This window comes from Staurois parvus, unplaced genomic scaffold (assembly GCF_062004578.1).
Source record: "Staurois parvus isolate SC_StPar_1 unplaced genomic scaffold, SC_StPar_1.0 ptg002304l, whole genome shotgun sequence".
NCBI classification, from domain to species: domain Eukaryota; kingdom Metazoa; phylum Chordata; class Amphibia; order Anura; family Ranidae; genus Staurois; species Staurois parvus.
The window spans coordinates 1-60611 of NW_028320100.1; the positions used below are offsets into that span (position 1 = coordinate 1).

Sequence of the window (60611 nt, forward strand, 5' to 3'; positions counted from 1 at the left end):
GTACCGTGAGATCTGACTGACCCCCCACCCAGGATACAATCTGTACCGTGAGATCTGACTGACCCCCACCCAGGATACACTCTGTCCAATGAGATATGACTGACCCCCCCACCCAGGATACACTCTGTCCCGTGAGATATGACTGACCCCCCCACCCAGGATACAATGATACAATCTGTCCCGTGAGATCTGACTGACCCCCCACCCAGGATACACTCTGTCCCGTGAGATATGACTGACCCCCCCACCCAGGATACACTCTGTCCAATGAGATATGACTGACCCCCCACCCAGGATACACTCTGTACCGTGAGATCTGACTGACCCCCCACCCAGGATACACTCTGTACCGTGAGATCTGACTGACCCCCCCACCCAGGATACACTCTGTACCATAAGATATTACTGACCCCCCCCCCACCCAGGATACACTCTGTCCCGTGAGATATGACTGACCCCCCCACCCAGGACACACTCTGTACTGTAAGATATGACTGACCCCCCCCACCCAGGATACAATGATACAATCTGTACCGTAAGATATGACTGACCCCCCCACCCAGGATACACTCTGTCCCGTGAGATATGACTGACCCCCCCACCCAGGATACAATCTGTCCCTTGAGATATGACTAACCCCCCCCCACCCAGGATACAATCTGTACCGTGAGATATGACTGACCCCCCCACCCAGGATACAATCTGTCCCGTGAGATATGACTGACCCCCCCCACCCAGGATACAATCTGTACCGTGAGATATGACTGACCCCCCCACCCAGGATACAATCTGTCCCGTGAGATCTGACTGACCCCCCACCCAGGATACACTCTGTCCAATGAGATATGACTGACCCCCCCACCCAGGATACACTCTGTACCGTGAGATCTGACTGACCCCCCCACCCAGGATACACTCTGTCCAATGAGATATGACTGACCCCCCCACCCAGGATACAATCTGTACCGTGAGATCTGACTGACCCCCCCACCCAGGATACACTCTGTCCCATAAGATATTACTGACCCCCTTCCCCACCCAGGATACACTCTGTCCCGTGAGATCTGACTGACCCCCCACCCAGGATACACTCTGTCCCGTGAGATATGACTGACCCCCCACCCAGGATACACTCTGTCCAATGAGATATGACTGACCCCCCACCCAGGATACACTCTGTACCGTGAGATCTGACTGACCCCCCCACCCAGGATACAATCTGTACCGTGAGATCTGACTGACCCCCCACCCAGGATACACTCTGTACCGTGAGATCTGACTGACCCCCCCACCCAGGATACACTCTGTCCAATGAGATATGACTGACCCCCCACCCAGGATACACTCTGTCCCGTGAGATATGACTGACCCCCCCACCCAGGATACAATCTGTCCCGTGAGATATGACTGACCCCCCCACCCAGGATACACTCTGTCCCGTAAGATATTACTGACCCCCCCCCCCACCCAGGATACACTCTGTCCCATAAGATATTACTGACCCCCCCCCCCACCCAGGATACAATCTGTCCCGTGAGATATGACTGACCCCCCCACCCAGGATACAATCTGTCCCGTGAGATCTGACTGACCCCCCCACCCAGGATACAATGATACAATCTGTCCAATGAGATATGACTGACCCCCCACCCAGGATACACTCTGTACCGTGAGATCTGACTGACCCCCCCACCCAGGATACACTCTGTCCCGTGAGATATGACTGACCCCCCCACCCAGGATACAATGATACAATCTGTCCAATGAGATATGACTGACCCCCCCACCCAGGATACAATCTGTACCGTGAGATCTGACTGACCCCCCCACCCAGGATACAATCTGTACCGTGAGATCTGACTGACCCCCCACCCAGGATACACTCTGTCCAATGAGATATGACTGACCCCCCCACCCAGGATACACTCTGTACCGTGAGATCTGACTGACCCCCCACCCACCCAGGATACACTCTGTCCCGTGAGATCTGACTGGCCCCCCCACACGCACACCAACACCCACATGACACAAGTACCTGGAGCGAATGCGAAGACTGCGAAGCACTCCCCGGTGGAGGCGACGGCGGTGACCAGAGATCGGCGTTTCTGGAAGTACTGGGACAGGATGGTGACGGTTGGGAGGAAGCTGAGGCAATAGCCCAACCCTGGAAGAGAGAAGTCCTATGTACTAACACTGAGCAGGCTGGACAGTCCATGCCCCCCCCACCAGGGACACTTACCTGACACCACACCGATGGTCAGGTACATGTCCACCACATTCCGGGCAAAGGAGGCCGTGACCATCCCCAGACTGATGAGGAATCCCCCGAGCATGACCACCGGCCGATGACCAAAGCGATTACTCAGCACTGTGGAGAGAGGAGCTGAAAGAGAGCCAAGACCTGCCATCAGTGAGTGGAGGAGCGCCCCCCGCAGGCCACGCCCTGGTATCATGGCAGCACCCACATACCTGTGAAGGTAAGTACAAAGACACAGATAGAGATGATCCAGGAGATCCGGCTGTTACTTTCATCGAAGTACACCATCAGATCCTTGAAGAAGACACCAAACGACTTAATGACACCATACGTGAACACCTCCACGAAGAAGAAGGCGAGCGCCACGGCCCAGCCCCACCCCCCATCAGGCACTTCGGTGTACACATTGGCACCCGGACACGTCGGTGACACCGTCATCCTGGTCTGCCTGTCTGGGGAGAGGAGAGAGCGATCATTATGGAGGAGTCCCACACATGGGACCGGGACATACATGTGCCACGTGTGCTGCTCTGTATAACATGCCCCCCCTCCTGTATACACCACGTGTGCTGCTCTGTATAACATGCCCCCCCCTGTATACACCACGTGTGCTGCTCTGTATAACATGCCCCCCCCCCCCCCGTATACACCAAGTGTGCTCCTCTGTATAACATACCCCCCCCCTGTATACACCACGTGTGCTGCTCTGTATAACATGTCCCCCCCCCCCCCATATACACCACGTGTGCTGCTCTGTATAACATGCCCCCCCCCCCCATATACACCACGTGTGCTGCTCTGTATAACATGTCCCCCCCCCCCTGTATACACCACGTGTGCTGCTCTGTATAACATGTCCCCCCCTGTATACACCACGTGTGCTGCTCTGTATAACATGTCCCCCCCCCCCCCTGTATACACCACGTGTGCTGCTCTGTATAACATGTCCCCCCCCCCCCCCGTATACACCAAGTGTGCTCCTCTGTATAACATACCCCCCCCCTGTATACACCACGTGTACTCCTCTGTATAACATGTCCCCCCCCCCCCTGTATACACCACGTGTGCTGCTCTGTATAACATGTCCCCCCCCTGTATACACCACATGTGCTGCTCTGTATAACATGTCCCCCCCCCCCCTGTATACACCACGTGTGCTGCTCTGTATAACATGCCCCCCCTCCTGTATACACCACGTGTGCTGCTCTGTATAACATGTCCCCCCCCCCTGTATACACCACGTGTGCTGCTCTGTATAACATGTCCCCCCCTGTATACACCACGTGTGCTGCTCTGTATAACATGTCCCCCCTCCTGTATACACCACGTGTGCTGCTCTGTATAACATGCCCCCCCCCCCTGTATACACCACGTGTGCTGCTCTGTATAACATGCCCCCCCCCCTGTATACGCCACGTGTGCTGCTCTGTATAACATGTCCCCCCCCGTATACACCACGTGTGCTCCTCTGTATAACATGTCCCCCCCCCCCTGTATACACCACGTGTGCTGCTCTGTATAACATACCCCCCCCCTGTATACACCACGTGTGCTGCTCTGTATAACATACCCCCCCCCCTGTATACACCACGTGTGCTGCTCTGTATAACATACCCCCCCCCTGTATACACCATGTGTACTCCTCTGTATAACATACCCCCCCCCCGTATACACCATGTGTACTCCTCTGTATAACATACCCCCCCCCCCCCCCCGTATACACCATGTGTACTCCTCTGTATAACATACCCCCCCCCCCCCGTATACACCATGTGTACTCCTCTGTATAACATACCCCCCCCCCGTATACACCATGTGTACTCCTCTGTATAACATACCCCCCCCCCCCCCCGTATACACCATGTGTACTCCTCCGTATAACATACCCCCCCCCCCTGTATACACCATGTGTACTCCTCCGTATAACATACCCCCCCCCCCCGTATACACCATGTGTACTCCTCCGTATAACATACCCCCCCCCCCGTATACACCATGTGTACTCCTCCGTATAACATACCCCCCCCCCCTGTATACACCATGTGTACTCCTCCGTATAACATACCCCCCCCCCCCCCGTATACACCATGTGTACTCCTCTGTATAACATACCCCCCCCCCCCCCCCGTATACACCATGTGTACTCCTCTGTATAACATACCCCCCCCCCCCCCCGTATACACCATGTGTACTCCTCTGTATAACATACCCCCCCCCCCCTGTATACACCATGTGTACTCCTCTGTATAACATACCCCCCCCCCCGTATACACCATGTGTACTCCTCTGTATAACATACCCCCCCCCCCGTATACACCATGTGTACTCCTCTGTATAACATACCCCCCCCTGTATACTCACTTTGGCCCCCGGGGCCGGTGTTGGTCAGCCTGGGATCGCTGTGGCTCTCATCTCACTCTCTCTATATACCGGCTGAAGCCGGTCTGCAGGGAGCGCGCATCCCACTGCCGGGGCCGCGCCTCCTCTATTAACTCTTCATAGACCAACGGACACTGAGCGCTGCGGAGAGTCAGCTCCTCCGCCCAGAGTGCCGGCTCTACCGGAGACCCGAGGTACTGCACCCCCACTGACCCCAGGAGCTGACACTTCACCCCGCCACTGACCCCAGGAGCTGACGCCTCACCCCGCCACTGACCCCAGGAGCTGACGCCTCACCCCGCCACTGACCCCAGGAGCTGACACTGACCCCAGGAGCTGACGCCTCACCCCGCCACTGACCCCAAGAGCTGACGCCTCACCCCGCCACTGACCCCAAGAGCTGACGCCTCACCCCGCCACTGACCCCAGGAGCTGACACTGACCCCAGGAGCTGACGCCTCACCCCGCCACTGACCCCAGGAGCTGACGCCTCACCCCGCCACTGACCCCAGGAGCTGACGCCTCACCCCGCCACTGACCCCAGGAGCTGACACTGACCCCAGGAGCTGACGCCTCACCCCGCCACTGACCCCAAGAGCTGACGCCTCACCCCGCCACTGACCCCAAGAGCTGACGCCTCACCCCGCCACTGACCCCAGGAGCTGACACTGACCCCAGGAGCTGACGCCTCACCCCGCCACTGACCCCAGGAGCTGACGCCTCACCCCGCCACTGACCCCAGGAGCTGACGCCTCACCCCGCCACTGACCCCAGGAGCTGACGCCTCACCCCGCCACTGACCCCAGGAGCTGACACTGACCCCAGGAGCTGACGCCTCACCCCACCACTGGCCCCAGGAGCTGACACTAAACCCCGCCACTGACTCCAGGAGCTGACGCCTCACCCCGCCACTGACCCCAGGAGCTGACGCCTCACCCCGCCACTGACCCCAGGAGCTGACGCCTCACCCCGCCACTGACCCCAGGAGCTGACGCCTCACCCCGCCACTGACCCCAGGAGCTGACGCCTCACCCCGCCACTGGCCCCAGGAGCTGACACTAAACCCCGCCACTGACCCCAGGAGCTGACGCCTCACCCCGCCACTGACCCCAGGAGCTGACGCTTCACCACGCCACTGACCCCAGGAGCTGACGCCTCACCCCGCCACTGACCCCAGGAGCTGACGCCTCACCCCGCCACTGACCCCAGGAGCTGACGCTTCACCCCGCCACTGACCCCAGGAGCTGACGCCTCACCCCGCCACTGACCCCAGGAGCTGACACTGACCCCAGGAGCCCACACCTCACCCCGCCACTGACACCAAACCCCGCCACTGACCCCAGGAGCTGACACCAAACCCCGCCACTGACCCCAGGAGCTGACACCAAACCCCGCCACTGACCCCAGGAGCTGACACCAAACCCCGCCACTGACCCCAGGAGCTGACACCAAACCCCGCCACTGACCCCAGGAGCTGACACCAAACCCCGCCACTGACCCCAGGAGCTGACACCTCACCCCGCCACTGACCCCAGGAGCTGACACCTCACTCCGCCACTGCCCCAGGAGCTGACACCTCACCCCACCACTGACCCCAGGAGCTGGGATGGAGGGGCTTCACAAGTGACAGCTGAGATGGTAAACTTTACTATCCCAGCTGTGAATTGAGGAAAATAAATGCAGCAATGGGGACAGTGGGGTTGTAGAAGTGACAGACGGGACACAAGAAGTGACAGGAAGTATGGTTATAGAAGTGACAGATGGGCACAAGAAGTGACAGTTAGGAAGGGTTGTAGAAGTGAGAGATGGGACACAAGAAGTGACAGGAAGTATGGGTATAGAAATGACAGACGGGACACAAGAAGTGACAGGAAGTATGGGTATAGAAATGACAGACGGGACACAAGAAGTGACAGTTAGGAAGTATGGTTAAAGAAGTGACAGATGGGCACAAGAAGTGACAGGAAGTATGGTTATAGAAGTGAGAGACGGGACACAAGAAGTGACAGGAAGTATGGGTAAAGAAATGACAGATGGGACACAAGAAGTGACAGTTAGGAAGTATGGTTATAGAAGTGACAGATGGGACACAAGAAGTGACAGTTAGGAAGGGTTGTAGAAGTGAGAGATGGGATTGCTTTTTTCTTCCCATACACGGACACATAGCTGGCCCAGGTCTCGGCCTTGTGTCTGCACTCATGTACTTGGTTGTGTTTGAGGAATTGGAGACCTTCTTATCAATGTGTGATGGAGATAGCCATAACTGCTGCCACAATCAGGTTCATGGGAAGATCAGCAGTTAGACACGTTTTCTCCGTCATGGCTTGTTGGAAGTCTGTAACATACTATTGGGGTTTTAGATGATTGTCTTGGACCTACAGTGCAGGGTAGCGAGTACAAACGTCTCGGACTAGTTTCAGCAAACCTTGACATGGCTGGGAGGTCGGGGAACATCTTCTCCTGGCATTTTCACTCTAGCTGACCTATATACATTGTGATATGTTCTGAGTTACGAGTTCATCTCCCAAGTGGAGACCTGGTGACTACAACACGCCAGGCATAGTAACTACATATAGCTGAGCGGTACCTCTGTGAGCAGAACCTACAACACTGATCCTTCAATTGCAGAGACCAAGAGCAACGCTTGTAGGCAAAAAAAAATGGGATTGAATATAAACATGAGAGATGTTAGAGGTGAATGAAGAGACAGAGGAGAGAATTAGACTCATCTCACTTCCAGAAGGATTGGGACTTTACTACATCTGGTGAAGACAGAATGATCATATCTGTAGAGATAGTTAGCTTCTTGGCACAGGAGATCTTAGGATTCCTACCCAACTAGAGGAGAGATGGATATTCTTCTAGAGGAAGAGAGGAGAATTGGACTTCTCTCCTGAGAAGAGGAGATTAAGGGGGGATATAATCTCCATGTATAATACATAAGGGGGGATATGATCTCCATGTATAATACATAAGGGGGGATATGATCTCCATGTATAATACATAAGGGGGATATGATCTCCATGTATAATACATAAGGGGGGATATGATCTCCATGTATAATACATAAGGGGGATATGATCTCCATGTATAATACATAAGGGGGGATATGATCTCCATGTATAATACATAAGGGGGGGATATGATCTCCATGTATAATACATAAGGGGGATATGATCTCCATGTATAATACATAAGGGGGGATATGATCTCCATGTATAATACATAAGGGGGGATATGATCTCCATGTATAATACATAAGGGGGGATATGATCTCCATGTATAATACATAAGGGGGGATATGATCTCCATGTATAATACATAAGGGGGGATATGATCTCCATGTATAATACATAAGGGGGATATGATCTCCATGTATAATACATAAGGGGGGATATGATCTCCATGTATAATACATAAGGGGGGATATGATCTCCATGTATAATACATAAGGGGGGATATGATCTCCATGTATAATACATAAGGGGGGATATGATCTCCATGTATAATACATAAGGGGGATATGATCTCCATGTATTATACATAAGGGGGGGATATGATCTCCATGTATAATACATAAGGGGGAGATATGATCTCCATGTATAATACATAAGGGGGGGATATGATCTCCATGTATAATACATAAGGGGGGATATGATCTCTATGTATAATACATAAGGGGGGATATGATCTCCATGTATAATACATAAGGGGGATATAATCTCCATTTACAATACATAAGGGGGGATATGATCTCCATGTATAATACATAAGGGGGGGATATGATCTCCATGTATAATACATAAGGGGGGATATGATGTCCATGTATAATTCATAAGGGGGGATATGATCTCCATGTATAATACATAAGGGGGGGTATGATCTCCATGTATAATACATAAGGGGGGGGATATGATCTCCATGTATAATACATAAGGGGGATATGATCACCATGTATAATACATAAGGGGGATATGATCTCCATGTATAATACATAAGGGGGGATATGATCTCCATGTATAATACATGGGGGGGATATGATCTCCATGTATAATACATAAGGGGGGATATGATCTCCATGTATAATACATAAGGGGGGATATGATCTCCATGTATAATACATCAGTGGTTCATATAGTGAACTCTGTGTAGTTCTTCCCCCTGTGGTCATCACAGAGGACAAGGGGGCACTCTTTACGTCATCTACAAACACGGAAAGGTTTCTTCACAGTAAGAGCTGTGAGAATGTGGAATAGACTCCCTCCAGAGTTGGGTGTGGCCAGCTCAGTGGGTTGCTGTAGGAAAGTCCTGGATTCTTTCTTGGATACACAGAATATAACTGGATAGAACATTTATAGAGAAAGTTGATCCAGGGAATATCCGATTGCCTCTCGGGGGGTCAGGAAGGAATTTTTTCCCAGCAGGAGCACATTGGATCGTGCTTTGCTGGGTTTTCTTTGCCTCCTCTGGATCAGCTCTGGGTGTAGGATTATAACTTTTTTTTTTTTTTTTTTTTTTAAGGTTGAACTGGATGGACTTTTGTCTTTTTTCAGCCAGGCTATGTTACTATATCTGGAAGTGGAGAAAGGAACTTCTGTGTAACCAGTGGAGTGATAGAGACTTTTTTTTTTAATTGATCTGGAAGACAAAGAGGGGTTCATGTATACAAACTAGAACTAGGAAATTGGCTAATTCTGCAGTTGTCCTTGCTTTTTGTCCCAAATGGCAAATCTTCTAAAACGGGAAGAGAAAGATATACTTTTCTAGAAGAATAATATATAGTTGAGGTGTTCAGTAGCCCAAAGAAAGTTGGAAACTTTGAACTGCTAAGAAAAACACCTTTTCTATGATAGTCCCAGCATCATGGATCAGCGTGTCCCTGTTCTACAGTATTGTCAGTGAACTCTGCAGACAAAGACAAATCTATAGTGTTCTCTGGAAAACGTCTGTACAGGATATTGAACTGTCACACAACATTATCTACTGACATGGGTATGAACCTAATGGGGGGATCAGAATGTCATCAGGAGCACAGAGAAAGCACAGGATGGTATACATGGCTGTGTTCTATGACAGGAGGTACCACTAACATAGGATCTGCTGCAACTGGCAGGAACCGAGCTTTTATCAAACTGGAATAAAGGAATGAAAGAGGATTGGTCGCTTTGGGTTGCATGTTCCTCTTGGCCTGGCTGAAAGTCTGTGTACAAGCAAAGCATGTTCTTCACTGCACACAATGTGAGGGTGCCCACCAGGAGTGGAGCAGATGTCCACGGAAATCTTCCTTCACTTGCCTGCACAGCTGGCATCCACACTTGCCAACAAATGGCTTGTCACAGGCAGGAATTCCCCGGCTCTATTTGTGACCAGCTGCTGCCACTCACTGTCCATGACCCGGCACTTTTCAGCCACTTCGACATTCTTCACTTTTAGACAAAACATCTCACTCAGTAAACAAGATGCATTGCATCATATCAACCGCGTACAGTCTGAACATCCAGCTGAAAGTATGGCACTTACAATCCCAAGAACCAAAACCATACACTAGTCTATGTTCCCAGACTGACAAACCTAAAGTGAAGGCAAAAAGTATACTTTATGCATCAGAAACAACGGGGGTAAGAGAGTATCAAGCCGGAAATGTAGGAGAAGAGGGAACAAGGATGGAAAGAACAAGGGGGTCTATCCATTCCTCACCCATCCGCAGCGCTGTCAGCTGAGATTTATGTACACAGCTGCGCTGAAAGGTGGTTCCAAGGTCCACAGCGAGGGGTGTTCCCTAGACTGCTATGTACTCTGAGGTTTGATTACACATCAACCAGTACAACCATCTCTTCAAAAACACCTCACATCTATAACCAAATAAATAACAGACAACTTTAGCTGCATTTGTGATATTATATAGACATCATTGGAGGGTATAATAACAGTGCTGCTGGTTTTTCGGGGACTGAGATAGTGGTTAGCTGACTCCTGACTAAGAGGAAGAAAAGATATGGCCTGGAGTACCTGGCTTTGCCTCATGTGGTCAAGTAGGTGCCATCTGATTGCAGAATGGAGGTAATCTACAAGCTGGTGAGGATCTAATTCATTTCACAACGTCTAAGCTTTAGGTGAGCATTCATGGAACATCATTGTGGGGACAGGCAGGGGTCAAGGGAAATACCCAATGCTCCTAGTTATCCTGTCCCATTCATATTCCTGTGACCTGTTTGTTGTAAGTAGGGTGAAGGAACAAGTGCTACATGAAAAAGTCTTTACGGTCATTTCATTATTAATCTGAATGTTGCTTTTGGCTTCGGGGCTGCAAGCTCATGTATTCACTAGTCACATCTGTGTTATGGCCTTTTATGTGACACAGATAATACAAACACTGGGGCAATAGATGACAGTGGGGTATACTCCTAATGCTGCCAGCTCTCATTGTGACGGTAACCAAACTCCAAGTGACTGCACAAGTCCCAGTGTCAACATCAAGGTAATGTGATTGCAAATCTCCCCCCAATAACCACATTTCCTCTGCTATAAACCAAGATTTGGGTGTACATGGCCGCCGAGTCACTTAAGCAATCCTTTCTGCATGCAAATACTTGTTGAAAATCTTTAGTCAATTATCACTTTATAGTGACTTTGTATTTGTTGTGTTCCAATATTTTGCTGCCAAGTCCCAATATGTAGTGCCCAGCTGTTATCCATCAATGGATTTGTTTAGATTGTAATTTAGGCTCAGATCTCTTCACGTGAGGGATTATGATTCAGTGAGCATCAAACCAGCATGGTCCCAAACATGTTCAAAAGACCTGAGGCGAGTGGGTCAAAGCTGACCACATTGGATGTGGATTCTAAGTCTTCCCTGTGTCTATAGTCAGGATTTCTGCACAGATATGTCCATCTAACATCTACCTGTATTGATACTATTCATCCATGTAGCGGAGCATTCTGATGGTGACTTGGTCCTTTGGGAAAAGAGGAGACTTCAGGGAGTCAGCAGGATCACTCCATGATGATATAAACACATACAGCTCTAAATAGAATCATGACAATACATTAAAATCTGTGCAAACTGTATAGATGAATTCTTCTGGCCAGTCATATAAATATACACCATTTGTGTTTTCCAGCGTTCATGACCTTCGAACGGTCAATCACAGCTTCCCTTGGAGGACACGGATGTGGCTTTCTGCAAATGAACTCCTGAGAATTCCCATACAATCCTGAAGCTGAGATTATTTTTAATCTAGGCTCATTGGTGTCATCAATTGTTGCCCAAATCCACAAGGAAAAGGAATGTACTGCTGATATTTGTCTTGGTCTTGGAGGGATATCTCACTCAATCATTGCTGAATGTTAACAATAATGATCACATTCTCCACTGCCCCGTTGACTTTATTGGTCACATTCTTTCTGTGTGCTCACTTTAACCTCTGGCTTTCAAATGCTATCTTGGAAAACAAGACTTATAAAAAGCCCAACATCATCATCATTTTAGCAGATGACATGGGATGGGGAGATCTTGGTGCAAATAATGCCACAGAGACAGCAACAACTCCAAACCTAGAGAAAATGGCTTCAAAGGGATTAAGGTAGGTGTGCCCTACCTTCTTGTTCAGCCTGTAATGTTTCTTCAGATGAATGTAAGCTTTTAATGTAGAAAGCTGAAAGTTCTGATGACAAAACCCAGTCATCAGATAGTTACTCTACATTGGAATATGGTGTTTTCCCTAGATTAGTGGATTTCCATTCTGGAGCTTCCACCTGCTCACCATCCCGGGCCTCACTACTCACTGGAAGGCTGGGAATCCGTAACGGAGTTACACACAACTTTGCCGTAACCTCCTGTGGTGGTCTTCCCCTGAATGAGACAACACTGGCAGATGTCCTAAAGGAATCTGGTTATTACACCGGTCTCATTGGTATGTTGTCATTGCATGGATTGTTCCATGTGCTTTGGGGCCCTGAGCCAAATAGCTTTATCATATGCTTAATAACATAATAGCATGTCTTTAGCATGAGCAGTTCTACTGTATCTTCCATGGGAGTGGTGATCTCTACCTTGTACAGGAATAAGTCACATGCTCAATGTTTTCACGTTTTCTGTGTGTACAATCAACATTTCCCAGCACTAAAAATCCAGTTGTTATTTTTCAGGTAAATGGCATTTAGGTCACCATGGGCCCTATCATCCAAACTCACGGGGTAAGCACCTTCTTCTTGATTTATAGGAAGTATTCATTTATCCTACTTGAGGTTTGTCCAGTGCAGGAAAATGCCTCTCATGCAGCCGGGTAACTGCATCTGGGTTGGGGCCACAGCACCTTCTGCATACAAAAGGGTCGTGATGAGCTCTTCCTGGGATTTTCAGAAGGATCCACTTTGTCCAGTTGCAGCACAAAAGCATTATATAGAGCTAAATGAAATAAATATACAGACATGTGTTTGTACCAGTATCTGGCTTTACAGGAAACAAAGTCCAGCTTCATCATCTGGTCACTGAAGTCCACCCCTCCCATGTTAAGGTTCTGGTCATGGACACAGAGGGGCTTCTCAACAAAGCAGCTGCCATGGAAATTTGGATGGTTGTGTCTGCGTGAATGGAAGACAGGATGAAAACATCCCATTTGTCCTTCCACTCACTGCGATCAATTCAACATTTTTCAAGGCTTTCTCCCCCTTCCAAAGATGGGAATTTACAAGCCGTTGGGGAAGCCCCGGCAATTAGGTTGCACGGTGTCACATATGCCAATTCTAAGATTGTACCAATGTCTACATTGTGGCACGCTTGAATAAAAATTGGCCACGTATAAGTGGTAACCCAAATGGAAAAAGGGTGACACCAAGTCCCAAACTATCTGCCACCGATGTAGTCAGAGCATCTGGGAAGGGGGGGGGGGGGGGGGGGAGGGTTGGGGGTGTGTGACTATTGTTTCCTTTGTAAATCTGAAAGTACATGTAAAGCCTGTTGCCCTCTTGGTGGCAATAAATTAGTGTGTATAAATTGCTTTGATCCACAATCCATACAAATCTTCTGTGAAAAACCGATCCAAGGGAAAAAAAAAAAAAAAATCAAGGGAGAAAAAGTTACATTTGCTGTTTCTACCAAAATTTTGGGTTGGGTAGTGAACGGGGGGGCGTTTGGGGGAGTACAGGTGCTGCAGAATTTGTGGGCTACCAATCGGAATTTGCAAGCACATCCGGAAGGATACTAGGGGCTCTAGGGGCCTGTGTGTGAATTGTTGGTGGTTGCGGGACACTACTTGTGCTCTCCACCGCACCAGCTTGTACTGCACTTATGGGACTCGCCACGTCACCAAGTGATACTGCAGTGCTGGAATGTGAAAGACCAGGATGTACTAGGCCGCTGGTGCTCGCCAGTTCACCAAAAGGTAGAGTGGCACTCAGGGATCAGGGGATTGTGACCTAGCTGTGCTTTTATTGTAAAAGTGTAGTGTTTGACCCATGGATCTGCTTTCTTTCTCTGGGACTGAATGTGCTCCCGGGAGAGAAGATTGTGTCATTTCCTCTGCAATGTAAACACAGGCACAGGCTAAGCTCTGATTGGGTACAGCTGATCAGCAGGTTCAGGACAAACATCATTGGCCTGTAGGTATACCGAATCACAACACTGCTGGGCCAGCGGGTGGCATGTGCCCCGTGTCCTCAAACGGGAGTGTAGATCACCTATTTACAGGATTTCGCACAGGGAGTCCGCTCTGTTGCAGTAAAACTGCTATACAGCAGATACTAACTGCTTAAACTAATTCATGATACTTTTGAGAATTAAGAATTTTCCTTTAGCTGGCAATAAGAGTCAAAAGATTTGGAATCTAAATCTGGGAGCAGACCCATGCACCCCTGATGTGAGGAGTTCTCTGGAATCCTCCAGCAGCATGGTTCACAGAACACACATGATGAGGTTCGGTAGTAGCTCACCTATTGCTTGGATTTGGATCATTCTAGAAGTGGTTCTGCTTCTTTCTATACACTCACGAATAGAACGTATAATCTCTTTCCTGCTGACACCTAATACTTACATCCAGGGAGTTGGGAGGTGTACAGACACTACAATTTGTCAGGGCACCTTACAAACGCATGTTGCCATCGATACCTGTGAGATGACTAATGGCTCCTTACCCCAGTATGGGGCAGCACTGTGCACTGATCTCCTAAGGCTCCATCCTGAAGAAGGTTCTATATTGCTGCACCCAGTTATCACATGTGAGGGAAGGACACCAGTGAGGTCCCTGTCCCTGGCTGACATTTCTGCTTCCTCTTCTCAGGCTTTCATTTCTACTATGGAATCCCATACAGTAACGACATGGGCTGCTCAGACACAGCCGGGTACAACCTTCCACCCTGCCCACCTTGTCCTTGGAGCCTGCAAGAGACACGATACAGGTAATATATAGTGACTGTGTCTTCCCTCTTCTCAGTGTCATATATGATGATTGCACATGGAAGAGTCAGTCCAAAGCTCATGTCACCCAACACATTGCCTGTCTGGATGTCAGTACCAAGTAATATAGGAACAGTGAGAACAGCAAACATTGTCTTCTACAAATAGCTGCGTGTGCGTGTACAATGCTACCTGCTCTCCATCCTTCCACATAACATACAGAAAAGCTGCACTTACCTGCCTTCATGTCTGAAGCCACTGATGGAGCACATAATCTAAAGGTGCTGAATAAATATATCCCAGGTGGGAATGTTCCAGAGAGAACACAGGATGAGGAACACAGAGACATGACCTCACACTGCGGGAGGAAAGTACTAAACTAACTGTAGATAGCATGACTTTACAGAAATAGTAGTTGATGTTTGGAGTCAGTCAACAGCAAGTGGCTTCCAACATGCTAGGAACCAACATAGTTCTATACTCAAAATTAACCAAGAAAAAGGAAGGGAAATACAATACATGTGGAATGGATGGACCGCTTGGTCTTTATTCTGCCATCACTTTTCAGTTTCTATGTGTAAGTGTCACGTACCTGATAGAAGTCTGAATTGACGAGGTCGGCCTCTCTTGTATCTCCAACCCAAGCCCCACTGAAGGTGAAACAGATGGTGCCGAGGGACAGGAGGAACACGGGTGCCTGCGGATATGGATTGTGGAACTTGCAGCTGGTGATGTAACCTCGGTAAATCAGATAGGGCATCCAGTCAGGAACAGAGGAGATGCCAGAACGGCAAGCTGAAGTTAAGGAGGCACTCCACTGGAACTGCAAGATCTGGGCACGTGGCTTGCTGGAACTTCTGATAAGCGTGAGGCCAGAACACACCATGACAACCAGAGCTGATGTAATGACAGCCAGGACAGGCACTCGGCAGGACTGTAGAGCCAAACTGGAGCCGGAAGCGTAGTCAGAGTAATAGCCAGGGTCAGCAACGAGCAGGCGATGAGGTACCGGAACATCAGACAGGGACGAGGTCAGGAGGAAGCCAGGATCAGAAACCGATCAGCAGAAGCATAAACAGGATCCAAGAGCAGGTCGATGGGAAGCCGGGTCAGCAACTGATACACACCGGATACAGCAGGAAGTTAGCTGAAGAACAGTCAGCACGGACTGGGAGTCAGAGCCTCCTTTAAATAGTTTGTCTGGCACCAGAAACAGTGGGCAGGCTCCCGCGTGTGTGCACCTCTGTGCGCCCATGTTTGCGCACATACGCGAGCCTATGCTCATTTCTATTAGCCAGTTGCCATACAGGAATTCTCTTGCAGTAAGATTACATGGTGAGGAGAACTATGTTCATATGATTTTGGCCTCTGGAAGATCAGAAGGTTAAGAGAACATGGGTCATGTGATGACTTCTGTTTCCTGCAATACTACAACCACTATTCTTATTACAATGACACCAACGATCAGACATTCCTTTCACTAACACCATCTATGGGACCCCATTGTTCTCAATGACACTAACAACCAGGCACCATTCTGCCCACTGACACCATGATCAGGCACCACTCTGCCCACTGACACCATGATCAGGCACCATTCTGCCCACTGACACCATGATCAGGCACCATTCTGCCCACTGACACCATGATCAGGCACCATTCTGCCCACTGACACCATGATCAGGCACCATTCTGCCCACTGACACCATGATCAGGCACCATTCTGCCCACTGACACCATGATCAGGCACCATTCTGCACAAAGACATCACCTTTAAGATATCATTCTTTTCACTGACTCCAATGAATTTGTACCATACCTCACCAACAATGAGGCTTTATTCTTCCTAATGATACCCTCTGTGGGTTGTACGAAGAGTGTAAGCTCCTCTGGCACAGAGACGGATGTGACTGGCTCAGTGTTCTCTGTATAGCGCTGCGGTATATGTCAGAGCTATATAAATGTATAATAATGAAGTGAGAGATGACAGTAAGAATATGTGGAGTTGGAGTGGATACAGTCCGGGACAGAATATGAGATATATTCAGTTAAATGTTTGTTTTTGCAGGTCTGTGGGTGGATGTAACACAAAGCTGGGATTACCACTGATGGAAAACTCTCGGATTTTGGATCAGCCGGTGGATTTAAACAGCTTGGCCAGCAGATATGCAGACAGGGCCACGGAGTTCATCAGAGATGCCAAGTCAGTGATTACTGCATTACTAGCAAATACAGAGCAAATGCGGGGTCCGGGGGGAGAGCGGATACAGCGAATGCGGGGTCCGGGGGGAGAGCGGATACAGCGAATGCGGGGTCCGGGGGGAGAGCGGATACAGCGAATGCGGGGTCCGGGGGGAGAGCGGATACAGCGAATGCGGGGTCCGGGGGGAGAGCGGATACAGCGAATGCGGGGTCCGGGGGGAGAGCGGATACAGCGAATGCGGGGTCCGGGGGGAGAGCGGATACAGCGAATGCGGGGTCCGGGGGGAGAGCGGATACAGCGAATGCGGGGTCCGGGGGGAGAGCGGATACAGCGAATGCGGGGTCCGGGGGGAGAGCGGATACAGCGAATGCGGGGTCCGGGGGGAGCGGATACAGCGAATGCGGGGTCCGGGGGGAGCGGATATAGCGAATGCGGGGTCCGGGGGGAGTGGATATAGTGAATGCGGGGTCCGGGGGGAGCGGATACAGCGAATGCGGGGTACAGGGTTTAGTAATACTAATTTAGGCCCACTGTGTCTCCAGCGAACCAGGTGAAGTATCAGAATAATGGGGCCTTCATCTGACTCACAATGACAAACTCAAGAACCAGCAATAAGAGTGCCCTCTTAGGTCTACTTTCCTCTCTGTCTAGGGCTCGGGGGATGTCGTACTTCCTGTATGTGGCCCTTGCACATATGCACGTTCCCCTGGCAGTCGGTCCTACCAGGACACCATACAAGGACAGCATGCAGGAGATGGACTGGCTGATCGGACAGATAATAGATAATGTTGACCACAACACTCTGGTCTGGTTTACAGGTACTAAAGAAAGACCAGGTCCTCCTCCCATGTCACTAGCCATGTAATACAGCTCTATTCCTGTTCCCCAGGTGACAACGGACCCTGGGCGGAGAAGTGTGACCTTGCAGGAAGTACAGGACCGTATACAGGAGCATGGCAAACAGCACACGGTAATGAGGACAAACTAAGAGCAAAAACAGAAGATAGTGATAGGCCTGCAGTAGGTGAAGAGAGATTTTATGGGTGACGGCAACACATGTTCCTATATATCTGCTGGGAGAGTGATAGGCCTTCAATAGGTGGAGATGTACCATGGCACCGATAAGATCCCAAGTAGACAACCTGCTCCACCAAACTGAAAGATATAATGTGGTGAAAGCCACAGATGGTCCAAAGAATCTGCAAGGACAGACATAAGCCCCAGTGACACAATCTCAGGCTGAAGCAACACTCTGGACTGGTGTTTTCATTAGATCTATGGGGGCAGGTTCTAGAAGCCCATGGTGGTCTACCATCACATACAAATATAAGATAAGAACCACCCTTAAGACTCTGATATTCTGAGGTACTTTATTGGTTCATCCATAATGGACATCCAGTCATAGAATCTAGTATCAGGCATCCTTTTCATAAAGCCACATGGTGGTGAAAGCCATAAGGAGTAGTTGGTTTCTCTGGGTGGAGATACTATGGCTGTAGATCTATTACAGATAATCACATGAAGTAACTGAGTAGAGCACAATTTGGAGTGCAGTTCTTATCCTTTTACATTCAATATATGACAGATTGCACTTCATGCAAAGTCTTCTCATCCCAGGTGGTAGCGCAGCAAAACAGACAACATGGGAAGGTGGCCATCGTGTCCCCACCATTGTGTACTGGCCAGAGGTGGTTCCAGAAAACAGGACAAGCTCTGCCCTGCTGAGGTAAGTGAAGGCTCCAGGATCACCCTTATCTAATTCCAAACACCCAGCAGAACCTGCAAGTATGTGGGTCTAAATATCTCTCCAGCAAGGAAACTATTTCAGGTGTAAGGAGCAGTGTGCTGACTAGAAGAGTCATAGTGGAACTCTAGCCAAACACAAAAGGCCTGAGCAGAGGATCCCACCACAATACACTACTGCAGCCCCGGGTTACCTGCTTCTGGTGGAATAAACAAGTAGTGTACTGAGATGACTCAGCTGTAAAGTGTTCATGTCGGTTTGTATCCCGACACCATTTGTCACCTATGCCGACACAACTGCATCACAACATATCTGACACAAACCATGGATCTCACAGAGGTGTAGAATGTAGAAAGTCATGTGTCTTCTAGCTCCAGCACAGGCGACAATGGAACCCGGGTGAGGGAGGAACTACACTCAGCAAAAGTATCTGAAAACGTTTTATCTGATCTGGAACATGCTTGAACTGAACCTTCCAGAACTGAGTGATTTGGAACATAGACTTTGAACCATGTCCTCAGTTACTGAATAAATATCACCCCAGCACATAATGACCACAGCCAGCTCCACCACAATCAATAGAAAGTGTTCCCATTCACATCACAGCTCCCAGTATTTGAGAATCCAATATCCTATTGTCATCATTGTCCATGATAATCATGGTTGGGACTTGAATCAGCAACCCTAGTACTGCCAGGTGACAGTGCTAACCACCTCGCCACTGTGCTGCCCCTAATAATAGAGTGCCTGAAGGTCAGAATAATGGCAGTGAGAGCTGATTGGCCACTGATGACAGACATATGCTGCCTCAGTCATTATTGATTACGGGAAGCTTCTTACCTGACAACCCATTTGGTGGCTCCTCTCCATGAGTCAGCTAAGGTCACATAATAGGTTGATGATGCCTACTGGGAAATTGTAGTCAAACTGTTCCGCCATATGTTCTATAAAACATCTGTCTCTGTGTGGGACTAACAATGCATCTTCCACAATGAGAAATGTCCTGGCTCTTTTTCTTCTAGCATGCTGGACATTTTCCCCACAATAGTAAGTCTGGCAAATGGCACTCTTCCAGCCAATCGGCAGTTTGACGGTATAGACATCTCTGCGATCCTCTGTGGAAGGGCACAAACAGGACACCAGGTAGGTGCTGGCAGTATGGGAGGCAGATTCTGGGAACATTGGATGAGGTCAGTGAGTCTCTGAAAGTCAGAGATGACGCACATCAGCCACGGGGCCACAGAGTGTCTCATCTCTCCAGCTGCTTCAGGTTATAGATAGATCACAGGCATCAAACACTCCATGAGCTCAGCTTTCTTTGAAGATCTCTCAGCCAGACATAGAGCATGGGGTTCAGTCTGTATTCCTTGGACGCCTCAAATGGCACCTGCAGATGAAGCCAGGCCTTTTAGCTGAGCCCAGTCATCGAAATCATAAACTTGGTCCAGTCAAAACTGCTGGGTGATCTGATGTAATCCCCATCATGTGTCAGTCACTGTATACAAATGTGCAAACATATGACAACCAATCAGATGCAGACTATAGGTGGCATACATTTTCAGGCTGGAGTCCCTATGATCTGCAATGATCAGCAGCTAGTGGCTTGTCTCAAATTTGGCATCAGCTGTCAGTGCTGCTCTGCAGGATATAAATGTGGCAGGAAAACTCTCTCATACAAATGATATTTGTGATTTTCTTCTGTAGATCCTTTATCATCCCAACAGCGGAGCAGGAGGGCAGTATGGAGACATAGAAGCAATTCGGTTGGGTCCATACAAGGCTTTTTATACCACAGGTATGGTTTAGAATAGAGTAAAAGGAAAAACCTTGTCTCACTTTTGATAGAGTAATGGTTAGAACCCATCAGGTCCCCCCCCCTCCACTTGTCTCAAAAGGGGAAATTTCCTTCATTTTCTGTCCCTTAGCCACAACAGGAAGTGTGAAACAGTCCTCCAAAGACAGGGAAGATGTGGTTGTCACCAGAACTAGTGTCCCCATTAGAAGTGCTTCCCTCTTTTTCAGATTAGGGGACACCTCACAATTATGAACGTTCTTTAAGTTTAAATTGTAAACACGAGAGAGAGCGAGAGAGAGAGAGACTCTCCCTAACAGGGATACAGACAGCAATTAAAGCTCGACAGGTTCTCCACTCCATCCATAATGGGGGGGGGGGTTAGCCATACCAAAGGGTGGGTTTTACTAATGCCATTGTTGTCCTCACCATAAAACCCTTTTCTTAGCATCCTTCGAGAGACACAGGATTCTTTATCCATTGGGAGATTTTGCCGTCTGCAGCAGTATTGGACACTAAAAGTAAACACATCAAATTGGAAGCCGGAACGATAATCTCTCCCACAACCAGCATGCTGTCTGTAGCATGCAGTACCATGAGCAATGGCCATAAGCAGCAAACACAAAAATCCCATTTTCCCCATCATCCATTGAGGGGTACAGGATTCTTATAGGCAAATAACACAGTCCAAAGAGTCTAACAAGGAAAAAGAATTGTTGTCAACTCACAAAGCCAGCTGCAACACTTTACTGCCAAAGCTAGCACTGGCTGAGAATGAGACATTTATCTGGTAAAAAACTTAGACCATGTGCCAGCCGTAAAAACCTGGGAAATGTGCAAGAAGTACTTTAGATCCTTTGGACCAAAGGCTTGAATAACAGTCTGGTTCTGCAATCCATTGACCGATTCACTGGTGGATTCATCAGACAGCACAGATCTGAGGCTGGAGTGTCAGCAGTTTTTCTGCAAGAGATAAACACAAGTGTCAGAGAGGTGTCAGAGAGCTGTCCAAGACCTGCCCCAGAGACCCCAGATGATGGGTTGAAACCAATAACACCTTCTGCAGGATCTGGGCAGCTCCACAGTCTTGCAAAGCTTTTATAGTAATTGACATGTTGTCCTCCAAGGCCACCTGAGGGTCTTGGAAATGCAACAAAGCCAGGAGTGGAGGCAGCACCTTGTTGAACAAAAAGGTATAGAAGAGAATCTTAAAACAAAGGCTACAAATCGGGAACTCCATCCAAAACTTGTGGCTGTGAATGAACACATTGAGGGCCTTACTGTCCAGGATAGAACAGATACCCCCACAAAGGGCATATAGAGAAAGGCCTTTTGGAAGCCTGTCCCACCATCCACGCTAGTGTTAAGCAAATGATTGGTATCCAACAACACATAAAACATAGAATTCAACATAAGAACCATCTGGTTTTTAACATCTACCAGCTGATGCTCATCTGCCAAATCTTGTTGGTAGGATTTGGACCGATTGTTGAGAGTCTAGGCCACTAATGCTAGAATTGCTAATGCATTGCAGAACCAGAGAGTATAAATATAGATTAGGACTAGGCCTCAAAATATTTGTCCACGGGATCCCTTAAATAAGGAGCACCAATGAGGTCTAAGTGAGAACAGTCTTTTAGGGTCTTAGCAGACCTTATAGATGAACTCATCAAATAAAGGGTGCTGAAGAAGATATGAACAAACCACTGGGGCTTATTGGAGCCAAGGCCATGCACTGAGGTAGCAGAATGGACAGGTTAATTCTCCAACTTCAGAATTATGCCAATGACATCAATTAGAGAGGAAAAACTTTTCTTCTACCTGGAGTTAGTTTTCTCAGGTAAAAGCAAGGAAGTGGGTTTGCTATCACTAATGCCTTGTTCAAACAACAGGTGGGTAGTAAGAAGTGGACACAAGCCTCTGCTCCATTCGGCCCACAGATGTCCACTCAGCTTCCTGACAAATAGAGGGCAGGCTCAAAATATATGCATTCTTGAACCCTGCAAAGGACCTCAGCATCACTTTGCTAGGCACTACCACTCATGCTGCTGCTGGTGGGAAAACAAGATTTGAATGCTCATAAACAGAGAGCACCAGAAAAATTATCACACAATTCACCCTATAGCCCAAAAAAATGAAGGGAACTCCTGACAGGGTGTCTGGCCTGCACTGCCCACTAGCAAAGCAAGCGTTTGAAGACTGGGTCATAGTGCCAAACCAGAAGTGACAGCTCAGCAAGACCTGAAAGGTACTTTGAAGCACACTTCCAGGCTCACCCTACATAGACACTGAACTGGGTGTTGCAGTGACAGCCACAAGTGCAACACCTAGGAACAACTGTGCTCACAGGATACCCCCAAACTAGGTAGGCCTAGTCCAAAGCCACCAAGAAATCAACAAGAGGGACTTGAATGACCATCTGTCTCTTAGCTCTGTGTATCTCTTTTTAAGAACACTAGCAAAAACTGAAGCATGCTGGTCATGGGAGGGGTCTCCAGTTTTATTCCTTGTAGTGTTGGTTCTTCCACAACGTGGCAGGATAACCCAGATATGAATCATGTGTTCCTCCATGGGTGATAGAGAGCTAAACATATGGAAATCAATCCCATAACACCTGTACGGCACCAATGGCAGAGTTCTTTGGCCAGACAGCTACATTTTTACAGACTGCTGCTAACCAACAGCTATTCACCTCCCCCCCCCCTTCACTGAGAAAAACCAGCAACAACATATATTATTAGGAAAATGGCTGGTCCTCAGGGATTTCATATATTCTGTGGTATCTAATAATTGTATCAGATCCATGGCCAACCCTCAGAGACGTACTGCTTGTGATTGTCATACACTGAATGTATTCTAGGTGGAGCATTGAGCTGTGATGGGAAGATCGGACCTGAGCGACATCATAACCCTCCTTTAGTTTTTAACATTGAGCGTGATCCACAGGAAGAGACACCCCTGGAGACAAGCAGCAAAGAGTTTCAGCAAGTGCTGCCAATGATCAAGGAAGCCATTTCTGCAATTCACCAAAATGTCCGCAAAGACAATGTGTCCACAGCTGACTATTCCCAGGACAGGTCTGCCATATTGTGCTGTAACCCCCAGCATATTGTGTGCCGCTGTACAGAGCCATGAACAAGGTTCACCACCTTCTACTTCCTGCTGTGTAATTAAACAGAGATCTTCTCTAGAATATCATTTGATCACCCGTGAGGAAACCAGCAGAATGTTCCACCTCTAGAACTTCAGATGTTCAGCACAGCAGAGAATCCTGGAAGGGGGTTCATCATCCTGAGTGCTGGAACAAGGTATGCACATCATCACTACACATCTCCAGGAGTCCGGACAAGTTCTCTACATCAGCCTTCTTCAACCAGGGGGCCCAGGCACCCTGGGGTGACTTGAGGTTTCTTGAGGGGTTACTTGGCAAAATGTCTAAAATTGCCCAAAATGTGTATACAAGACAGCGGGTGGCACAAGACAGCCTTTTAGTTACACAAAGCCACAGGTTTTCATTGTGCACCATTAGGACCTTCAAGCCGCCGGTATCCTGACCACCAAGGGCATCATCAGTTGTAAGTAGGATGTCAGCTGCCTGCACAGCATCCTAGTTTGACCCTCCGTGCCCCCTCTATCAGTGCTGGGGTTGTATCAGCTCAGTGATGGAGAAATACCCAAGAGAGAAGGGAAACACTAGAATATTAGTCAGTACCAGTGTGAAAAAGTGTATTTACTTTGGAAGAATAAATCCCTTCTAGTGTTGGGCGTCCTATGTGTATGGATGTTGCTGTGTTATAGAAAACTATCAGGAGTAGTGTTTTTTTGTTTTTGTTTTTTTACACATTTTGAATGGGGTGCCTCAAGATTGTCCATAATTTTAGAGGGTCCCTTGCCTAAAAAAAGATTGAGAACTACTAATCTACATTATCAGTGTGCATCCCTTAGGTCACAGGACCAGGTAGGTACAGCATTAAAAAAAAAAAAAAAGAAAAAAAAAAGTGTTCTCCTCGTGCACAAACATGGTATGGTAGGACAGGTATGATCATTAATGCTGTGCCTTCTAGTCCTGGGACATGGAAGGCACATCATTATTGTCCACCATCCTGGTCCTAGGACACAGAAATCATGCAGTCATGGTCCATCCTCCTGGTGCCGGTACAAGGCAGACACGTCATCACTGTCCATCCTCCTGGTCCCGGGACAAGGCAGGTCATCACTGTCCATCCTCCCGGTCCCGGGACAAGGCAGGTCATCACTGTCCATCCTCCCGGTCCCGGGACAAGGCAGACACGTCATCACTGTCCATCCTCCCGGTCCCGGGACAAGGCAGACACGTCATCACTGTCCATCCTCCCGGTCCCGGGACAAGGCAGACACGTCATCACTGTCCATCCTCCCGGTCCCGGGACAAGGCAGACACGTCATCACTGTCCATCCTCCCGGTCCCGGGACAAGGCAGACACGTCATCACTGTCCATCCTCCCGGTCCCGGGACAAGGCAGGCACGTCATCACTGTCCATCCTCCCGGTCCCGGGACAAGGCAGACACGTCATCACTGTCCATCCTCCCGGTCCCGGGACAAGGCAGGCACGTCATCACTGTCCATCCTCCCGGTCCCGGGACAAGGCAGGTCATCACTGTCCATCCTCCCGGTCCCGGGACAAGGCAGGCACGTCATCACTGTCCATCCTCCCGGTCCCGGGACAAGGCAGGTCATCACTGTCCATCCTCCCGGTCCCGGGACAAGGCAGGTCATCACTGTCCATCCTCCCGGTCCCGGGACAAGGCAGGTCATCACTGTCCATCCTCCCGGTCCCGGAACAAGGCAGGCAGGTCATCACTGTCCATCCTCCCGGTCCCGGGACAAGGCAGGCACGTAATCACTGTCCACCCTCCTAGTCCTGGAACATGGAAGGCTCATGGGAGAGGCAGAGATAAACACTATTACAGGGAAATCTCCCCATTGTGGGAGGGGAAGATACACAAACTACGGTGGGGGGAATCTTACCATTGTGGGAGGGACTGGATATTTTTGTACTTACTGCCAACTATCTCTCAGCATTCTTAGAGTCATACACAGGAAAATTGGACATAAGTAGACAATTGTGACTGGCCTAATATTACCTATCCTACTTGCACCATGCCTCAGTCCTGTGGTGAAGCAGTGCCCATAATATAGTCCTAGACACGCAGGGGTGGGACCTGTATCCATCAATGAATTCCAACAAATGGATTTTACAAGATCCCATATTCATTCTTGTTGATTGAGAAAGACAGGAATTCAGTGAAGATCAATATGTCCAAAAACAGTCCAACTGAGGGCTGGGCAACAGCAACAAAACACGAATAGGCCCACAGAAAAACAACTGAAACTGGGCACTGCCTGCAGCACAGGGAGACTGCAAGTGCAGAGACATTGACCTTCGATGGTGCTATAGGCCACATGCTGGTTCAGGCCTATTAAAAGTCCAGGATTTGTCCCACAGAATTTCCCAAGAGGGAAAAAAAAAAAACTCTTCTAGGAATGTAGACTAAGGTTTTACCATCAATTTGGAATTGCCTCCATCCCTCAGAACCTGGGCTTCAAAAGCAATACCGTAGGACAAGGAGCCTTGCAGCAGGGTGACAGATTGGTCCTTGAGATATAAAAAAAAATTTGGAAGACCAAATGAGAGTCTGCCAAGAGTCAGAGTACCATACGTGCCTGGGCCAGACAGGATCACCGCAATGTCCTTCATCTGAATGTAGAGCAGTGGTTCTCAACCTTTCTAATGCCGCGACCCCTTAATACAGTTCCTCATGTTGTGGTGACCCCCAACCATAAAATTATTTTCGTTGCTACTTCATAACTGTAATTTTGCAGTGGGAGGAGTAGTGCCATGTCATTGGTGTCAGCGGGAGGAATAGTGCCCCGTCATTGGGGTCAGTGGGGGGACGAATAGTGCCCCATCGTTGGGGTCAGTGGGGGGACGAATAGTGCCCCATCGTTGGGGTCAGTGGGGGGACGAATAGTGCCCCATCGTTGGGGTCAGTGGGGGGACGAATAGTGCCCCATCGTTGGGGTCAGTGGGGGGACGAATAGTGCCCCATCGTTGGGGTCAGTGGGGGGACGAATAGTGCCCCATCGTTGGGGTCAGTGGGGGGACGAATAGTGCCCCATCGTTGGGGTCAGTGGGGGGACGAATAGTGCCCCATCGTTGGTGTCAGTGGGGGGACGAATAGTGCCCCATCATTGGTATTAGTGACACCAATGATGGGGCACTATTCCTCCCACTGACACCAATGATACTTACCTTGCTGACCCCTGCTCCAGCCTGGGCTCGCTCGCTCCCTCCCTCTCCCATGGTACAGACACTTACCGGTCAGATGTCTTCCTTCTCCGGCTGCTCTCCTCTTCTTCACTCGCTCGATCTTCGCGGTGCCGCTCGGCTCCTCCTTTCCAAGCTCCACCTCCTCGCCGGTGATTGGCCGCCTGTGTGCCTCTCCTGAGCTACAGTTCCGGCGGCCAATCACCGACGAGGAAGGATTGATCCCGGGGGTGTGTCCAGATGACAGGGACGGCATGTCATCCCGCCCACACCTGGAGACGGATCAAGGAGCGGTGTCTCGGTTCCTAAGGCCATCGGAAATATGTGTTTTCCGATGGTCTTAGGGGACCCCTGGGAAAGTGTTGTTCGACCCCCAAAGGGGTCGCGACCCCCAGGTTGAGAACCGCTGATGTAGAGGATGGAGTTTTAGGAGAGGAAAAGCATAGATCAGATTCCATGGAGCCATCAGAGCACCCACTGCTTCCTCTAGAGAATTCCTTTACGTGAAGATAACTCTGTCCAGTCTATTGTTGAACCTTGAGGTCAGTAGGTCCATGTCCAGCAACCCTCATATGTGACAGATTGTAGAACACCTCCCCAGGGTCCAGGTGCTGAGACTGGACTCAGCACTGGTAAGAGCTACAGACTAATGTTCAAGTTTTAAAAGTGGTGCCCAACAGATCATTAATGACCAACACAGTCTCCATAAATGTGCAAGGGATAGCAGAAGACCGCACCTCCTGTGTAGGCTCCTCTATTGTGGATTTAAGGGGCAGAGACTTTATGGATCAGGGCTCAGAGGAGAAGGCTGCAAGCAGATTAGAGAAGGATTCTGCAGGGGAAGGTGTGGAAAGTAAGGCCTTTGTGGTCAAATCCTGCAGGACTGCTGTGAAATCTTCCCAGGATAGGACAGAAGAGGCCACCATGCTGGACGGGGCTGGGGAAGAATCAGATGAGGGTATAGACTGCAGCACAAGGCAAAATTACAGTCCATCTATGTCAGGCACCACATGAAGTTTTAATGGACTTTGAGCTGGGGATACCAGCTGAACCCTCCTGTCTATGGTTAAGATGAGTTGCATTGTAGGGAGTGTACCTGTCTGCTGGGTATTGATAGGGTCAGGGGGTCCAAGGTCACTGTAGGTGGGTAGTAGAGACTTACTGAGTGTCATTATATACTTTGGAGAAGGTGCTTCCTCAGCGCTGAATGGTGGATAAAGTGCACAACACACTATTCAGCAGACGTGACCACACGATCCCTCAGCATTAACCACTTCTGCTTCTATTCATCAGAATGTGGGATCTTTAATTAGGGCCCACAGAACCAAATAAAGAGGCAACTCCCAGTGCACGCCCCCTATAGCCTTCTCAGACAGGGCCACACCTGGCCACATCTGGGGCTCTGCCACGCCTCTGGACCTCTGCGGCTAAACACTGGAGGGCACCCCAACACAGAGCCCAGTACACACACGTGCCAGGTGCCCCCCACAATCACTCAGTCCATGGGGACTGGATATGACCTTCAAAATGATTACTGCAGATACACCAATCTGGAGTCTGTGCAAGGAGAGAGCGGCTCGGCAGCATGTAGAAGGGATTTGGACTTGGGGGGAAAAAGCAAGCAGAAATTGTCGGATTTCAAAGCCATTTATCCCCCATAGGACACTAGCAAAAACTGAGTCATGCTGGGAGTAGGAGGAGTTACACGGGGTTTGTTTGCCAGTGTCCAATCCTCCTTAAAGTAGGAGTAATACCCGGCAGACTTCCTGTGTTCCTCGATGGGGGAGGGGCAGAGACACACTATACAGATCTGCAATGCTTTCCTCTGAATGAAGGCGGGCAGAGCCATTTGATGGGGGAGGGGCAGACACACACTATACAGATCTGCAATGCTTTCCTCTGAATGAAGGCGGGCGGAGCCATTTGATGGGGGAGGGGCAGAGACACACTATACAGATCTGCAATGCTTTCCTCTGAATGAAGGCGGGCGGAGCCATTCGATGGGGGAGGGGCAGAGACACAAACTATACAGATCTGCAATGCTTTCCTCTGAATGAAGGCGGGCGGAGCCATTTGATGGGGGAGGGGCAGAGACACACTATACAGATCTGCAATGCTTTCCTCTGAATGAAGGCGGGCGGAGCCATTCGATGGGGGAGGGGCAGAGACACAAACTATACAGATCTGCAATGCTTTCCTCTGAATGAAGGCGGGCGGAGCCATTCGATGGGGGAGGGGCAGAGACACAAACTATACAGATCTGCAATGTTTTCCTCTGAATGAAGGCTGGTGGAGCCATTCTGTTGTTAGGGATTCACAAGGCCATACAATGCAGAGTTTTATTTCGGTTTCAGATTGCTTTAGATTAGTATATGAAGAAGATTTCTATATGAATGTTACACATACAAAGCATAAATTAGGACATGTGACTATAGAATGATACAGAATATTCACTGGAAATATCTTACAATAGTAAACATCCTCCACATTAGTCTCACTCCCACACCTGCGATTTGGCTTGTCCTTGTCTGGTCACGGCCCGGCGTCTCTCTGACCTCTGCGACACAAACTTATCTACCAAAACCAAAACAAATCCATCTTATTCTCCCGAGCGGGGATTATAAATACAAGACAACATGGCGGTGTGAGCGCAGCAAGACAATGGTGGGCATGACGTCTCCTCGCATACATGGAACACGTATGTAGAGATAACACTGGCATTGCACATAGAAGGGGAAGGAACACATATACCATGGCTATGTACAGACAGGCAGGGTGAAGGAAACATACACAGACTGACCACAGGACAGGTACAACCTCCAGTGGGGAGCGGTGGAGGAATCTGACCAACATGGCCACAAGAGGTTCAGAAAGACATGCATGGTCATCAGAGCTCACAGCCACTGCTAGGATCAACCTATGACATCAGAGAGTGAAGCTATGACATCAGAGCTCACAGCCACTGCTAGGATCAACCTATGACATCAGAGAGTGAAGCTATGACATCAGAGCTCACAGCCACTGCTAGGATCAACCTATAACATCAGAGTTAACCTATGACATCAGAGCTCACAGCCACTGCTGGGATCAACCTATGGCATCAGAGGGTGGACCTATGACATCAGAGAGTGGACCTATGACATCAGAGCTCACAGCCACTGCTGGGATCAACCTATTAACATCAGAGAGTGGACCTAGGACATCAGAGTGAACCTAGGACATCACAGTGAACCTAGGACATCAGAGCTCACAGCCACTGCTGGGAACAACCTATGGACATCAGAGAGTGAACCTATGACATCAGAGCTCACAGCCACTGCTAGGATCAACCTATGACATCAGAGAGTGAACCTATGACATCAGAGCCAGCAACCAGTGCTGGGAGGAACCCATGATATTGGAGCTTGCAGCCATCTCTGTGATGAACCTATGATATCAGAGAATTAACCTATGACATCAGAGCTCATAGCCACTGATGGGATGAACCTATGCTAAGCCTGCAGATAACTATGAGATGAACCCATGACATCAGAGGTCACCCACGTATACTGCACTTTCAATGGCCACTCACCATGACACAGCACTGAGGAGTAAAGATGGCACCTAAGACTGGCTATACGGGGGGGGGGCAGTTACAGAGCCTGCATGCATCTAATGGAAAGGAAGGGTCAGGAAGGGACAAGGCACGGGTTAGCACCCGGGATTGGCTGTATATGACAGAACAGGAAGAAATACACAGAAATATCTGCAGAATGTTCTTGTTCTATGGTAGACTGCAAGGCACCTCCAGCACAATTCTTGGTATGTAAAGTGCATGGTGCGGTCCTGGGTGAGTGCACCTTCCCCCCAACTTCTCTCAGGGACCCTGAATGCTCACAGGAGGAAATTCTCTCTCATCGTCCAGCTGAACCGGTCCAACTGCAAACTCGTGTTCTGGAAGCAGCTCACCACGCAGGGCCCCTCCATCTTCTGAGTAACCTGAGGTTGGAACAAGCAAATGTTAATTCCCAATCAACCAAACGCCTACACCACTGTCCCCTTCAGGGGGCGCTCTCACCTGTAACAGTGGATGAGGAGGGTACGTTACTTGGCCTGGCTACAGTGGCAGCATAAGATGTAGGCGCTGAACTCTCTGCCGATCCTTCTCCACCTTTCTCTGACTTGCTGCTGTCCAGGAGGCTGCAGAGACCAGAGAGATTACCAGCACAGAGTTCGCACTTCAGTCCTGACCAGCTGAGAGGACATGTACAGATCGCCAGGAACTGACAGCAAAGAGACGCTGACCACTGGTCCTAGTCACAGTGTGACGCCCATCCCAGTCCCCATAGGACCCCCTCCACCTGTCCCAGTCCCCATAGGACCCCCTCCACCTGTCCCAGTCCCCATAGGACCCCCTCCACCTGTACCAGTCCCCATAGGACCTCCTGTCCCAGTCCCCATAGGACCTCCTGTCCCAGTCCCCATAGGACCTCCTGTCCCAGTCCCCATAGGACCTCCTGTCCCAGTCCCCATAGGATCCCTCTCTGTCTATCCCCATGGGACCCTCCCACCATCTCACCCCCCCCCCCCCCCCCAGTCCCCACATGACCCCCTCCGCCTGCCCCTGAAGTAGTACAGTCACCTGTGTTTCTTTATCAGGACACACTCGCCCCCGTCCTGCGGGTCCACATTGTAGATGTAGAGATGGCCACTGGATGAGGCGACCAGCAGTCGGGGAAGTTTGTGAATTCTGGAAGCAGAGAGGACAAGTTGATGGTTTTCAGCCAATCGGGGAGCGGAGATCTTTAGTGTCATAGACGGACTTACGTCACCAAAGTGCAAGTGTTCTTGTGGCCGGAGAAGCCGAGGCGCACCGTGGCGAATGCCCGGTCCTGGTTCATCATGTCTGACACCTGAGCTGGGAGGTAGTTGGACGCCACCATAAACATCTTCCCCATGTAGCCGCTCCAGGAGGACGCTTCCTCCAATCTGGGGAATTTATTACAGATGAAGACCAATCACATCACACGTTATTGGGTTCAATATGCAATGCCAGAAAACCTGAGCAGACATGCGGGGGGCTCATTCCAGTTCCTGGGGGAGGTTGTCTAGCCAATCACTGTGCAGGAGAAGCATTGTGACATCACAAGGATGATAAACAAGAACTCGGGAAAAGCGACCCCACAAAAGGACAGGAAACTGCGCTGACATTGTGGGCGGAGCCTGCTTTCCCATCCAGAACTGAACCCAGCTATGGAGGACTGCAGGGGTACAAGGCGGGGGATGGAAACATGAACAGCTGATTAATGATGAAGCATGCCATGTTCCTCAGGTCTGACGAGACAACGGAGCAGAGACATCGTACAATACAGAGAGAGCCAGGTAGGAGCAGAGCCATCGTACAATACAGAGAGAGCCAGGTAGGGGCAGAGACATCGTACAATACAGACAGCGCCAGGTAGGAGCAGAGCCATCGTACAATACAGAGAGAGTGCCAGGTAGGAGCAGAGACATCGTACAATACAGACAGCGCCAGGTAGGGGCAGAGACATCGTACAATACAGAGAGAGCCAGGTAGGGGCAGAGACATCGTACAATACAGACAGCGCCAGGTAGGAGCAGAGCCATCGTACAATACAGACAGCGCCAGGTAGGAGCAGAGACATCGTACAATACAGAGAGAGCCAGGTAGGAGCAGAGACATCGTACAATACAGAGAGAGCGCCAGGTAGGGGCAGAGACATCGTACAATACAGACAGCGCCAGGTAGGAGCAGAGACATCGTACAATACAGAGAGAGCCAGGTAGGAGCAGAGACATCGTACAATACAGACAGCGCCAGGTAGGAGCAGAGACATCGTACAATACAGACAGCGCCAGGTAGGAGCAGAGACATCGTACAATACAGACAGCGCCAGGTAGGAGCAGAGACATCGTACAATACAGACAGCGCCAGGTAGGAGCAGAGACATCGTACAATACAGACAGCGCCAGGTAGGAGCAGAGACATCGTACAATACAGACAGCGCCAGGTAGGAGCAGAGACATCGTACAATACAGACAGCGCCAGGTAGGAGCAGAGACATCGTACAATACAGACAGCGCCAGGTAGGGGCAGAGACATCGTACAATACAGACAGCGCCAGGTAGGAGCAGAGACATCGTACAATACAGACAGCGCCAGGTAGGGGCAGAGACATCGTACAATACAGACAGCGCCAGGTAGGAGCAGAGACATCGTACAATACAGACAGCGCCAGGTAGGGGCAGAGACATCGTACAATACAGACAGCACCAGGTGGGGGCAGAGACATCGTACATTACAGACAGCACCAGGTGGGGGCAGAGACATCGTACATTACAGACAGCACCAGGTGGGGGCAGAGACATCGTACAATACAGAGAGAGCGCCAGGTAGGGGCAGAGACATCGTACAATACAGACAGCACCAGGTAGGGGCAGAGACATCGTACAATACAGACAGCACCAGGTGGGGGCAGAGACATCGTACATTATAGACAGCACCAGGTAGGGGCAGAGACATCGTACAATACAGAGAGAGCGCCAGGTAGGGGCAGAGACATCGTACAATACAGACAGCACCAGGTGGGGGCAGAGACATCGTACATTACAGAGAGAGCGCGAGGTAGGGGCACAGACATCGTACAATACAGACAGCGCCAGGTAGGGGCAGAGACATCTTACAATACAGAGAGAGCGCCAGGTAGGGGCAGAGACATCGTACAATACAGACAGCGCCAGGTAGGGGCAGAGACATCGTACAATACAGAGAGAGCCAGGTAGGAGCAGAGACATCGTACAATACAGACAGCGCCAGGTAGGGGCAGAGACATCGTACAATACAGAGAGAGCGCCAGGTAGGGGCAGAGACATCGTACAATACAGAGAGAGCCAGGTAGGAGCAGAGACATCGTACAATACAGACAGCACCAGGTAGGGGCAGAGACATCGTAAATACAGACAGCGCCAGGTAGGGGCAGAGACATCGTACAATACAGAGAGAGCGCCAGGTAGGGGCAGAGACATTGAGTATTATTGTTAGGGGCAAAGCTTTCTTGTGTCAGTACAGTGGAGTGGGACCAAGCCAAGTGTCAGAGATGAAAGTCTAGGAATCAGATGTACTTTATAGATCCTTTATAGAGAGAATTCCCAGAATTGGCTGCAGTCACTGTAACCTGGCCACACTGCAAAACAGACCATTTCCTCCACATCACCTCCCTACAATGGTGTCACTTCTATAGGCATTTCTCCAGTAGTCTTCAAGCTTCATAAACACAATGAAAACCTGTCATCATAATGAGCATTGCTTCCTTCTCCATCTTCCACACCTCGGAACAAATCCAAACAGATAGTGGGCAAAAAAAGAAAATCTTCATATGAAGAGACTGAGCCCCATCTGGTTTGCAAAAAACTCAGAGGCAGTTTGGGGGTGTAAAGTGGTGACCGCATCTCCCAAAGGGTGGGGAGTTATGGAACAGATATCCGAAATCTTGGAATTCCTTTACACGCTATTCCTGCTGACATTCATCTCCCAGCGAGACACATTAAAGCAGAAGAGGCAGAGGTGTCCATTGACCTGCTCATATAGACTTTGGTCACTTTCATCCTGGACCTACACAGCTACCTCTGCAGAAAAGGACTCCATCTTGGCCAACTGACCGCAGCCATCCAGGGAAAGGCAGAGAATATGGTAGATGGAGATCACCAAAATGGTCTTCACATTACAAGCACTGTTTGTGGACCTCAGCAGAGAATCTCATATGGAGATCACCAAGATGGTCTTCACATTACAAGCACTGTTTGTGGACCTCAGCAGAGAATCTCATATGGAGATCACCAAGATGGTCTTCACATTACAAGCACGGTTTGTGGACCTCAGCAGAGAATCTCATATGGAGATCACCAAGATGGTCTTCACATTACAAGCACTGTTTGTGGACCTCAGCAGAGAATCTCATATGGAGATCACCAAAATGGTCTTCACATTACAAGCACTGTTTGTGGACCTCAGCAGAGAATCTCATATGGAGATCACCAAGATGGTCTTCACATTATATAAGCTGTTTATGGACCTCAGCAGACCTCAAATCCAGAAATACCGACATTTTAGATCCATTAATTTTAGGTTCTCTTTTTCTCTAGCCTGTCGAATAATAATTTCACAAACTTTATAGTTCAGGAGCTGAATAGGAAAGGCTGTAGGAGGAGGAGGACCTGGTGGCAGTATGCGGAAAAGGACCCGATGAACCCAATTGAACACAAACATTGGTATCTGTGCATCTTTGCTGAAAGTGTAGAACAGCCATTCTTCTATCAATTGCACTGCGATGGTTCCTAACCCTTTCTCTGGAATACCTACAAATGGCACATTTTCCAGATGGTCTAGCTTATCCATCAGTAGAGTAACACCTCTGGGGAAGTAAGCTATGTCCATTTGTAAAGGAGCTAGTGCATCCTCCAACTCGCCCACCTGACCCTCTAGTGTGGAGGTCCTTTCTAGGAACTTTTGTATATCACGGTGGAGGAGGGATAGGTGATTTGTAGAAGGTGAAGGGAGGACATCTGTAAGCGAGGGTTCAGGCTTGTCCCTCCATGAAGGAATACACAGGGAACCACCAGTGGTGTCCTCCTGAAACACATCAGGGACCCCCCCCCCCCCCCCAAGAGTATTTACTATAGATGGGCATGGAGTGGGAAAGCTGTCGGTTCCACGCCCCTTCTGTGTCTAGTGGCAGAGGATCCTCATTGGGTTGCGGTTTTATTCCATCTGTCCCACTGCAGCTTGGCTCTAAGGTTCCTTCCCCACTCTGGTCATGCTCAGCATGGTGGACTAGAGCCAGGATAGGGCTGTGTAAATAGCTGGCAAGGATGTGCTTAGTCATGGCAAGAAAAGAGAAGGCAAAGAGCTCTGTAGACAGGTACACAGGAATGGGAGCCCCGAGAAACTGCTGCCTCTAAGGTGCAGGCCTCACCCAGCATTGTAACATCACAACCTGATATTTCACATATTTCCCACAGCAGCCGAATGCAGCACTGGTAATACCTGGGGATTGGGGGGGTACTCACCGCTCCAAGGGAACTTCCAGGCGGAAGATGTGCACAGTCTCGGTGTTGCTGGACACACATAGGAACTGACAGTCTGTACTGAACACCAGAGAATTTATAGAGACATACCTGGAAGACAATCACCAGCAATGACCAACCACAAAACTGCTTCCTAACTTGAAGAACAGAAACTGCAATCCTATTGGTTGATAGGAAAAGCAGAGACCTGATAAGTTGTGCTCTTCAAAGGGCTCTCCTCCCAACAAAGAAGCTGCAATGGAGCAACCTGGGGAGGCACCTCAAATGTACAGGAGAAGGCAACAGAGGTATATAAATGTGGGTGGAGCAGTGGCAGTATAGGCGGAGTATAGTAGAAGGGGTGGAGCAGTGGCAGTATAGGCAGAGTACAGTAGAAGGGGTGGAGCAGTGGCAGTGTAGGCGGAGTATAGTAGAAGGGGTGGAGCAATAGCAGTATAGGCAGAGTATAGTAGAAGGGGTGGAGCAGTGGCAGTATAGGCAGAGTATAGTAGAAGGGGTGGAGCAGTGGCAGTATAGGCAGAGTATAGTAGAAGGGGTGGAGCAGTGGCAGTATAGGCAGAGTATAGAAGAGGGTGGAGCAGTGGCAGTGTAGGTGGAGTATAGTAGAAGGGGTGGAGCAGTGGTAGTGTAGGCAGAGTATAGAAGAGGGTGGAGCAGTGGCGGTGTAGGTGGAGTATAGTAGAAGGGAGTGGCGCAGTGGCGGTGTAGGTGGAGTATAGTAGAAGGGGTGGAGCAATAGCAGTATAAGCAGAGTATAGTAGAAGGGGTGGAGCAGTGGCAGTATAAGCGGAGTATAGTAGAAGGGGTGGAGCAGTGGCAGTGTAGGTGGAGTATAGTAGAAGGGGTGGAGCAGTGGCGGTGTAGGTGGAGTATAGTAGAAGGGGTGGAGCAATAGCAGTATAAGCAGAGTATAGTAGAAGGGGTGGAGCAGTGGCAGTATAGGCGGAGTATAGTAGAAGGGGTGGAGCAGTGGCAGTATAAGCAGAGTATAGTAGAAGGGGTGGAGCAGTGGCAGTGTAGGCAAAGTATAGAAAAGGGTGGAGCAGTGGCAGTATAGGTGGACAATAGTAGAAGGGAGTGGAGCAGTGGCGGTGTAGGTGGAGTATAGAAGGGAGTGGAGCAGTGGCGGTGTAGGCGGAGTATAGTAGAAGGGGTGGAGCAGTGACAGTGTAGGCGGAGTATAGTAGAAGGGGTGGAGCAGTGACAGTGTAGGTGGAGTATAGTACAAGGGGGTGGAACAGTGACAGTATAGGAGAATTGTAGAGGTGCTGGAGAAGTGGCGGTGTAAGTGGACAATAGTAGAAGGAAGTGGTGCAGTGGTAGTGTAGGCGGAGTATAGTAGAAGGGGTGGAGCAGTGGCAGTGTAGGCAGAGTACAGTAGAAGGGGTGGAGCAGTGGCAGTGTAGGCAGAGTATAGAAGAGGGTGGAGCAGTGGCAGTATAGGTGGACAATAGTAGAAGGGAGTGGGGCGGTGTAGGTGGAGTATAGTAGAAAAGGGGTGGAGCAGTGGCAGTGTAGGTGGAGTATAGAAGGGAGTGGAGCAGTGGCAGTACAGGTGGACAATAGTAGAAGGGAGTGGAGCAGTGGCGGTGTAGGTGGAGTATAGTAGAAAAGGGGTGGAGCAGTGGCGGTGTACGTGGAGTATAGTAGAAAAGGGGTGGAGCAGTGGCGGTGTACGTGGAGTATAGTAGAAAAGGGGTGGAGCAGTGGCGGTGTACGTGGAGTATAGTAGAAAAGGGGTAGAGCAGTGGCAGTGTAGGTGGAGTATAGAAGGGAGTAGAGCAGTGGCGGTGTAGGTGGAGTATAGAAGGGAGTGGAGCAGTGGCGGTGTAGTATAGAAGGGGGTGGAGCAGGGGTGGTGTACGTGGAGTATAGTAGAAGGGGGTGAAGCAGGGCTCTGACCTCTTCATTCCTCTGCGGAATTCATACAACTTCTGCCCTTCTGGGATGGAGAAGACACGGATCACTGTCCCCTGTAGGGAAGAGGCCGGTCAGTTATGCAAGTTTTGGGTGGAGAAAGGATGCACAGAGCACTGGACTCACTTTTTCAGAAGCGCTGGCCAGTTTGGTCCCTGTAGGACTGAAGGCAATGGCGGCCAGGGGGCTGTCATGAGCTGGAATGGAGCATTCCGTTTTCTGCAGGAAAAGATTTTTTTTTATTTTAATTGAAATATTAACAAACCAATTTTCAGGTCGACCTCTATGACATCATCAGGGGAAGGAAAGGATGGGGCACTGTGAGGTGGAATCATAGCGGGCATTTCCTGATAGGAGATGGTGGCGGGGAACTATACTGTTGCTGGCCACATACTAGAAGTTGTTTGAACAGCCATTTGATGCCTTGATGAATGCCATTCATTAGTTTCAATACTGGATTTTGGAATGAATGGAGACTTCTGAACAAGAACCTTCACTGTTAGATACTCATTCAAGAAAAGGTGGAATTTTCTCCTCACTGCAGCTGGCAACAACCTCCCATCTCACCCCACTAATGGCTAAACACTGAACGAAGGTTTCTAAAGGTTCTACTATCGTTAGGCCTGTCATTGGTTTTATTCATCCAGGACCACTTCTGCTGGCTGTCTCATTAGATTGTAAGCTCCATGGAACAAGAATTCCCATCAGTGCCCTCAGATGGGCAGGTCACATGACTCACCAGCATGTTGGCATCATACACAACGATCTCCCCCGTGGAGGAGCTGCCAGGGTAGGCCAGGAAGGAATTGGAATGGTTTATAGAAAGGGCACAGAGACCTGCAGAAAGGAGAGAGCACATCAGTCACAGCGCCGTCCTGCTGGAGAACACAAGAATCACAGCACTGACTTCTGCCTGTCTATTGGACAATGGGGCTCCCACTCATCACACCACTAACTGCACAATAGGTTCCCCTAAAATCTATGTCTGTGAAGGGTTATCACCTTGAAAGTACAGAACAATGGGAAGGAGACTAGATACCACAGAACGTATGTGGAAGGACTAGGTCTGAGCTATGATGAGGATACAAAGCTACACCCTATACAGATGGGAAGCACAGAAGGGTCTGCTGCAGGAGCACGTCCTTCACCACCTACGTCCTTGTAAATGAATGTAATAAGTCCAGGGTCATGAAACATACATTATCATCTATAGAGCTGCATTCACCCCACTGAGCAGGAAGACTAGGCTACCACCAATACATGTGTGTCAAGGTGGAACATGGATACCCCAACCTACTGCACACCAACTGCCACTGAAAACACTAAATACTGTGCTGGCCTAGGTGCAAACATAATTCCAGTACATCAGGAAATGTTAGGGGGATAGCACAACTCTTCTGGAATGGGTCTCCAAATGCAAAGCTGTGTCTGGGTGGGGATGGGGTGGGGTATAGTGCTACCGATGTGCATTAAAAGCCATCAAGGTGACAGACAACTATAAAATGGACAGCAGACATTTAATCAACACACAGTTGGGCAAATCTTGTTAGGAGGCCTATATCGACTTCAAAATGACAGAATCCCAACATACCCAAGTCATGCACAAGGATTACAAGTCAACATGTATGAAACAAGGTTCCACCCCTGGACAGACACTACATAAAACCATCATATCATTTACACGGGAAGTCATGGAAGAGGGATAGACCAGATTAAAGCCCCAGGTGTCAAGCCACACCTGACAGAGAAACATTCCCAATAGGTAGGGGAGCAATACCAGGTCCCAATCCAGAGACGTCAAGGCCATGTCAAGATCTTCTAGATCAAAAAGGGATCATTAGGAGGTCTCTCATGGAACCCAGACACTGAAGGGATACTGAATGTGATTGAAGGCCAACAAGAAAGAGGGGACCATGGTAGAAGAGAAATGCCTAGACACCTTTCCAGAAAATACTCTGGTCTGTTGGTGGACTAAGATTGCCAGTGTAATGTCCAGGGGAGTCCATCTCCAAGTGAAGCCTGTAGGAAGAGGTTTCAGCAGGAAAATCCAAACTGCAAGATGCGAGAAAGCACCCCACTTCAAGGAGGGTCTCCTAATGGTTCCACATGTACGGATCACATAAGCTGCATGTAAGGCCCCATGAGAGCCCATTTTGGCTGACCTTGTAGTAAAGCAGATCACTCAGAGGGCAGATAGGACTGATGGGTAGCAAACACCACAAAGTGCTCAACAGTACACAGCAAATTCCCCTGTAAGGAGGTGTATGATTGGAAGACTGGTATATACAGTGGTCTTTTGAGGGTATGGTTTTATTCAGGGAGGATCCAGACGTGCCAGTGTGTTGGGAACTCAGGTAGGAAAGAGTGGATATGCTATTGAGAACAGCATCAGAAGAATGAAAGGGGACAGCTGAATGAGAGGTTGATTACAAGGATTCAGCCTGATGGCTACAGGGGTGGGACCTGTCCACACAAAGACTGGAAAGGTAAATTGCCCAGAGACTTAGCTGGATGAACAAAACTGCTGCCCACTTGAAGAAGGTGGTGCTCCTTCATGCAGAAGGGATACTAGAGAGACCGAAAGACCTCTGGCAGCGAGTCTGGTGGACTGTGCGAGAAGTGGACTTTGACAGTCTTTGTGCCTTAGCTCCGTGGAAGAGGAAGGAGTAGACTGGGGTCCCATGGACCTTTCCACAAGTCTCCTGTGCCGAGGCAGGTTAGTGTGTTGCCCACTGCTGTGAATTGCTAATAACCGTTTTATAAGGAGGTCCAAAATACATCTACACTGTGCCGGCTTCAATCACTCCCGTCCTCCATACACCAGATAACCCAACGTCTACACCGTGCCGGCTTCATTCACCCCTGTCCTCCATACACCAGATAACCCAACGTCTACGCCGTGCCAGCTTCAATCACTCCCGTCCTCCATACACCAGATAACCCAACGTCTACACCGTGCCAGCTTCAATCACTCCCGTCCTCCATACACCAGATAACCCAACGTCTACACCGTGCCAGCTTCATTCACCCCTGTCCTCCATACACCAGATAACCCAACGTCTACACCGTGCCGGCTTCAATCACTCCCGTCCTCCATACACCAGATAACCCAACGTCTACACCGTGCCAGCTTCAATCACTCCCGTCCTCCATACACCAGATAACCCAACGTCTACACCGTGCCAGCTTCAATCACTCCCGTCCTCCATACACCAGATAACCCAACGTCTACACTGTGCCGGCTTCAATCACTCCCGTCCTCCATACACCAGATAACCCAACGTCTACACCGTGCCGGCTTCAATCACTCCCGTCCTCCATACACCAGATAACCCAACGTCTACACCGTGCCAGCTTCATTCACCCCTGTCCTCCATACACCAGATAACCCAACGTCTACACCGTGCCAGCTTCAATCACTCCCGTCCTCCATACACCAGATAACCCAATGTCTACACCATGCCAGCTTCATTCACCCCTGTCCTCCATACACCAGATAACCCAATGTCTACACCGTGCCGGCTTCAATCACTCCCGTCCTCCATACACCAGATAACCCAACGTCTACACCATGCCAGCTTCATTCACCCCTGTCCTCCATACACCAGATAACCCACCGTCTACACCGTGTTGGCTTCAATCCCCTCCTCTATGAGTAGACGGGGTCACGTATAACATACAGCATCTTAGTTGCAGGTCATTGTACAGGTTGGAGACATTGAATCTTCGTCTCTACATGAAGACAGTTTGTTCTGCACTGGAATGTGTGTATTGTTGACATGACTGGTAATTCCACCATTCTACACATGTGCTCAGACACAGGAGTCCGTCACTAAGGGGCTCATAAAAAGTGGTAATAATGCTACCCAGTGATTTGCTTTACAAAATGCAAATGAATAACAGAATTGAATGACAGACCAGTAAAAAAAAATAAATAAATAATCTGGAGGAAAACCTGGTCATGTGACCAGTCAAATTACATGGGCTGCTCTCCTCCAATCACAGAGGTTTCTCTGCTCCGTGGGGCTTCACCCACCTAATTTTTATGACAGAGGTGAGCTGCAGTGTGAATAGCATGATGAGATCCCCAAGAATCAGGCCCTTGCACAGCTTACCGGATCCATTCCGCGGAGTGTCCAGTAGTGTTTTTAGGAGCTTCATGTCTTTAATGTTATGGATGTAAATTGCCTCCTCCAGACACACCACCAACCTCTGCAACAAAAGGTAAGTCTGCAGTCAGCCAGCCCATCCCTTGTAGGATGTAGTCACAGGGAGATGCCAACACATACCTGTCGGTTCAGCCTGATGGAGAGGATGTTGGCGGAGTAGTTGTAGTTGCAGATTTCTGTACCTTTTTTAAAGTGAAACACATTCATTTGTCGTGGCTTGGAGTGACTGACGACAACCACCAGACTGCTGGAAAAAAGCCTTTCCACGATGTAGACATCTGGGAGATCGACTTGGAAACAAAGGACAGAATGATGAGAGAACACCAAAAATGGCCACTCCCTATCACCATTAACAGCCAACCCCCATCATAGCCCTATCGCCATTAACGACCACCCCCATCGGAACCCTCTCACCATTAACAGCCAACCCCCATCATAGCCCTATCGCCATTAACGACCACCCCCATCGGAACCCTCTCACCATTAACAGCCAACCCCCATCATAGCCCTATCGCCATTAACGACCACCCCCATCGGAACCCTATCGCCATTAACAGCCAACCCCCATCATAGCCCTATCGCCATTAACGACCACCCCCATCGGAGCCCTATCGCCATTAACAGCCAACCCCCATCATAGCCCTATCGCCATTAACGACCACCCCCCATCATAGCCCTATGGCCATTAAGGACCACCCCCATCGGAACCCTATCGCCATTAATGACCACCCCCATCGGAACCCTATCGCCATTAATGACCACCCCCATCGGAACCCTATCGCCATTAATGACCACCCCCATCGGAACCCTCCTGCCATTAACAGCCAACCCCCATCAGAACCCTCTCACCATTAACGGCAACCCCCCATCAGAGCACTATCGCCATTAACGACCACCCCCATCGGAACCCTCTCACCATTAACGACCACCCCCATCGGAACCCTATCCCCATTAACGGCAACCCCCCATCGGAGCCCTATCGCCATTAACGACCACCCCCATCGGAGCACTATCGCCAATAACGACCACCCCCCATCTGAGCCCTCTCGCCATCATAATGTGTTCAGGTAACACTGTAGATCCATGTATACAGCCTGGGGTGGACACAATTCAAGGCAAAGAAGAATCTTATACCCTGGACTGACATGGTCCACCCTTCCTCCACAATGAGACCCGGGAACACAAGGACCAGGGTCCACCCTTCCTCCACAATGAGACCCGGGAACACAAGGACCAGGGTCCACCCTTCCTCCACAATGAGACCCGGGAACACAAGGACCAGGGTCCACCCTTCCTCCACAATGAGACCCGGGAACACAAGGACCAGGGTCCACCCTTCCTCCACAATGAGACCCGGGAACACAAGGACCAGGGTCCACCCTTCCTCCACAATGAGACCCGGGAACACAAGGACCAGGGTCCACCCTTCCTCCACAATGAGACCCGGGAACACAAGGACCAGGGTCCACCCTTCCTCCACAATGAGACCCGGGAACACAAGGACCAAGGTCCACCCTTCATACTAATAGACACAAGGGGCCCACATACAGCATGTTTCCAGAAGACTCTGAGGACCCAGCCTGCCTATCTGGATGTAAATGATAGAAGACTGCAATAAACCACTTACAGCTTTCATGGACGAGATCCAAATGTTCTACAGAACTGAGAGAAAAAAGCCGGTACCCCGTCCTCATCCCAATGGCCAATGACCTATTAAGAAAACAAAAAGTAGAAGCAAGGGATTCATCTGTAAGGTGCATGTGACAGTGATCGGTATGTACAGGAGAGGAGTGTGGGGGGTGTGACAGTGATCGGTATGTACAGGAGAGGAGTGTGGGGTGTGTGACAGTGATCGGTATGTACAGGAGAGGAGTGTGGGGGGTGTGACAGTGATCGGTATGTACAGGAGAGGAGTGTGGGGGGTATGACAGTGATCGGTATGTACAGGAGAGGAGTGTGGGGTGTGTGACAGTGACCGGTATGTACAGGAGAGGAGTGTGGGGGGTATGACAGTGACCGGTATGTACAGGAGAGGAGTGTGGGAGGTATGACAGTGATCGGTATGTACAGGAGAGGAGTGTGGGAGGTGTGACAGTGACCGGTATGTACAGGAGAGGAGTGTGGGAGGTGTGACAGTGACAGGTATGTACAGAGGAGGAGTGTGGGGGGTGTGACAGTGATCAGTATGTACAGGAGAGGTGTGTGGAGGTGTGACAGTGACAGGTATGTACAGAGGAGGAGTGTGGGGGGTATGACAGTGATCAGTATGTACAGGAGAGGAGTGTGGGGGGTATGACAGTGATCAGTATGTACAGGAGAGGAGTGTGGAGGTGTGACAGTGATCGGTATGTACAGGAGAGGAGTGTGGGGGGTATGACAGTGATCGGTATGTACAGGAGAGGAGTGTGGAGGGTGTGACAGTGATCAGTATGTACAGGAGAGGAGTGTGGAGGGTGTGACAGTGATCAGTATGTACAGGAGAGGAGTGTGGAGGGTGTGACAGTGATCAGTATGTACAGGAGAGGAGTGTGGAGGTATGACAGTGATCGGTATGTACAGGAGAGGAGTGTGGGAGGTGTGACAGTGATCGGTATGTACAGGAGAGGAGTGTGGGGGGGTAGGACAGTGATCGGTATGTACAGGAGAGGAGTGTGGAGGGTGTGACAGTGACAGGTATGTACAGGAGAGGAGTGTGGAGGTATGACAGTGATCAGTATGTACGGGAGAGGAGTGTGGGGGGTATGACAGTGATCAGTATGTACGGGAGAGGAGTGTGGGGGGTATGACAGTGATCGGTATGTACAGGAGAGGAGTGTGGGAGGTGTGACAGTGATCAGTATGTACGGGAGAGGAGTGTGGGGGGTGTGGCAGTGATCAGTATGTACGGGAGAGGAGTGTGGGGGATTTAGTATTAGTACACACAGGGGGGTCGTGGTCCTGTAAATATAGTATTAGTAACCCCTCCCCCAATTACAGTGTGGTAGTGGTACACCCTCGCCCTGTACAGTATAGAGATAGTACATTCTTGTAAATATTTGTATACCCTCCCCATATGCAGAGTGAAATAGTATTACCTCCCCCCCCATACAGTATAGATAGTACAGTCCTGTATATATTAGTGTAGTAGACCCCCCCCGTACAGAATAGAGATGATCCAGTCCTGTATATACTAGCCTACCCCCCCCCCCCATATGCAGAGTGTAGGAGTGGTTCCCCCCTGTAAAGTATACAGATGGTACAGTCCTGTATATATTAGGATACACCCCCCCCCCAATATGCAGAGTGTAGCAGTAGTGCCCTCCCCCGTACAGTCCTGTATACAATAGTATACCCCCCATATGAAGAGTGTAGTGGTCCCCCCCCCGTACAGTATATAGAGATGGTACAGTCTTGTATATTAGTATACCCCCCCCCAATATGCAGAGTGTAGTAGTAGTGGTCCCCCCCCGTACAGTATATAGAGATGGTACAGTCCTGTATATATTAGTATACCCCCCCAATATGCAGAGTGTAGTAGTAGTGGTCGCCCCCTGTACAGTCCTGTATGTAAAATAGTATAACCCCCCCCCCCCCCCCATGCAGAGTGTAGTAGAGCCAAAAACAGTATAGAGATGGTACAGTCCTGTATATAATAATATACTGACCATATGCAGAGTGTAGTAGTAGTAGTGGCCCCCCCCCGTACAGTATACAGATGGTACAGTCCTGTATATAATAGTATACCCCCCATATGCAGACTGTAGTGGTCCTCCCCCGTACAGTATACAGATGGTACAGTCCTGTATATAATAGTATACCCCCCATATGCAGACTGTAGTGACCTCCCCCCGTACAGTATACAGATGGTACAGTCCTGTATATAATAGTATACCCCCCATATGCAGACTGTAGTGACCTCCCCCCGTACAGTATACAGATTGTACAGTCCTGTATATAATAGTATACCCCCCATAGGCCGAGTGTAGTAGTGTCCCCCCTGTACAGTATACAGATGGTACAGTCCTGTATATAATAGTATACCCCCCATATGCCGAGTGTAGTGGCCCCCCCTGTACAGTATACAGATTGTACGGTCCTGTTTATAATAGTTTACCCCCCATATGCAGACTGTAGTGGTCCCCCCTGTACAGTATATAGATGGTACAGTCCTGTATATAATAGTATACCCCCCATATGCAGAGTGTAGTAGTCCCCCCTGTACAGTATACAGATGGTACAGTCCTGTATATAATAGTATACCCCCCATATGCAGACTGTAGTGGTCCTCCCCCGTACAGTATACAGATGGTACAGTCCTGTATATAATAGTATACCCCCCATATGCAGAGTGTAGTAGTCCCCCCTGTACAGTATACAGATGGTACAGTCCTGTATATAATAGTATACCCCCCATATGCAGACTGTAGTGGTCCTCCCCCGTACAGTATACAGATGGTACAGTCCTGTATATAATAGTATACCCCCCATATGCAGACTGTAGTGCCCTCCCCCCGTACAGTATACAGATGGTACAGTCCTGTATATAATAGTATACCCCCCATATGCAGAGTGTAGTAGTCCCCCCTGTACAGTATACAGATGGTACAGTCCTGTTTATAATAGTATACCCCCCATATGCAGACTGTAGTGCCCTCCCCCCGTACAGTATACAGATGGTACAGTCCTGTATATAATAGTATACCCCCCATATGCAGAGTGTAGTAGTCCCCCCTGTACAGTATACAGATGGTACAGTCCTGTTTATAATAGTATACCCCCCATATGCAGACTGTAGTGGTCCTCCCCCGTACAGTATACAGATGGTACAGTCCTGTATATAATAGTATACCCCCCATATGCAGTGTGTGGTGGTGCCCCTCCCCCCCGTACAGTATAGAAATGGTACGGTCCAGTACGTGCAGTCCTGGTTGTAGGACAGGCAGACGGTCCCTCCGACTCCCCCCGGTTCGGTCTCCATCCTTTTCCCTCCTCACACCGGCTTCCTCCACATCCGGAATAAACAATCATCATCTGATCCCCGACCCCGCCCTTCCTTTACGGTCAGCCAATCAGTGCTTCAGCAACTGTATTTGTGGCGACACTTCCCGCCTCTTCTACAGCCAACGCATGCTGATTGGAGGGCGGGGCTCAGGCCGGACAGCTGATTGGCGCTCACTGCACACGTTGTCAACCTTAAGCGGCCATACTGGTGGTGGAAGTAGGAATGGGCGGGGCCATCGCGTCCTATCCTCTGATAAGTGGGTGTGGAAGTGTGTGACTCCACCTCTTGTTCAGCATCCCATCCCGTGTAACGTGGACCTAGGGGGAGGAGCTCTGTGTACAGAGAGAAGAACACAACTACACTACATTGCCCCAAGTATTGTCCCCGCCCTCCAGGTGTTCCAATCCCCTCCCAATCACGTGATTCAGGTGCTCCAATCCCCTCCCAAGCATTGGATTCAGGTGTTCCAATCCCCTCCCAAGCATTGGATTCAGGTGTTCCAATCCCCTCCATATCACGTGATTCAGGTGTTCCAATCCCCTCCATATCACGTGATTCAGGTGTTCCAATCCCCTCCCAAGCATTGGATTCAGGTGTTCCAATCCCCTCCATATCACGTGATTCAGGTGTTCCAATCCCCTCCATATCACGTGATTCAGGTGTTCCAATCCCCTCCCAAGCATTGGATTCAGGTGTTCCAATCCCCTCCATATCATGTGATTCAGGTGTTCCTAATCCCCTCCATATCACGTGATTCAGGTGTTCCAATCCCCTCCATATCACGTGATTCAGGTGTTCCAATCCCCTCCCAAGCATTGGATTCAGGTGTTCCAATCCCCTCCATATCACGTGATTCAGGTGTTCCTAATCCCCTCCATATCACGTGATTCAGGTGTTCCTAATCCCCTCCATATCACGTGATTCAGGTGTTCCTAATCCCCTCCATATCACGTGATTCAGGTGTTCCAATCCCCTCCATATCACGTGATTCAGGTGTTCCAATCCCCTCCATATCACGTGATTCAGGTGTTCCAATCCCCTCCCAAGCATTGGATTCAGGTGTTCCAATCCCCTCCATATCACGTGATTCAGGTGTTCCTAATCCCCTCCATATCACGTGATTCAGGTGTTCCTAATCCCCTCCATATCACGTGATTCAGGTGTTCCTAATCCCCTCCATATCACGTGATTCAGGTGTTCCAATACCCTCCCAATCACGTGATTCAGGCGCTCCAATCCCCTCCCAATCATTGGATTCAGGTGTTCCAATCCCCTCCAACCATGTGATTCGGGTGTTCCAATCCCCTCCATATCATGTGATTCAGGTGCTCCAATCCCTTCCATATCATGTGATTCAGGTGTTCCAATCCCCTCCATGGACACAGGTGTATACAATCAAGCCCCTAGGCATGCAGACGGCTTCTACAAACATTGGTGAAAGAATGGGTCGCTCTCAGGAGCTCAGTGACTCCAAGCGTGGTCCCGTGATAGGTGGCCACCTGGGCAATAAGTCCATCCGTGACATTTCCTGGCTACTAAATATTCCACCAACTGTTAGTGGGATTATAACAAAGTGGAAGCAACTGGGAACAACAGCCACTCACCCACCAAGTGGTAGGCCACGTCACATGACAGGGCGGGGTCAGCGCATGCTGAAGCGCACAGTGCGCAGAAGTCACCAACTGTCTGCAGAGTCAATAGCTAAAGACCTCCAAACTTGGTGTGGCCTTCAGATGAGCCCAACAACAGTGCGTAGAGAGCTTCATGGAATGGGTTTCCATGGCCGAGCAGCTGCATCCAAGCCTTCCATCACCAAGTGCAATGCAAAGCGTCGGATGCCGTGGTGTAAAGCACGCCGCCACTAGACTCTAGAGCAGGGGAGACGTGTTCTCTGGAGGGACCAATCACACTTCTCTGTCTGGCAATCCGATGAGCGTGTCTGGGTTTGGCGGTGGCCAGGAGAACGGTACTTTACTGACTGCATTGTGCCAAGTGTAAAGTTTGGTGGAGGGGGGATTATGGTGGGGGGTGTTTTTTTCAGGGGTTGGGTTCCAGTGAAGGGAACTCTTAAGGTGACATTTTGGACCATTTCATGCCCCCAACTTTGTGGGAAGAGTTTGGAGATGGCCCCTTCCTGTTCCAACATGACTGCCCACCAGTGCACAAAGCAAGGTCCATAAAGACATGGAGGAGCCAGTTTGGGGTGGAGGAACTTGACTGTCCTGCACAGAGTCCTGACCTCAACCCCATAGAACACCTTTGGGATGAATTAGAGCGGAAACTGTGAGCCAGGCCTCCTCCCCTGACATCAGTGCCCCTCCCCCGACATCAGTGCCTGACCTGACAAATGTGCTTCTGGAAGAATGGTCCAACCTTCCCATAGACACCCTCCTAAACCTTGTGGACGGCCTTCCCAGAAGAGTTGAAGCTGTTATAGCTGCAAAGGGCGGGGCCAACTCAATATTGAACCCTACAGACTAAGACTGGGGGGCCATTAAAGGTCATGTGTGTGGAAGGGGCGGGGCCAACTCAATATTGAACCCTACGGACTAAGACTGGGGGGCCATTAAAGGTCATGTGTGTGGGAAGGGCGGGGCCAACTCAATATTGAAACCTACAGACTGGGAGGCCATTAAAAGTCATGTGTGTGGGAAGGCAGGAGACCAATGCTGGGGGCAATATAGTGTAGGTACTTAATTCTCACAGCTTCTAAAGGCAAAGACTTTCCTATCCCTACTCCTAGAGGCAAGTCCCTGCCGACAGGAGCCTGGGGGAGGCAAGTCCCTGCCGACAGGAGCCTGGGGGAGGCAAGTCCCTGCCGACAGGAGCCTGGGGGAGGCAAGTCCCTGCCGACAGGAGCCGGGGGGGAGGCAAGTCCCTGCCGACAGGAACTGGGGGAGGTAAGTCTTTGCCTATTGGGGCTGTGAGGTTAGGTCACAATATGGAACCATCACTGCTGATTGACCTGCACTTAGCTCCCTACACCTGCAGATGGCACTGTAACCAACTGGATCTGATGGACCGTTGCCTCCAATGAAGGATTGCTGGTGTTTCGGTGATACAGGAGAAATGGGACATTTTGGCGGGAGAAGTTCAGCAGGGACAGGGTTGCCTTCATCATATGGGAGTGTAGCTACAGGACATATTGTTGTATCCCATCCGGTTCCCAGCTGTCTGTACAATATATAAATCACTATAGAGGTCACCTGGAACCCCAACATTCCCCGAGACAAGGCACACCATCTCAGTCACAGGATCCCCCCAACCAAACCTTAGAACCCCTTTCGTTGGGGAAGATAAGGGGCCAAGCTTTACCAGACAATCCCCACCAAAACTAGAAAGCTGACACCTCGTTCACACCATACATGCAGAAACAATGATGGGACCGGGCACACGCAAGCAATGATGGGAGCGGACGCGCTCAGGCAATGATGGGAGCGGACGCGCTCAGGCAATGATGGGAGCGGACGCGCTCAGGCAATGATGGGAGCGGACGCGCGCAGGCAATGATGGGAGCGGACGCGCTCAGGCAATGATGGGAGCGGACGCGCAGGCAATGATGGGAGCGGACGCGCGCAGGCAATGATGGGAGCGGACGCGCAGGCAATGATGGGAGCGGACGCGCTCAGGCAATGATGGGACCGGGCACACGCAAGCAATGATGGGAGCGGACGCGCTCAGGCAATGATGGGAGCGGACGCGCTCAGGCAATGATGGGAGCGGACGCGCAGGCAATGATGGGAGCGGACGCGCTCAGGCAATGATGGGAGCGGACGCGCAGGCAATGATGGGAGCGGACGCGCTCAGGCAATGATGGGAGCGGACGCGCGCAGGCAATGATGGGAGCGGACGCGCTCAGGCAATGATGGGAGCGGACGCGCAGGCAATGATGGGAGCGGACGCGCGCAGGCAATGATGGGAGCGGACGCGCGCAGGCAATGATGGGAGCGGACGCGCTCAGGCAATGATGGGAGTGGACGCGCGCAGGCAATGATGGGAGCGGACGCGCAGGCAATGATGGGAGCGGACGCGCTCAGGCAATGATGGGAGCGGACGCGCGCAGGCAATGATGGGAGCGGACGCGCTCAGGCAATGATGGGAGCGGACGCGCAGGCAATGATGGGAGCGGACGCGCAGGCAATGATGGGAGCGGACGCGCTCAGGCAATGATGGGAGCGGACGCGCTCAGGCAATGATGGGAGCGGACGCGCTCAGGCAATGATGGGAGCGGACGCGCAGGCAATGATGGGAGCGGACGCGCGCAGGCAATGATGGGAGCGGACGCGCGCAGGCAATGATGGGAGCGGACGCGCAGACTTGAGTTTTATGCACAGTGCAAATTCCTGCACAGAACAAATCTGCATGTGATACCAGTGTGAACAGGACACAGAACAATGGATGTCATGGTGTCCTTGCAGAACGCCTTAAGAAAAACCGACAACTTTGTACCATGATGTGACTGAGGCCTAAAACCAGCTGATACAGTATAGTCTGCGGCACCGGAATATGAAGGAACCAGCCGGGTCTGACTGAGACCCTCCAATCACCCTCATCCTGAGCTTCCTACACACCAATTCATCTTACTGTATGCCGGTCACTGGGCCCTGACATGACACCCTGGCCACACTGTATACCGGTCACCAGGCCTTGACGCGAGACCCTGGCCACACTGTATACCGGTCACCAGGCCCTGACATGACAACCTGGCCACACTGTATACGGGTCACTGGGCCGTGACACGACACCCTGGCCACACTGTATACCGGGCCCTTAAATGACACCCTGGTCATACTGTATACTTATCACCGGGTCCTGACATGTGACACCCTGGCCACACTGTATACCGGGCCCTTACGTGACACCCTGGCCACACTGTATACCGGTCACCTGAACCTGATAACAGGGTCTTGACATGTGACACCCTGGCCATACTGTATACCGATCACCGGGTCCTGACATGTGACACCCTGGCCATATTGTATACCGATCACCGGGTCCTGACATGTGACACCCTGGCCATACTGTATATCGATCACCGGGTCCTGAAATGTGACACCCTGGCCATACTGTATACCGATCACCGGGTCCTGACGTGACACCCTGGCCATATTGTATACCGATCACCGGGTCCTGACATGTGACACCCTGGCCATACTGTATACCGATCACCGGGTCCTGACGTGACACCCTGGCCATATTGTATACCGATCACCGGGTCCTGACATGTGACACCCTGGCCATACTGTATACCGATCACCGGGTCCTGACGTGACACCCTGGCCATATTGTATACCGATCACCGGGTCCTGACATGTGACACCCTGGCCATATTGTATACCGATCACCGGGTCCTGACATGTGACACCCTGGCCACACTGTATACCGGGCCCTTACGTGACAACCCTGGCCACACTGTATACCGGTCAACCTGAACCTGATAACAGGGTCTTGACATGTGACACCCTGGCCATATTGTATACCGATCACCGGGTCCTGACATGTGACACCCTGGCCATACTGTATACTTATCACCGGGTCCTGACATGTGACACCCTGGCCACACTGTATACCGGTCACCGGGCCTTGACGCGAGACCTTGGCCACACTGTATACCGGGCCCTTACGTGACACCCTGGCCCACACTGTATACCGGGCCCTTACGTGACACCCTGGCCACACTGTATACTGGTCACCGGGCCTTGACGCGACACCCTGGCCACACTGTATACCGGTCACCTGAACCTGATAACAGGGTCTTGACATGTGACACCCTGGCCATACTGTATACGGATCACCGGGTCCTGACATGTGGACACCCTGGCCATACTGTATACCGATCCCCGGGTCCTGACATGTGACACCCTGGCCATATTGTATACCAATCACTGGGTCCTGACATGTGACATCCTGGCCATACTGTATACCGATCACCGGGTCCTGACATGTGACACCCTGGCCGTACTGTATACCGAACACCAGGTCCTGACATGTGACACCCTGGCCATACTGTATACCGATCACCGGGTCCTGACATGTGACAACCCTGGCCGTACTGTATACCGATCACCGGGTCCTGACATGTGACACCCTGGCCGTACTGTATACCGATCACCGGGTCCTGACATGTGACACCCTGGCCATACTGTATACCGATCACCGGGTTCTGACATGTGACACATTAACCATGGATTATTCCTATTGTTGATTATATGCCGTGTGGGTGCCTTGTTGAAGATCTGGTGCAATATTGAGATATTTTGGGGTACAGCATAGAGGAAAAAGCTGATTGTGGGGTACAGACTAGTGTACAGAATAGCACAGAATTTGAGGTATAATGTACAGGATATGACAGTTTGGGGCACAGTGTACAGGATAAAATGTACAGGATGAGGCAGGTTTTGGAGTACAGAGTACAAAACAGGGAAGATGTTTGTTTTTTTTGGGGGGGGGCAGTGTACAAGATAGGGCAGAGTTTGGGATATAATGTACAGGATGAGACAGATTTTGGGGTACAGAGTAAAAAACAGGGTAGATTTGGGGGGAGCAGTGTACAGGATGAGGCAGAGCTTGGGGTAGTGTGCAAGATAGGGCAGATTTTGGGGTACCATGTACAGGACGAGGTAGAGCTTGGGGTAGTGTGCAAGATAGGGCAGATTTTGGGGTACCATGTACAGGACGAGGCAGAGTTTGGGGTACAATGTACAGGACGAGGCAGAGTTTGGGGTACAATGTACAGGACGAGGCAGATTTTGGGGTACAATGTACAGGAGGAGGCAGAGTTTGGGGTACAATGTACAGGAGGAGGCAGAGTTTGGGGTACAGAGTACAGAACAAGGCAGACTTTGGGGTGTAGTGTACAACATCTAGCAGAATGAGGCCTCATCAATAAAGAAGACACGAGTGAAGACATTTATCAGGCTGTAATGTGTGGACTTATCATTACACAGGAAGTTCACTCTGAATCCACGCTTGGGCCGGTTTTGCATATGACGCTGCCATGTCACTTGTACACATGTGAACCTTCCGGAAGTTTCTTGCTGCCAACAATCCGTGTGACATTCTGTGTCCACTCCAGAATGTCAGGTGGTGGCTGCTGGAGGACCTCAGACTGACCCTGGGGCAAGCTGGAAAGTGCTTAAGCCTGAAACACAGAAAAGACCTTCAGCTGCTCTGTATATTAACCCTCAAAGTACCAGACTCACAGGAAACTGGGTACAACCTTCATGGCCCAAATCACTAGAGATCCATCCATTCCGCTGCTGCTGAAGGAGAAACTGTCATCCCCTTCTCGGTCCAGGGCCAGGAGCTGGCTGGAGAAAGACAGCAAAGTGACAACCTATACAAAGCCCACTGTCTAACCCTACACATGGTGTCAGGAAACTTCACTGAGGCATTAGGGCTGGAGGGTTAGTAAGCGTTAGGTGATAGGTGGATGACGGTTGAGCGTTTAGTGTTAGAGGAGAGGATTTAGTAAGGGGTAGGTGATAGGTGGATGAGGGTTGAGCGTTCGGTGTTGGAGGAGAGGATTTAGTAAGGGGTAGGTGATAGGTGGATGACGGTTGAGCGTTCGGTGTTGGAAGACAGGATTTAGTAAGGGTTAGGTGATAGGTGGATGAGGGTTGAGCGTTCGGTGTTGGAGGAGAGGATTTAGTAAGGGTTAGGTGATAGGTGGATGAGAGTTGAGCGTTCGGTGTTGGAGGAGAGGATTTAATAAGGGTTAGGTGATAGGTGGATGAGGGTTGAGCGTTCGGTGTTGGAGGACAGGATTTAGTAAGGGTTAGGTGATAGGTGGATGAGGGTTGAGCGTTCGGTGTTGGAGGACAGGATTTAGTAAGCGTTAGGTGATAGGTGGATGACGGTTGAGCGTTTAGTGTTAGAGGAGAGGATTTAGTAAGGGGTAGGTGATAGGTGGATGAGGGTTGAGCGTTCGGTGTTGGAGGAGAGGATTTAGTAAGGGGTAGGTGATAGGTGGATGACGGTTGAGCGTTCGGTGTTGGAAGACAGGATTTAGTAAGGGTTAGGTGATAGGTGGATGAGGGTTGAGCGTTCGGTGTTGGAGGAGAGGATTTAGTAAGGGTTAGGTGATAGGTGGATGAGGGTTGAGCGTTCGGTGTTGGAAGACAGGATTTAGTAAGGGTTAGGTGATAGGTGGATGAGAGTTGAGCGTTCGGTGTTGGAGGAGAGGATTTAGTAAGGGTTAGGTGATAGGTGGATGAGGGTTGAGCGTTCGGTGTTGGAGGACAGGATTTAGTAAGGGTTAGGTGATAGGTGGATGACGGTTGAGCGTTCAGTGTTGGAAGACAGGATTTAGTAAGGGTTAGGTGATAGGTGGATGACGGTTGAGCGTTCGGTGTTGGAAGACAGGATTTAGTAAGGGTTAGGTGATAGGTGGATGAGGGTTGAGCGTTCGGTGTTGGAGGACAGGATTTAGTAAGGGTTAGGTGATAGGTGGATGACGGTTGAGCGTTTGGTGTTGGAGGAGAGGATTTAGTAAGGGTTAGGTGATAGGTGGATGAGGGTTGAGCGTTCGGTGTTAGAGGAGAGGATTTAGTAAGGGGTAGGTGATAGGTGGATGAGGGTTGAGCGTTCGGTGTTAGAGGACAGGATTTAGTAAGGGTTAGGTGATAGGTGGATGACGGTTGAGCGTTCGGTGTTGGAAGACAGGATTTAGTAAGGGTTAGGTGATAGGTGGATGAGGGTTGAGCGTTCGGTGTTAGAGGAGAGGATTTAGTAAGGGTTAGGTGATAGGTGGATGAGGGTTGAGCGTTCGGTGTTAGAGGACAGGATTTAGTAAGGGGTTAGGTGATAGGTGGATGACGGTTGAGCGTTCGGTGTTGGAAGACAGGATTTAGTAAGGGTTAGGTGATAGGTGGATGAGGGTTGAGCGTTCGGTGTTGGAGGACAGGATTTAGTAAGGGTTAGGTGATAGGTGGATGACGGTTGAGCGTTCGGTGTTGGAGGAGAGGATTTAGTAAGGGTTAGGTGATAGGTGGATGAGGGTTGAGCGTTCGGTGTTGGAGGACAGGATTTAGTAAGGGTTAGGTGATAGGTGGATGAGGGTTGAGCGTTCGGTGTTGGAGGACAGGATTTAGTAAGGGTTAGGTGATAGGTGGATGACGGTTGAGCGTTCGGTGTTGGAGGACAGGATTTAGTAAGGGTTAGGTGATAGGTGGATGACGGTTGAGCGTTCGGTGTTGGAGGACAGGATTTAGTAAGGGTTAGGGGATAGGTGGATGAGGGTTGAGCGTTCGGTGTTGGAGGAGAGGATTTAGTAAGGGTTAGGTGATAGGTGGATGAGGGTTGAGCGTTCGGTGTTGGAGGAGAGGATTTAGTAAGGGTTAGGTGATAGGTGGATGAGGGTTGAGCGTTCGGTGTTGGAGGAGAGGATTTAGTAAGGGTTAGGTGATAGAAACTAGTGTTGGGCATTAAGGGTACTGCATTAGTAAAGAGTTGGGGTGGTTGAGGTGTTAGATAAAGGGTTACATGCTGGGAGAGCTGTAGAATTTAGGAGACTTTTTAGGCAGGGGACATGTAGAAGAACTTTGTGAACTTTTGTGCACTGATAGTCTTACAAACTCTCATAAACAAAGGCGTTGCCTGCAGCACCAATCAGTTGTCCTGTCACTGTCTTCCCTGCACATGAGTGGAGTTTTCTTCTCACCTGATGCTGTTTTGGTGCAAGGTGTTGGTGTCTAAGCCATCATCCTCTTGGACGGCCTTCTTGTCCAAATTGCGGAAATGCTGCATGGCCGACACGGCCAATTTTGAGGACTGCTTCTGAGTATCAATCTTGCTGACTAACTGGATGTTTTCAGGTCCAGAGTAGGAGAAGAGATAGGGGGCACAGTCATGGCCCTAGTGGAAACAAAAAGGTACAATGTGATCAGGGTGACCCCAGAACATAAAAGGGACACTTCCTGCCCCAGAGATTACGAATTATTATTCTTATAGCAAGTGATGAAAATAGAAGCTCCATCAGCCTGGAGGGATCATCTTACAGCAGCCACCAGCCGGGTCTCATTCACAAATAGAAGCGACAGGAAGGGAAGCTTGTCTGTCCGCAGCTCGCTGACTCTGTAATGGAGAAGACAGGAAAGGCAGTGAACAGGTGTTGTCACAGGGCCAGGACTGACACTCCAACACGCCATTCACACACAGATATACGAATGATGTTCACAGGGGAGGGAACCAGCAGTCTGCATGAAGGGGGATTCTCAGCGAAGAGCGGAGTGCAGGTAGCGCACTACAACCAGGGCGGCAGCCGCATTTTCTGCAAGCCAAACCCCAACACACGGCCATTCTTGTTTCTGTACTGTACACTATAGGGTGCTAAAAGGTCGGGGACACCTTCAGGCGCCCTAAGGAGAGTAATCATGAACAGTGGGTGTGGCCAAATTGTGTTAATGGGAGGGGCTTAAAGGGGCATGGTTAAATAAAATAAAAGCATTTCTGCAGGCATAAACTATGCTGCGATTGCTGTGCCACAAGGAAGAGTCTCACAGACACGTAGATCTCAGCACAAGCAACACTCCCAATACATACCATTTGTGTCCACAGAAAACCAGGGATTACTTAGCAACCAGCAACAATGAACACGCTGGTGAAGTATACCATGTACAATATAGTGTATATTAAGGTGTGTATGACCCCCCAGGTCAGTCTGCCCCCCGTACGACCCCCCAGGTCAGTCTGCCCCCCCCATACGACCCCCCAGGTCAGTCTGCCCCCCCCATACGACCCCCCAGGTCAGTCTGCCCCCCTGTACGACCCCCCAGGTCAGTCTGCCCCCCGTACGACCCCCCAGGTCAGTCTGCCCCCCGTACGACCCCCCAGGTCAGTCTGCCCTAGTGCAATCCCTCAAAGGTCAATATCCCCCCCAGTACAACCCTCGGTATGATCCCAGAGGTCAGTCTGCCCCCCTGTACGACCCCCCAGGTCAGTCTGCCCCCCTGTACGACCCCCCAGGTCAGTCTGCCCCCCTGTACGACCCCCCAGGTCAGTCTGCCCCCCATACGACCCCCAGGTCAGTCTTCCCCCCTGTACGACCCCCCAGGTCAGTCTTCCCCCCTGTACGACCCCCCAGGTCAGTCTGCCCCCCGTACGACCCCCCAGGTCAGTCTGCCCCCCGTACGACCCCCCAGGTCAGTCTGCCCCCCTGTACGACCCCCCAGGTCAGTCTGCCCCCCTGTACGACCCCCCAGGTCAGTCTGCCCCCCTGTACGACCCCCCAGGTCAGTCTTCCCCCCTGTACGACCCCCCAGGTCAGTCTGCCCCCCCATACGACCCCCCAGGTCAGTCTGCCCCCCCGTACGACCCCCCAGGTCAGTCTTCCCCCCTGTACGACCCCCCAGGTCAGTCTTCCCCCCTGTACGACCCCCCAGGTCAGTCTGCCCCCCGTACGACCCCCCAGGTCAGTCTGCCCCCCGTACGACCCCCCAGGTCAGTCTGCCCCCCTGTACGACCCCCCAGGTCAGTCTGCCCCCCTGTACGACCCCCCAGGTCAGTCTGCCCCCCGTACGACCCCCCAGGTCAGTCTGCCCCCCCAGGTCAGTCTGCCCCCCCCATACGACCCCCCAGGTCAGTCTGCCCCCCTGTACGACCCCCCAGGTCAGTCTGCCCCCGTACGACCCCCCAGGTCAGTCTGCCCCCCTGTACGACCCCCCAGGTCAGTCTGCCCCCCATACGACCCCCCAGGTCAGTCTTCCCCCCTGTACGACCCCCCAGGTCAGTCTGCCCTCCCATACGACCCCCCAGGTCAGTCTGCCCCCGTACGACCCCCCAGGTCAGTCTGCCCCTAGTACAATCCCTCAAAGGTCAATATCCCCCCCCAGTACAACCCTCGGTATGATCCCAGAGGTCAGTCTGCCCCCAGTACAATCCCTCCCCCCAGTTCAGGTGGAAAGAGTCATCTCATGGGCGAATGACACCAGTGGACCAGCCTTGTGATAGAGGTGTCAGGCAGCCCTCCCTGTACACAGCTCATACACATTACACAGGTGCTGCTACTAGACACAGTCAGCCTGCTAATCTCCCTCATCCCCAACCAGTCTCTGACTACAGGCACCAAGCTAAATTAGAGGGGATCGCTATCTTCCACAAGCACCTCCTACCTGTGTAACACCCAAAAAAAAAAAAAAACACCTCTTGGGACCCCCACACAGTCAGTCAGCTGCTGGTTTGCTTCTCTCAATCACCATGTTGGTGCTCGGGCTCCGGCTATCAAGGACTGTCGGTGATCTCGCTCATGTGTAACAATGCTGCGGCAGGCAGAGTGAGAGCTGGGCCGGCATAGGCAGTGAGGCCGGCCCGGGCGTAGACGGGGACATGGACTGAGGGGGAGAAGAGGGGACCTCACGCAGACTGGTGCATGGCCCCCCTGCACTTGTATTAGGGGTTTGCATGAGTTACCAAGTGCCATATTTCTGCCTAGAAGGAACCAGAGCTCTGGGTAGCCTGTTATAATGTGGCTGAAACCCGGACACATGAATAAATACCCAGACTGGGTGAATTCCAGAGTGGTGACAACCCTAGACCTGAGGGGTGCATGGTGATATCCCTGGGAACATTGGGCAGGATGTACTGTATGGGCACAGGAACCATCATGGGGAACAGCGGCAGATCTTACATTTTGTCTTGGGTCGAGTCGGCCACATTGATGCAGCTGTTGTGGTCCACCCAGGCCAGATACTGACCACTGGGAGAGAAGCATACGCCGTGCACCCAACCTCCGCTTTTGCCTCTCTCAAACAGAAGCTCCCCAAATGGCATCTTCGTCCCCCAAAATGTTGGGCTGGGTTTGTCTTCAATTTCCTTCACATATGCTGAGAAAACTCTGAAGGAAAAAAACAGAGATCGTTGCAGGGCCACCAACACTATAATTCCAGCGCCATCATAGGCAAACATTGTTATTACACCCCATAAAGAGCCCATGTCCCCCACCCCATCCACAGGGATCTGTACACCTCGATGGGGGCCCGGAGCACTGCACCAGCCTCAGTTTATACCTGCACTGGAAGTCACATCCACCGGCTGCCAGCAGAACGTTGTTGGGGTGCCAGGCCAGGCTCAGGATGGTGGAACGAATGGACTTCTTGATGTGTTTGCTGATCCACCTAGAAGTAGAGGAGAAAGTCATGCAAATGACAAGAAAGATGCCGGCCGCCCAGCAGTTGCTGCGAGAGATGTAACATCTAAAGCCATGGGGAAAAAGTGCTATGGGGGGGCCAGGAGAGAACTGTACGGAGGGGAAGGGGGGCAAGAGAGAATTGTATGGGGGGGGGCAGGAGAGAACTGTACGGAGGGGAAGGGGGGCAAGAGAGAATTGTATGGGGGGGGGGGGCCAGGAGAGAACTGTACGGAGGGAAAGGGGGGCAAGAGAGAATT

The 60611-nt window shown here is 50.4% G+C and overlaps 4 protein-coding genes across 8 annotated transcripts; 1 reads left to right on the forward strand and 3 right to left on the reverse strand.

Moving 5' to 3' along the window:
- Positions 1-1961: 1961 nt before the first annotated feature.
- LOC149431282 (monocarboxylate transporter 7-like) lies at positions 1962-4744 on the reverse strand (the record flags this gene model as incomplete). The annotated part of the gene is made up of 4 exons (XM_089665712.1): positions 4619-4744; positions 2470-2705; positions 2240-2383; positions 1962-2164 (listed from the first exon to the last, which is right to left on the reverse strand). Coding segments are annotated over exons 2-4 (573 nt in total), but the record flags the coding sequence as incomplete, so codon positions are not given.
- Positions 4745-11732: 6988 nt separating this feature from the next.
- Positions 11733-24538, forward strand: LOC149431283 (arylsulfatase G-like). The gene is made up of 11 exons (XM_089665717.1): positions 11733-12219; positions 12362-12549; positions 12785-12832; positions 14914-15031; positions 17098-17232; positions 17884-18050; positions 18122-18202; positions 18850-18958; positions 19999-20119; positions 20681-20771; positions 23629-24538. Exons 1-11 carry the CDS (start codon positions 11981-11983, stop codon positions 23901-23903), a joined length of 1572 nt encoding a protein of 523 aa, XP_089521843.1. The 5' UTR covers positions 11733-11980; the 3' UTR covers positions 23904-24538.
- A 4864-nt stretch (positions 24539-29402) lies between these two features.
- On the reverse strand, positions 29403-47289 carry LOC149431284 (WD repeat domain phosphoinositide-interacting protein 1-like). Of its 5 annotated transcripts, none has more exons than XR_016309338.1 (13): positions 47143-47289; positions 43875-43957; positions 42368-42537; positions 42194-42290; positions 38818-38915; positions 38205-38297; positions 38064-38134; positions 36144-36251; positions 31884-32045; positions 31699-31806; positions 31135-31256; positions 30429-31055; positions 29403-30369 (listed from the first exon to the last, which is right to left on the reverse strand). XR_016309338.1 is itself a non-coding variant. In XM_089665713.1 (13 exons), the coding sequence occupies exons 1-13, from the start codon at positions 47202-47204 to the stop codon at positions 29610-29612; spliced, it is 1317 nt and encodes a 438-aa protein (XP_089521839.1). In that variant the 5' UTR covers positions 47205-47289; the 3' UTR covers positions 29403-29609. The 5 variants fall into 5 exon arrangements, 3 of the variants coding, with proteins under 3 accessions (XP_089521839.1, XP_089521841.1, XP_089521842.1); XR_016309339.1 differs by having other exon boundaries at positions 29403-30271; positions 30408-31055; XM_089665713.1 differs by having other exon boundaries at positions 29403-29651; positions 30955-31055.
- Positions 47290-54133: 6844 nt separating this feature from the next.
- LOC149431285 (actin-related protein 2/3 complex subunit 1A-B-like) lies at positions 54134-60378 on the reverse strand. The gene is made up of 6 exons (XM_089665711.1): positions 60233-60378; positions 59854-60060; positions 57227-57302; positions 56890-57083; positions 54448-54538; positions 54134-54369 (listed from the first exon to the last, which is right to left on the reverse strand). Exons 1-6 carry the CDS (start codon positions 60361-60363, stop codon positions 54364-54366), a joined length of 705 nt encoding a protein of 234 aa, XP_089521837.1. The 5' UTR covers positions 60364-60378; the 3' UTR covers positions 54134-54363.
- Positions 60379-60611: the final 233 nt, after the last annotated feature.

Excerpts from the sequence above, each read along its gene's own strand:
- LOC149431283 (XM_089665717.1), top strand. The coding sequence starts at position 11,981 with ATGTTAACAATAATGATCACATTCTCCACTGCCCCGTTGACTTTATTG. Across the intron at positions 18,203-18,849 it reads AGCATGGCAAACAGCACACG|GTGGTAGCGCAGCAAAACAG; the intron begins GTAATGAGGACA and ends TTCTCATCCCAG. Across the intron at positions 20,772-23,628 it reads CAAGGCTTTTTATACCACAG|GTGGAGCATTGAGCTGTGAT; the intron begins GTATGGTTTAGA and ends AATGTATTCTAG.
- LOC149431284 (XM_089665713.1), bottom strand. The coding sequence starts at position 47,204 with ATGGAGACCGAACCGGGGGGAGTCGGAGGGACCGTCTGCCTGTCCTAC. Across the intron at positions 31,056-31,134 it reads CTCCTCATCCACTGTTACAG|GTTACTCAGAAGATGGAGGG; the intron begins GTGAGAGCGCCC and ends TTCCAACCTCAG. Across the intron at positions 29,652-30,954 it reads ATGAGAGAGAATTTCCTCCT|ATAAGTTTGTGTCGCAGAGG; the intron begins GTGAGCATTCAG and ends TGGTTTTGGTAG.
- LOC149431285 (XM_089665711.1), bottom strand. The coding sequence starts at position 60,363 with ATGACTTTCTCCTCTACTTCTAGGTGGATCAGCAAACACATCAAGAAG. Across the intron at positions 60,061-60,232 it reads GGATGTGACTTCCAGTGCAG|AGTTTTCTCAGCATATGTGA; the intron begins GTATAAACTGAG and ends TTTTTCCTTCAG. Across the intron at positions 57,303-59,853 it reads GACTCGACCCAAGACAAAAT|AGTCAGCGAGCTGCGGACAG; the intron begins GTAAGATCTGCC and ends TCTCCATTACAG.